Genomic DNA, 71,788 nt, shown 5'->3' with positions numbered 1-71,788 from the left:
ACTGTTTCTTTGTTTCATTTCCTTATGAAGTCTCTCATGTCATGTAAAACTTAAATAAATCTGTATGCTTTTCTCTTGTTAAGCTGTCTTTTGTTATAGGGGCCTCAGCTGTGATCCAGTAATAGGTGAGGAAAAGATATTTTTCCACCCCTGTAGGCTCAACCTTGCTCCTGTGAATTTGGATGCCAGGCCTGGGCTGGGCATAAAGTTCCAAGGCACTTGGTCTGCTCTTGCAGGTCTGGAGGATGGCAGCCAGAAAGGTTCATCAGTTCCCAAGTGAAGCCACAGGGTATTCTCTGGCAGAAAAAGTAGGCAGCTACTGATACCACATGTTGATAACTGTCTCTATGTTCCCAGCAAGTGGCCCCAGGAGAGGGTCCTTGCTTTATCAGTCAACTGGAATAACTATTGCAACAGGCCTGGAGCCCACCCAGTAGGTGACCATTCCCTGCTAGGATACGTGGGAGCACAGATATTCTGCAGAGAACTGCAAGCTGAAAACTACAAAACATTGTTGAGAGTAATTAATAACCAAAATAAATGGAGAGATATTCTGGGTTCATGGTGCGGAAGACTCAGTATTGTTAAGTTTCCAATTCTCCCCAAACTTTTCCATAGAGTCAGTGTAATCCCTGTCAAAATCCCAGGAGGCTTTTTTTTTTTTTTGTAGAAGTTGACAAGCTGATTTTAGAATTCATGTGGAATAACCACAGCAATGTTGAGAAAGGACATAGTTGGAGGAACACTGCCTGACCTCAAGTTTACTACAAAGTTAACCAAAACAGGGTGGTATTGACATACACATAGACAAACTGATCAATGGAACAGAATAGGGAGTCCAGAAATAGCCCCACACATATGTGGACAGGTGATTTTCCACAAAGGCAGTGGAAAAGCAAGAGTCTTGTTAATGAATGATTCTGGAACAACTGGAGAGCCGAATGCAGAAGAATGAACTTCAATCCACACCGCTCCCCATATATAAAAACTAACTTAAAATGAACCATAGCCTTAAATGTAAAACCTACAATTATAAAGCAGGAGCCAAAATCTTTGTGGCCTTGGAGGAGGCAAAGTTTTCTTGGATATGACCTCGAAAACATGTCCTAAAAAGAAAAAAATTGATGAATTGGACTTCATCAAAATTAAGAATTTCTGCTGTTTGAGAGACATTGTTAAGAGAATGAAAAGATAAGCCACAGGTTGGGAGAAAGTATCTGTAAATTATGTATCTGATAAAGGATTATATATCCAGAATATGTAATTGTGACACAATAAGAAATATACATTTGGTCTCTGCCCCCAGTTCCTGGCTCAGAACTTCTCAAACCCTTGTAATTTCCTCAGTCATAGGGGCAAGCAGAGCATCTTTTATTCATAATAAGCCCCTTTCTACAAGACCTGAGTTAATGCTCATTAGGTGACACTTGGAGGGTGGAGTCTAGTTAGACCATTTAACCCCATAGCAACCTCTGGGGATGAGAAAGGGGCTGGAGATTGAGTTCAATCACCAATGGCCGAATATGTGTTCAATGATTGCCTAGCAGGACTACTGATTAATAGTGGTTGTTTGATAAGTGTTGTGGGTTTTGTTCTTGCTTTTGTTGTGGTGGCTAGCTGGTACAGGGATTGAATACTGGACCTTGGTGTTCTCAGCACCATGCTCAAACCAGCTGACTAACCAGCCCGCCCTATTTGATAATTAAGAACAAAATGGAGCTCCTCAAGTGATTAAACAGAGTTATCATGTGACCCAGCAACTCTACTCCTATGTACATTCCCAAGGGAAATGAACACATATGTGCACACAAAAACTTGTTCATAATACCAAAAGTTAGAAGTAACCCAAATGCCCATCAACCGAGAAATTGACAACCAAACTGTATGGATATACAATGGAATATTATGTGGCCATAAAAAGGAATGGAGTGCTGATGATACATACCGAAACATGAATGAACCTTGAAAACATACACACTAAGTGAAAGAAGCCAGTCACAAAGACGACCTGTGATAGGATTCGATTTGCAGTCATGCACTGAATAATGACGTTTCAGTTATCTACCACTGTGGTCTCATAAGATTATAATGGAGCTGAAAAATCCCTACCGCCTAGTGACGTCATAGCTGTGACAATGTCAGAGCACAATGCGTTACTCGCATAGGATCCATAGGCTATACCATGTAGTCTAGGCGAGTAGTAAGCTGTACCATCTAGTTTTGTGTAAGTATACTCTGTGGTGTTCGCACAGAGATGAAATCGCCCAACGACGCATTTCTCACTATGGACCCCTGTCATTAAGTGATGCATGACTGTACATGAAACATCCAGAATAAGTCCCTATAGGAACAGAAAGTAGATTAGCTGTTGCTTAGGGCTGGGGGTGGCAATGGGGAGATAGGGAGGTGATAGCTAAAGAATATAGGGTTGCTTTTCAGGGTGAGGAAAATGTTCCAAAATTGTGCTGATGGTTGCATATATCTGTGAATATGCTAAAAACCGTTGAATCATACACTTTAATGGGTGAATTGTCTGGTGTGTACATTATATCTCAGTAAAGCTGTATAAAAACAAAGGACAAGGCAGTGTACCAGGGAAGGCACAGCTCTCCTCAAAGTCTGAGTGGAGGACAGTGACCCCTCTCTACCGCTGGCTCACCAGCTGGTTAGCACCCTAGCCAGTGGCCCCTGAGGATGGAGGTGGCTCGATTTCTGCAGCAGAGGAGGAGCTATGGGCTCAGAGAGGGCATTGGGCCTGCTCAGGTCACCAGGGTGAGCAGTGAACCGGGGAAGCTCTTTCTCCTGGGTCAAGCAAGTGAAAGCAGGGGGGACTGGCAGCCTGCAGCCCACGACTGGGGCTCCGGCTGCTGCCTTGGGCTGTACCGAGTGCCATGATGTCCCCACATTGCCTCGCAATGGTGATACCTTCTATTTATACCAAACACGTCTCCTCCCAGGAGAGCACTGTTTTCCCAACATTGATTGAGTCAGCCAGCCAGACTGAACCAAATTAAAATTCACAGCAGCCACTCACGACAAGCCCACCCCGCCTGCCCGCTCCCTCCCACGCTGCTGCTCTGCTCGCAGCAAGGCAGAGAAGTCACAAATGCTGGACTTCTACATACCTGCCCCACAGTGGGACCTCAGCCCCACCTGCTCTGGGCCTCAGGTGTGGGTTGTGCCACCGTGGGACCCTTCTATCACGGGAGAACTACGATGCAGAAGAGAGGGGTCTTCAAGTGTCTCCCCCTTTCCATAAACACATCCACTTAAAGCCATTGAAGCCCAATGGTGAGAACTGCTAATGAGGGGATATCAGGCACAATAGAACTGTGTTGAGGGGGCATTGGAGTCTTTTCTAATCTTAATGCATACCACACAGGCAGCTGTATTTTTTGACTAAAAGGGAAACATAGGCTCCTGGTCGGCACAAGCGAAGGGTTTTCCATTGGCAGAGACCCCTGATGCATGGGAGAAGTGGGAAGGATGAGGCTGGTGGGGTCGCTTGCCCTTTCCCTGATACAGATTTGACTGGCCCTGGCCTTAGAGACAGAGAGCAGCGAGCGGCCCAAGGGGGAGCCTGCCCTGGTCCAACTGGATGGATGGATAGACGTCTCCAAATGCACACAACCACACACACACACACACACACACACACACACACACACACACACACACACACACACACACACACACTGCCTCACCCTCTCTGTGTCTCTAGTGCCTGGAGGCCAGAAGGGTCCAGGTGGTGCTGGGGGCAGAGGTCTCCCCCACACATCCCTACTCCTCACATGCCACACTGGGTCAATGAATCAATCAAGAGTTAGTCCTTTCTGTGGACACTGTGTGCCTTCCTGTGCCACCTTCTGTGGAGAAGGCCACATCTCCTGCCCCAGCTGGGGAGACACAAGTGGTACAGGGAAGAAAGCCCAAAGGTGCCTGTCAGGGCAGAGTAAACCCACATGGCACAAAATCCTCAGGGGCTGCAGACCTAGAGAGCTTTACTCACAGACCCCAGGGTCTCAGGGTGGGGAACTGCTTAGGGATCACTTAATCTTCCCCCATCCCACCTCCTCCTCATCCATTGCCTGCTTCCTCTTGCCAAGATTGGCAGCACTTAGAGAGCAGGAGCACCCCCGCCCAAGGGTCCTCCATCTAAGGCCTTGATCCTCCTCACTGCCCTTCATTACCAAGGCTCCATTGGTGCTGCTTGTGGTCAGGGCCCTGACCCCATTGGTAGCCATAGTAATCTTGGCTCCTTGAAATGGAGCCAAGGGATGGAACCAAAGGGATAGAACATGGCGCCCCAGGGATCACATAAAACCCATCCCTTAATAAGGCACTTTACTGGTCCTTCAGTGAACAGGAGTCCATGACATGAATACAACATTCCTCAAACCACAGGCACCAGGTGCCCCCCACTCCCACGGAGACAGTGCCCAAGCATTGGCCTCCATCATGTCATGTGTAAAATACCAGGTCAAAAGCATTAGATTTCTATATGGAAACTCAAAGTGTTTAGGTAATGAAACTGCAGTTGAGAAGTTGTAGTTTGTATCTCTTGGATAATAATAGCAATAGTAACAAAACACCCTATTCCATTATAGCAATTTTTGGTGTACCAAGTGTATTAGTCTGTTTCTGTTGCTTATAACAAAATACTTGGAACTGGGTAATTTATAAAGAAAAATGAAATTTATTTCTCACAGTTCTGGAGGCTGGGAAGTTCACTGGCTAATTCAGTGTCTGGTGATGGCACCTTCTCACTGTGTCCTCACATGGTCAAAGAGGCAAGGCAGCTCTCTGGGGTCTCTTTTATAAGAGCACCGTAATATTATGATATATGTATTGGTTTTTGTCCACGCTTCCTGGCTTGTTCTAATCTTCCCCCGCCTTTCTGTCTTGGAGCTAGCCATAAAGAAATTCTCTGACCTACCTTGTCGGATTGTAGGTCATAAGACTCCCATTTCAGGAGGGGCCCTGCACCATGCCTGGGAGGAAGGAATGCTGCACAGAGAGACCAAAAAGAGCTCGAACAAACAGGCTTTGCTGGGTTTCCCCACCCAGTCTGTTAGTGTCAGAGCAGACCCTTTTTATCCAATCTCATTTCTACATGGTTGTCTATGTTTCGGTCATGCCTACATAATGAAGCTCCCATCAGAACTTAAGAGCACAGGGTTCAGAGAGCTTCCCGATAGCTGAACATGCGGAGGTCTCTGGAAGGTGGAGTGCCTCAGAAGGGCATGGAAGCTCCATGTCCTTCCCACACTCCCTGTGCATCTCTTCACCTGTATCCTTTGCGATATCCTTTACAGTAAACCATTAAACGTAAGTATGTGTTTCCCTGAGTTCTGTGAGCTGCTCAAGCAAACTAATTGAACCAAAGGAGGGGATTGTGGGAACACTGATTTATAGTTGGTTGGTCAGAAGTTCCAGAGGCCTGGACTTGTGACTGGCTTCTGAAGTGGGGATAGTCTTGGCGACTGAGCCCTCAACCTGTAGGATCTGATGTTATTTATTTATTTATTTATTTATTTTTATTTTTATTTTTTTTTTAAAGATGACCGGTAAGGGGATCTTAACCCTTGACTTGGTGTTGTCAGCACCACGCTCAGCCAGTGAGCAACCGGCCATCCCTATATGGGATCCGAACCCGTGGCCTTGGTGTTATCAGCACCACACTCTCCCGAGTGAGCCACGGGCCGGCCCAGGATCTGATGTTATTGAATTAAGAGGACACATAGCTGGCATCTGCTGGAGAATTGCTGGCTTGCTTGCTAGTGGGGAGAAATCCCCACACTTTGGGACACAGAAGTCTGTCTTCTGTGTTGCTTGTTGTGCTGTGAGAGCAGAGAGAAAATAGTGTGTTTTTTTCCATATGGGCACTAAACCCATTCAGGAGGGCTCTACCCTCATGATCTAATCCTAAAGGTCCCACCTCCTAAGATCACCACTTTGGGGTATTGAAACATGAATTTTGGGGGGACACAAACAGCCCAAAGCACCTGTGTCGGCATTCCTGCATCTGCTGATGGGTGGGTGGCTGTTACCTTGCCCACCTTTGCCCCAGAGTCTAAGATCAACGGAGAAACACATCATCCCATAGCCTTGACCCAACCTGAAATTCAGCCCAAACCAGCCTGCGAACTGTCAGCCTTGCTCTGGGAGAGGCTACCCAGGCAGGAAGCATAGATAGAATGATGACAGACACGGGCTAGCTGTGCTTCTCCCAGCAGAAGACAGGGGCTGTTCTGGGACATGGCTTCTTGGTGTGATCATTCCTGGGTTATGGGTTGGACCATCACAGTCATGCCCAGGAATGATTCCAAACTAGTGAGGAACACTCTGCTGGAGTCCCTGGGGACAGTAAAAGGTTCAGACAAATGAGACAATAAAAAAGGAATTTGTGTTCAGCTGCTGTGGAGAAGAGTCTGGCAGTTCTTTGAAAAGAAAAACATAGAATTACCATGTGATACAGAAATTCCACTCTTAAGTATATACCAAAAAGATTAAAAAAGATTTATTTGTTCAAACAAATACTTGTATATAAATGTTCATAGCAGCACTATTCACAATAGCCAAAAGGTGGAAACAACCCAAATGCCCATCCACAGATGAATGGATAAGCAAATGTGGTATATTCATGCAGTGGAATATTTTTCAGCTACACAAGGGAATGAAGTACTGCCCGTGCTGCAATGTGGATGGACCTCTAAAATATCATGCTAAGTGAAAGAAGCCAGTCACGAAAGGCCACAGAGTGTAGGCTTCCATTTACATGAGGTACAGTATCCAGAAAAGGTAAATTCACAGAAATAGAAAGTAGACTGGCAGTTGCCAGGGCTGAGGGGAGGGAGAACGGAGAGTGAGTGCTGAATGAGTACAGGGTTTTATTCTGGGTTGGTGAAAGTGCTTCAGAACTAATTATAGGTGGTGTTTGCACAACATTGTGAGTGTACTAAATGCCACTGACCATTCGTTCACTGTAAAATGATTAATTAAATAAAAAGCAATTTGTGGGCTTGAATAATCAAAACATCCAGGCACTCAAAGCATCTCATCAGGACTCAGTCTCTCTCTCCCTCCATCCCTCAGTTCTGCTTCTGCTCAGCAGGCTTGGCCACATGCTGGTGTCTAGACCCTTCACTCAGACATTATCCCCAAAACAAGTGACCCCCATTGAATGAGAGCTTCACTCTTTCCAATGGATCCATCAAAAGTCCCAGGTTCGCGTCTCACTTGCCCAGGCCAACCCCCGAGACCAGGAGGATGGAATGCACGGACAAGCCAGGCTGGGTCTTGGCCCGTGTCTGTGGCAAGGGGTGGGGGTGGGGTGAGGGTGAGCATCACAGGACCTGTCCCATCCAAACCAGAGGGACTGAGAATGGGAAGGAGGTGCTCCCCACGGGCAATGGGGTCTGGGTGGGCAGAAACGGCCAATGCCCACTCCAGGACTCTAGAAAGTATAGCTTCTCTTGCTCCTCCCTCTCCTCATGAAAAGACATTTCTGAAAGATACAGCATGAGCGGTATGATTCCTGCGTACATGGACCTGACTATAGGTCTCGGGTCCCAATGCCACATGTGGGTCAGACCATGTGTCCTGATTTCAGATTAGGAAACGTGGTCAGATCCCTAACAGCCTCAGTGACCTTATGGAACTGCCCCTAATCACCTCCCCTCCAGCCATCTCATAGCCCTTGCCGTGCCAGAAGAAGCTGACCCTGTGGAATTACATTTTGATGATGAATAATGGGTTTGGGGCCAAAATAGAGCTGGTGAGAGAGAGAAGACCTGCTCTGCCTTCCTGGGGTGCTTCCATTGCTCTCACACACAGACCCAAGTCCTCCTTCCGAGACCTCCTTCCGAGACCTCCTTCCACAACCACTGTGCCCACCCCGGGATCTTCCTTCCCAGCACACATGGTTAGGACCACTATAGCGCTGGTTATAGACTTGGTGATAGATGGACCAAGGAGTATGCCTGGCAGAATGCATTCATTCCAGGAGGCTTCTGTCCTCTGGAATAGGAAATGAACCATCTCAGGGACCCTGCCTCCTACTCCACTCGGGTCCTGGGCCTGAATGAAGGACTACTGCAGTTGCTAAGCGTCTAGGGATGTGAGGAGGTCAGGGTGAGTTAGGGAGAATGTGGGTACCAGTCCCTTTGTCTGGGCCCAAGTCAGGCAAACATCAAACTTATATTCAGAATCTGCTAACTCTCTATAATGCTCTTTATAAGACTGTCAGGCCCTACAGACTGAGCTAGCCAGGCATCTTGCAATTCTTTTTTAAAAATTAGAGTGCAGCCTTAGAACACCAGGGTCATGGGTTCAGATCTTCCTACAGGCCAGCTGCCAAAAAAAAAATTAGTGTTGACCTCCACATCAGGGAACTAAGGAAGCCCTTACTTGAAAATTTAATTAACCATCTCTGCCCAGCTCTTTGTCTAAGGAATGGGGCACTTCTTTCTAGAGGACAGGGAGGTGATCTGAGGTCTTTCGGAATGTGGAAGGAATCCAGTGTGCTGGGAGAAAGGACAGGAGGCAAAGGAAGAATACAGCCTTGGAGAATGCTGTGTAGGATGGAGGGGGCTGGAGGACCAGGCTGACCCCTAATCTGACCCAGCTGGCCAGTTCAGAAACATATGAAAATAGTTCATGTAGATAGTTTCCTCTCTGGGGAAAAAAACAAACTGCACAACAGAAGGCTGTTTATGATCACAAATTACCCTTGTGTGAAACCCTATTAAATGCAGATTTACTACTATGTGCTGCGTCCTCAACTGTGAGCATTTCAGCCCAAATCTCATGTTCACATCTAGGGCTTGTCTCACTGACTACCCAGCCTGTTGGCTCCATTTTTGAACGGACTCTGCAGCCAGGCTGCCTCAGTTCGAATTTTAGCTCTGCCATTTGCTATTTGTGTAACCGTGGGTAAATGACCTAACCTCAATTTCCTCATCTGTAAAATGGAGTCAATAGTAATATATACTTAAAGGACTAAATGAGTTAATCTATCTAAAGCATTTAATATAGTGCTTGCAATATTAGTATGTGCCATGAAAATGTTAGTTTACAACAAATTACTGACTTAATTCATCAACAATGTGGTTGAAATTCTCATAATATGAGTGAGGATTTTCTTATTAGTCCATAAGAAAATATTTACAGAAGTTTTCATAGATTAACTGGTTCCCCAACTCCATTTTTTTTTTTTTTTTTAATTGGGTCTTTCTCAGCTGAGAATTCTCCAGTCACAAGGGCATTTGGGTCATCTTGGGGTGAAGGAAGGTAACGGTAATTTACACTTAATGGTATGTCTCACCCTAATTTACACTTAATGGTATGTCTCGTAGATCTCAGGGGCTGAAAATGGGAACTTGAGTCAATTGTATGAAATGGAGTCGCTGTAAGCAACTTCATTAATTGGGGCTGTCTTTGTCATTCTTGCCTGAAGTGACCACAGTGGTGTCTTTAATGCCTGTACCTTCTAGTGTTTTCTGATTGCAAGGAGGCTCGGCTCTACTCAGGAAATATGAGAGTTGTTAGTACAATCCACACACAGGAAAAATCCAGCACTTTCTCCCTCACCAGCAGAAGTGGCCAACAGGTCACAAGAGCACAGCTCACCCCCGCAGGCCACTCACTAGTGAGCCGGTCACAAGCTTTCTTTTTCCATCAAAAAAGCTCCCTCACCCCACCACTGCCCCCAAGGGTTTTCATGATGAACAAATGAGCCCGTGTGTTTGAAGGGCTTTGAAAAGTTATTTTTGTCACAGTCTAGCTACAATCCTAATTTTTCTCCTAGCTGGTTTCCGTTTTGCAGGTATTAGTCCAAATTTGGTCTCTAGCAAGGTGGACAGATGGACATTATTAGAAATAATATACACCAGGTCCAGATAGCTTCTCCCTCTTCAAGTTTCTACTTGAACAGGGAAAAGATAAACAGCCAAAGAAACAATTTCCATTGATCCAAGACTTCTAATAGGTGTTTTATTATAATTCAGATGAGGTCTGTGATTGGGTAAATTTTTCCACTTAAATTATAATGGTTGCCAATGGGGGAGTAGCTGAAGAATGGTGAAAGAATTTGGGATAAAAGCAAATTACAAAATAAGAAAAATTATTTTATTATTCATTTATTTTTTCATCATTTCTCTCAAAAGACAAAATTACAACAAATTTAGTTAAATGTTCTAATTGGCTTTTATTTGTCATTCATAAATAGGAGCAGCATCTCCTCTAAAAATTTAGAAAAGTTGTTCTGATGAGCTGACCAGAAGACTTTGGCTTTATGCACAAAAAGGGGCCGAAGAAAGCAGAAACAGGGAACAAAAGGTGGATTGAGTATTTTAGTTACTTTCCCCACAAGATTAAGACGGAGGGGACTTATCATGCTGGCTAAAACTGGCCTGTTTAGGGATTTGGTTATTATCTCTCTCTTTGTCTCTCCTGATTTCTCATAAGGTCAGATAAACAATTTCAGTTTGGTGATGTGGAACTTTAGCATGAATGACTCCGTTTTGGTTTGGTCTGTTGGGGCCTAGTGCAGGAGCTCAGTCCAAATCAATGGCCTCCTATAAATTTTATTGACATTTCTTTTTTTTAGATATTGAGACAAAATTCATATAACATGAAATTCACCATTTTAACCATTTTAACATACACAATTCAGTAATTTTTTAGCATATTCACGATATTGTGCAACTGTCACCAATACCTAGTTCCAGAACATTTCCATTACCCCAGAAAGAAATCTTGTCTCTTCCAGTTACCTCCAGCCCCTGGCAACCACTAATCTATCTTCCATCTCTATGGATTTGTGCATTCTGGAAATTTCATATAAATGGGAGCATGTGATATGTTGCCACTCCTTTCATCATTTCTTGAGTACCCACTGTGGGCAGGTAATACAGTATATGAATGTCTGCCCTCAAGACATTAAGTCTAACCAGGGAGAAGGACCTGTAGCAGCAGAACTATCCTTCCTGGGAGAGTTGATGGTATCTTGGAATATTTGTTGCCCCCTTGACAAAGGAAAATGAATTCTCCAGTAAAGAATAGGGAAGGGCATTCCAGGAAGAGGGAACAGCAAAGAGATGGTGTGTGTGTTTGGGGAAGGCAGAGAAGTTCCTTGGGGCTATGGCATCAGATGTACAGGGAGGGTGGGGGTATGCTGGGGAGGAAGGAGATACAGCAACAGGTAGGTGAGCTCAGAAAGATCAGAGCCTTGGGGCCTCCTCTAGGCTATGGGGAGCCAACAGAGGCACACAAGCCAGGCAGAGGTCGAGTGTGTGTGTTAGGAAAAAAGGCAGCTGTGGAGGTGGATTGCAGACGGAAGATCTCAAGCAGAGGAAGAGGAGTAATGCAACAGTCCAGGTGAGAGAAGGCTGGGACTCTCACTCTGGCAGTGAGTGAGCTCAGGGAGCAAGAAAGTGTGGACCTGAACCCCTTCCCCCACCTTTGAATATTAACTGACTAGCTTTTCTGCTTCTGTAATTAGCTTGCACAAGGTTTTACAAGCCCCTGTGGGTGGGACTTTCCCAAACCGCCCAAAGTTCACCCAGTTCCAGGAAGGGCCTAACCACACAAGGGGTGGGCTATTGGGCAATTCCCCAGTTCCTCGTCTGTATACCACCCCACTGAAAGCCACCAATGAATTTAAAAGTCACCTCAGGTGACCAATAAGCTATATACAACTCATCCTGTTGTCAAAGTCTGCCTACCAAACTGTATAAAAGGTGCTCGTGTTAAGAGCTCAGGGCCGTTTCTGTCCTGAAGACGGAGCAACCCCAGTATGCTGGAAATAAAAAACCTCTTGCTTGAATTCAGCGATCTCTGTCTCCTGGTCTCTGCGAGATGAGCCTTCCCAACAAGTAAGATTCGCGCTTTTGGGCCAGTCTTACAAAAGGTCTATTTGAGAGGACTGTCAAAGGCTGAATGGACAGGAGCTGGGTGTCTGCCTAGATGGGACAGGTGCAAAGAGAGGAGTCAGAGCTCTGGACGAGGCTCCTCCTGATGCACAGTGAGATCTTGGGAGAGGCTGAAGCAGCCTGTGAATTCAGTGCCCTCTGCTTAGTATGCAATAGCTTCCCCTTTTTCTTAGGAATTCCCATGGGGCTTCCAAAGTCCTGCAGGGTCAGGCCTCTGCCAGGCTCTGCACCCTCCACAGTAGTCTTCTTCAGTCCTTTCCTCCTGCCAAGACTTTTGCATGTGCTGTTCCCTCTGCCTTTGCACATGCTGTTTCCTCTGCATATGCACATGTTGCTACCTCTGGATGGCTGCTCTCTGGTACTCACACACCTCCTCCTGGTCAATGCCTGCACATATCAGCCCAGCGTAGGTCAAATCTCTCATATTATATGCCTCTTCACAGAGCTAGTCTCCCTTCATAGCTATCATCACAATGGTCATTTTTCATTTACTTGTGTAATTTTTGATCCTGAAGCTCCATAAAGGCAGAAACCAAGTCAATTTCTGTTCTTATATCCAGCAGCTAGCCACATACCTGGCATATAGTTGGTGCCCCATTGGACTTGCTGGAAAAGGAAATCAGCAAATGAAACTGGGATCTTTCCAATCAACCTGGGGCCCTTTGAGATGTAGTTCCCATTAAGGAGAGTGGGAAGAGAGAAGAAAGTCACTGGAATCCTGAAATTTTCACTGGGGGCCTCCTCCACCCCAGCCTGGGCTTTTTTCCTCGTAATATCTGCTTACGAGGAATGTTAAGGGCAGCTACAGCTCCCAGGGTGAATCCAGCTTTGCTGGCTTATTACCCTCAGGCAACAGCATAGTATACTTTTTACATATGAGATAATGAGAGCTCACATAATGGGAAACACCTCCCAGATTGCCATCAGTGTCCAAGAATGCATTTACTCAGCACTTTCCTTCCTGCTCAACATGCTTGCAAGTCTTGAACTTTCCCAGTAAACCTTTCAGGAGCTGGTCCCTTCTCTGTCCCTTTTCATTCTCTCTTATCTCTCCACCTGACAAGTTCCCCTCCAATTGTTCTACTCTAAGGGTGTGAGTTGCTAAAAATGCTGAATAGAAGGGTCTCCTGCATATTCAGTAACAGCCCCAGGGAACTCTGACACAGGAGGGCCCAGGACCACGTGGAGGTAGAATACAGTCCGCTTCAAGCCCAGCCAGTCCAGTGGATGTTTGGGTTGATGAAGACTGCAAATGCACTACAGGATGAGCACCTCTGACTGTCCCTCTTAGCTTCCTTATCTACCATTCCAACTGCCCCAATGGCACTACCTCCCTCCCTCCTACCCAGTCATTAAAATGAAGGCAATTGTAATGAGTTAGAATCCTTAATAGCTCAGTGCTTGGTACAGAGCAGTGATTTGGAAATAGTTGTTCTGTTGATGGAAGGAAGGAAGGAAGGCTGGCCACATCCAGCTTTAGAGAAGATCTTCTGTCCGCAAGGAACATTTCTTTCTTTTTTTTTTTTTTTTGTCTTTTTGTGACCGGCCGCACCGCGCTCAGCCAGTGAGCGCACCGGCCATTCCTTATATAGGATCCGAACCCGCGGCGGGAGCACTGCCGCGCTCCCAGCGCCGCACTCTCCCGAGTGCACCACAGGGTCGGCCCCCGCAAGGAACATTTCTTCCCCCAGAAGCCCTATTGACCTATGTAATACCTGGAAAGGCATCTCCAAGACTCTTCTCCCTACCCTATCCCCTCACCTACCTCCATCAATCCTACCCTTTCAGACACCAGCCCCATTCCACACCCTTCTAACTTCCCCATCCACCAAAGCTCATTTCTGGGCTATTATTAAAGAAAATGGTTAGCCTGGTTTCTTGCTCAGTTCTCTGAGTTGAGCATGATGTCTCTGTGCTATGTATGATCCATCCTCAGCATGGGAGTTTTAATTAGTGTCTAATGAACAGATCTCTCATCTTTGCACATGTTTCACAGACCACAGCCAAGTTAATAATATGAAGAATGGTTTGGTTACAGGAAAAATTGCTTCTACAGACTCTGTCCACTCTCCAATGCTGTTTTCCATTCCCTTCTCCTCTGGGATTCCTTTCACCCCCTTTTTAAAAGTCGTTCAGCTAAAACAAATGCTCTAACTTTCTAAAAAGATTAATTCAATATTTTTAGACCTCTGACTCATTTAAACAACAAGATATTAGCTATGGCAACCCTAAAGCATCTTTCTCCCTGTTTCCTACTCCCCTGCTTTTTTTGTTTGTTTGTTTTTTGTTTTTTTTTTGCTCTTGGTTCCGACTGTCTAGTGTTTTTGGATTAGAGAAGGTACTCACATTTTAAATATCCCCATTGTAAGAATATGGAGGAACCGAGTGGAGGAAAAACCACAGGAAGACCGACTATGATGAGACCACAGGGTAGAAGACACCTGAGAGAAGAGGGGCGATTGGGGGATGAAAGGGGAAAATGGAAGTAAAGGAAGGAATCAGGCCTGTTGACTGTTTCACCATATTTGAAGGTCCAGATTCCCCTCTCAGACTCATATTTAGAATATTCAGAATATTTAATTAGTAAACTAGACTGGGCATCAGTGGGTCAAATACATAATGGTTAATTCTCTCCTATAAAAGAAGATTAGAGACAAGCATTTATCTGCTATGCAAGCTCATTTCATCATCTTGCTCCTCCACACTGTGGTTTCTATCCTCAAAGTCACCTCATGATTCAGGATGGCAGCTGGAGCCCCAGACATTGCACCCACATTCTAGGAAGCATGATTTAGGAAGGAGAAATTGTTGAAGGGCCAAAGGGCCCTACATCCCCTCTGGAATTAGCTTCCTTTATGCAGCCTGCCTGGAAATTCCACATAATATTTTGCTAGAATTTAAAAATACAGTCTAACCTGATGACAAGGGAGGCTGGAAAATAGGTCTTTTAACTGGGCATATTTATACTCAAAATAAAATGGGTGTTCTGTGGCTGAAAAAGAAGTGAAGCACAGATTTGGGTAGGAATTAGCAGTCTCTTTGAGAAGTCAAACCTAAACATTGACTGATATTTTAGTGGGAAAAGAAAGAGTGGTGAAAAAAGACTGGACAGAGGAAAGAGGAAGGAACCTAAAAAATCCAGCAATACCTACCAATGTGAAATTCAGTTAAAACTTCATTTTGGAGGACACTATGTCAACAAATGATGCTTTACATTTCTTGACATGAAAGTAATGTAAGCTCCATATTCATTGATCAATTCCAGGAGCTTAAACAGTACTTGGCACATAGTAGGTTCTCAACAGATATGTATGAAGTGCAATAATTGAATGACATACAATGTTAAATTAAAAAAGTAAGTCTAAAGTGATACATGAAATATCCCATAATTTTAATAAAATAAAACATATGTGTGTATGTAGATGGATGGATGGATGTATAGAAAGAGAGAGAGAGAGAAAGACAGATAGAGCAAGCCAGCTAACTAGACAGGAGAGTCATGAAAATGATTGATGCATTAGTCCATCTCTGTTGCTTACAACAGAATACCTGGAACTGGGTAATTTATTTATTTATTTATTTTTATTTTTATTTTTTTTAAAAAGATGACCGGTAAGGGGATCTCAACCCTTGGCTTGGTGTTGTCAGCACCACGCTCAACCAGTGAGCAAACCGGCCATCCCTATATAGGATCCGAACCCGTGGCCTTGGTGTTATCAGCACTGCACTCTACCGAGTGAGCCATGGGCCAGCCCCTGGAACTGGGTAATTTATAAAGAAACACTATTTAGTGCTTACAGATTGGGAGGGTGGGAGGTCCAAAGTCCAGGGAACACATCTGGTGAGGACTTTTCCTAGCGTTAACTATGTTCACATGGCAACATGGCAGAAGCATAGAGAGCTAACTCTTTGCTCCTCCTCTTAAAGCCCTCAGAACCATGCTCATGACCACCATCAAACCATTAACTTATTAATTCTTTTATAGGTGCTATGGACTGATTGAATTGTATCCCCCAAAGTTCATACATTAGAACTTAATTCCCACTGTGACTGCTGAGGGTGGGAAATCCTATTATGAATAGAAAGGTGGGGCCATGAGGAGGTGATTAGATTGTAGGACCATGCCATAGTGAATGGATTAATAATGGTGGTCAGGGGCATGGTGCTGAGGGATCTAAAAGGAGAGCACATGGAGTCTCTTTCTCTCTGCTCTGCCATTTTCTGCCATGTGAGACCCCTGGGTCACTGTCACCATCAGCAAGGCCTTCACCAAGTGTGTTCCCTGGACTTTGGACTTCTCAGCCTCCAAAACTGTAAGCAATAAATTTTGTTTTCTTATAAATCACCCAGTTGCAGGTATTTATGTTATAAACAACAGAAATGGACTAAGGCATGGTCTTCACAATCTAGTCACCTCTTCAAGGCCCCACCTTTCAACAACCACAATAGGATTTCCCACCCTATTAACACTATCAAAGTAGGGACCAAGCCTCAATGAGCTTGGGAGGATATCCAATCCACAGCACCTGATAACAGTAATTCTCTCTGGATAATGGGATAGAATTTGAGGTAATTTTAATTTTCTTATTTTTTGCTTTTCTGAATTTTCTGATTATTGTAAGTTAATTATGTATTACTTTATATAGTCTTAAAAAGTTATATCAAAATCCAATTGAGACAAAATCAATACATGTATGGCCTTACCTACAGAACAACAACAACAACAAAAAAACCTGGATCAGATTTTAAAATAAGAAAGATTTGAAATAGACATTTAAAATTCACTTCTTAATAAAGAGTGATTCAGCATTGGAAGAGAGGACTCCATGGAAACATTTAGGGAAAAACCCAACAGCTTTCTGAACAACGGGTATAGCAGATTAGGAGTGGTTTCTTTAATGGCCTTAAGGCTCCTCTTCACCCTGGGATTCTGGTCTTCATTTTCAAACTCCTTATAAACAGGTAATGATGGGCAGCTTCATTAATCCTCAAAAACCGTGGTGACATGAAGATGACATAGTTAATTTTTGCCAAAGACAGATGTGGAAATTGGAGCTCAGGTAGGTTTTGACACCAGAGCCTCTAACTTTGCACCCAATATATTCCTCATTCATCCTCCTTTTCCTCTGCACACACAGATGATGCCTCTCGGTGTGGGAATGTTTGTGAGAAAACTGAAACTTTGCCATAAAATTGGTTTCATCAAGCCCAAGTCCACCTATATTAGATATCTGACTCTCACTCTGGAAGGAAAAAGCTCACCTTTGGGTTTCATGAGGCCAGTTATTGCATGGACTAAAGTCATAATGAAAGGGTGAGAGGCTATGAGGTTATAGATTATAAGAGACTCTTTCCTCTCTTCCCACGCACACCCACCATCTGCTCACCAGTTTCCTGAATGTAATATGCTTTTTCTTGCTTCCACACTTGTACCCATGTCAATTCTCCTGGCTGGGATGTTTTCTTTTTTCCAGTCCATCCAAACCTTATCCATCCTTCAGGCCCAGCCCACATCTTGCCTGCTATCCAAAGCTTCCTCTGACTCTTGCAGCCCTCACTACTGGCCCCCTTCTCTGACCTCCCATGATTAGCACCACACAGTCAGCTCCTAACTATATCTGCTATGTTATAGTCCTTACTGCTGTATACATATTCATCTTGTTTCCCCAGCCAGGCTCTAAGCTCTTGCCGGGAGAGCAAGGCTTATCTCTCTCACACACACACATGCACACACAGTGTTCATAGTATACCATTTTGTACCAGGTAGTTTCTCAATAAATATCTGTTCATTGATTATTTGGAAACACACCAGGAGGCAGCTGAACAATAATAGGACTTCCCAACAAGTTAACTTATAAGACACAGAGTCACATGATCTAAATATATGCTGTCTACAAGAGACTTACTTATGGTCCAAAGACACAAATAGGTTGAAAGTGAAAGAATGGAAAAAGATATTCCATGTGAACAGTAGCCAAAAGAGAGCTGGGGTGGCTATACTAATATCAGAAAAAAATAGACATTAAGTTAAAAATTGTTACAAGAGATAAAAAAAAGAATTATATATTAATAAACGGGTAAATCCATAAAGAAGCTATAACAATTATAAACATATATGCACCAAACAACAGAGCCCCAGAATACAAGTATATGATACAAACATTGACAAATTTGTCTTTTTTTTTTTTTTTTTAAAGATGACTGGTGAGGGGATCTTAACCCTTGACTTGGTGTTGTCAGCACCATGCTCACCCAGTGAGCTAACTGGCCATTCCTATACGGGACCCGAACCCATGGCCTTAGTGTTATCAGCACCACACTCTCCCGAGTGAGCCATGGGCCGGCCCCAAACATTGACAGATTTGAAGGGAGAACTAGACAGTTTTACAATAATATTTGGATACTTCAATATCCCACCTTTAATAGTGTATAGAACATCTAGACACAAGATCAATAAGGAAATAGAGGCTGATTTCCCCATAAGGTTTATTGAGTCCAGAAGGAACACCCTCCAAATGCTAATTGGAAAGAAAAGGAGTGAGGTGTTATAAGTGCTATTGTAAGTGCTGCTGCACCATTTCTGACATTGCTTGTCAACCACCACTAACATGCACTTTACTATGAGGCACCACTTTGGGCACCAAGGCTGCCTTCTTCTCAGGTCACAAGCCCAGGCTCAATCCTTGTCTTTGAATCCCACACAGTACCAAGGAGATTAACCTACATGGCTTCCAGTGTCAGTTACATCCTGTGTCACCAAAGCACTTAGACCTTTGTCTGAGCCTGATCCTCCTGTCAGACTCCCTCTTCTCAGACTAATGTCATTTCCAACAGTCTTTCTCCCAGCTCCTTGGCTATGACAGACACACATCCCCCTTTCCTTAATAAGACTCCTTGACCTCAAATTCACGAAAGACAGATCAGATATCTTTCCCTTCCATCCCAGAAGGTCCAGGGCAAAACTGGTTTACTTCTCCTTAGCCACCAGCTCTGTGAAACATGGTGTGAGAAAACGTTTGCCAAATCACTTAAAGCATAAAAGGTTTTATGAGACTTTAATCCCAGGAGAATGGGGGGAGAAGGGTTGTTGCATTTGTACAGCTAAGAAGATAACTCAAGTGACCCTTCATAGGATAGAAATGATCAGCTTCTCCAGATTTAAAAAAAAAAAATTATTCTATTACACAACCAATTGCCAATGAGTAACGCAGACAGTGAGTATTAGAGAAGCACTGGGAACAGGAACATCAAAAAGGTTTGGAGGCACCAGGACATTTTGAATCTGCTGCATTGAATGCAGAATTTTTCATCAAAATTTTACCAACAGATTAATTTTTAAGCAAAAGTATTTCTGCAGCAAACTCCTTTACTTAAATTTAATTTCATAATTTTCTCTACAACACAGCTGCATTATTTTAAAGAAATTATTTCCTTTGGGATAAATTCTTTTCTATTTCCATTTTTTCAATATTTGCTCAATTAGTTGCATTGTATTTGTTTTTTAAACAGCTTTATTGAGATATAATTCACATATCATACAATTCACCCAATGAAAGTGTACAATTTGTTGCTTTTTAGTATTTTTACAGAGCTGTGCTATTATCATCACAATCAACTTCGCTTATTTATTTTTTCTTGGTTGCTGTCCAGTATGGGGATCCAAACCCATGACCTTGGTGTTATATAAGGCTGCACTCTAACCAATTGAGCTAACTGGCCAGCCCATAACACAATCAACTTTAGAACATTTTAATCACCCCCAAAAGAAACTTCGTACACATAGCAATCATCCCCACTCCTGCTCAACCCCTAGTCCTAAGCAACAACTAAGTTGCTCTGTCTTTATAAATTTGTCTGTTCTGGACATTTTATACAAATGGAATCATACAATAAGTAGTCTTTTGTGATTGGCTTCTTTCACTTAGTATAATGTTTTTAAGATTCATGAATGTTGTATTTGAACTGTATATTTGAAGACCTAGAGAGGAAAAGGAAGAAGATGGTACTTCAGTAGGGGCCATATCACAAGCAAAGGCCTGGTGATTGGGTTGAGTATGGAGTACTTGGGGAATAAGTAAGACGTAGTACAAAGCGAGGTTGGAATGATTTGTTGGGAATCACATTACCAAGGGCTCTGAATGGAAGCCTCAAGGGTTTAAAGACTAAATTTTTATAGCTTTGGAGGAGCCATTGGAGGCTGATTTAGAGACACCAGTCAAATGATCAGATCAGATGGGCATGATCACATCAGTGACTGGCAGGTGTAGGCAGAATGGACCTAAGTTAGGAGACATCTGAGACAGCAAGCCCTCATCCTTAGAATGATTGCTGTTTTTTTTTTGTTTTGTTTTGTTTTTGTTTTTTTTTTAAAAGATGACCGGTAAGGGGATCTTAACCCTTGACTTGGTGTTGTCAGCACCACACTCAGCCAGTGAGCGAACCGGCCATCCGTATATGGGATCCGAACCCGGGGCCTTGGTGTTATCAGCACCGCACTCTACCGAGTGAGCCACGGGCCGGCCCAGAATGATTGCTGTTGTAACAATTCATGGCTGAGACAATAGCTTTGAGCATAGCCAGCTGGAAGTCAGTGGCTTAAATATTGATTGAGTGGGCAAAAGCCACAGTCATCATGGGGCTCATTCCCTAAAGGACCCATGTCTATGTGCAGGGAACTCATCATTTCCCTATTACATAAATTGATTAGGTCATTCAGAGTTGAAATTGATGCCAGGGGTTTGCTGCTAATCAAGCTAGAATGACAAGTTGGAAGGCAAGGTAGGCCCTCTGCCAACTGGGCAAGGAGCTGATCCCAGAGGCACAGAACACTGCAGTGTAGCACCCTGTCCCTATTCTGGAAATCTAGGCAAAGACAGACACTGAGAGGCCTGACAACACCCTCCATCTGCATCTGGAGGCTCCAGGGCCAACTGCTGGAATGACACCTCTCAGGACTTCTATCAGAACTGACCACCCAAGTGGAATCCAGGTCCATAGGTCTATGTCTGGGCTGTCCTCACTGCCATCTTGTAATGATGGTGGTAATAGAGCCTGTGGTGACACCTGTGCAGAGCCCAGGAGAGGAAAAGGCTTAGTGTCAGAAAAGTTGACTTCATTTTGACAACAATAGCCTGCAATGACAATAATTTTTGTTTGTATAAAGCTCCCACTGTGCTCAGGAGAAGGAGGGGGCTCACTTTCTGGGTGGATATTATCGTCCTAACACAAAGGCTCCTCTAACCCATCCTCAAAATATAACTGCAAAACTAGCCACACGCCATCCAGTGCCAGGAATCCTAGTTGCAACCACGTTGATGGTGGAGTCTCTCCTGATGTGTCCCCTACCTACCACAGAGGGGAATGCAGTCAGCTCCAACTATAAACTGGAGCAGTGTTTCTGCGGAGATCCAAGTCTCCAAAGAGCCCTGGTTTGGGAAAATCAACATCCCAAGTCAGATGCCCCTCAGCTTTCCAGCAGCTCTCCTGCCCCCAGCCTGCCTCTCAGTCTGTGTCAGGCGCAGGATCAGAGGACCCTGATTTCAAAGCCTGAAATGCTCAGTGAGTGGTGGAGGCTCGTTCAGGGAACACTTTGAACTCCCTGACCGGTAGTTGACCGACGCTGCTGCCAGCACTTTGGGCTGACCTTAGCTTGGAGTGTTTCCTATTGTGGAGGCCAGACAGCCCCAGATTGGGGATGGGACCTGGTGGGGGACAGCTCTGCATTTTGCCACCGTTCACTGGCCTGAAGTGTCTAAGCACAATCACCACCATTATCTTTTTTTTCTGTCATCTGTATCATATCATTATCATCGGTGTCCTCCTCCCCGTAGCCCATAGAAGTGGGGAGGACAGAGGAGTTGGCTGCTGGAAGAGGACGGTTTTCCGTCTGTACCGAGGACGTTCCTCGCCACAGAACTTTGTGGCCCCGGCCAAGCCGCTTATGCCCAGCGGAGAAGGGCCCGCGACACGGCTGAACACCGCCGTCCTTTCCCGCCGGGGTGGAGCAGAGAGGGCGACCATTTCTCCCGGGCGCTCCAGAGCACACCCTTCCTGGCGCCGGCCCCGGGGGAGCCGCTAGAGAGCGTCCCCCACACCTCTCTATTCCTCTACCCGCCACCGCAGCCAGGGTCTTAGCTAGGACAGTAGGGGTCGGTGAGCCGGGGTGGGGAGACGAGACCCGGCAGCCCGCCGGCCCTGGGCGCTTCCTCCTCCGGTGGCACCTGGGTCCCCACCCGCGCTTGACTCCTCCCCCGTCTCTATTCCGCAGCGTCCCCGCCCTGTCAGCACGCTGCTTCAGCGACCGCACCTGTCTCGGTGGGGGGAGGGGGAACACGCGAGGTAGAAAGGAAACGGGGGTTGGGGGCGCGGCGCAGCGGCTGAGCCGCCCCGCCCCGCCCCGCGCCGCGCCGCGCGCCCCTGCGGCCCCAGCGTCCCCGCCCGCGGCTGCGGCACCGACGCGCTGTCCGCGGTGCTGACGCCGGCCGCCCGCTCGGTCGGGAGGGGGAGCAAACGCCCTCGTTCCCGGGTCGCCCGGAGCCGAGTGACCGCCTCTCCCCACTTCCCAAGGGGTATCGTTCTCCCAAAGGCACCCTCTGAGTTCTGGCGTTGCGGTTGGATCCAGGACAAAGGAGTGAGCGAAGGAAACTTAAACTTTGGACCGGAGTCCGACAACCTGGTGTCAGGGATTCGCGTCGCGCGGCCCCCGGACCCTGAGACTGCAGAGCACCATCGAGTTGAGCGAAGTTTCGCCGCGGCGTGAGACACGGGAGAGCGCAGCGCAGCGAGGGGTGGTAGCCGGCACCGCAGTTGGATACCTGCTTCGGTGCCCCTCGTCAGTGCCGCCAGAACGACCGGGAGTTGTCGCAGGAGCCCAACTCTCCACCCCCTCCCTCCTTTCCTTACTCACCCCTCCCCAACACCCCGCCCCGGGCGCCGGTGACTCCGCCTCTCGGTGCCGGGCGGCTCTTCGGCTGGAGCTGGGAAGGGAGCGTTTCCCCGGACTCGGCTCGACTCTGAGGCTCCGAAGCCGTCGCTGCCAGCACAGCCTCGGGGACGGGAGCAGGACTGCCCGCGCAGCCTGCGCCTAGGATCCGCCAAGTCGGGAACGCCTCATGGGACGCCCCCGGAGGCTCTCTCCGCGCCCGGCTGCCGCGTCCCGGTCCTAGGCGCCCGGGCTCCACGGCCTGCCCCGCCCGCAGCCCGCGGCCTGTCTGGAGAGGAGTATGAGGCCCGGGGCCCCGCGGACGCCGGCCACAGGGCGGCAGGGGCCTAGCTGCGGAGCCCCGCGCCCGAGGGCGGCGGGTAAGGAGCCGCGGGAGCCGGCGAGGCGTCGGGGCGCGGAGAGGTGTGCCCCAGCCCGGGCGCCCGCTGGGCCTCGGGAGCCGTGTGTGGCCTGAGCTCCGGGGAGTGGCGGAGGCGCCGCGCCGTCCGCGCTCTGGGGGAGGCGGCGAGGGGCTCCACCGCGGCCCCGGACCCCTGGCCACCATCCTCACGCTCCTGCTCCCGCGGGGGGGATGTCGCGGCCCGGGCCCCGAGCGCCGCCCCGGCCCCTGGGCTGAGCTCCGGACCATGTCCTCCCGCAGCCCCCGGCCCCCGCCCCGCCGCTGCCGCCGCCGCCCGCCGCGCCCCTCCTGCTGCTGCTGCTGCTGCCGCCGCTCACACCTCAACGAAGACACCGGCCGCTTCGTGCTGCTGGCGGCGCTCATCGGCCTCTACCTGGTGGCGGGCGCCACGGTCTTCTCTGCGCTCGAGAGCCCCGGCGAGGCGGAGGCGCGGGCGCGCTGGGGCGCCACGCTGCGCAACTTCAGCGCGGCGCACGGCGTGGCCGAGCCGGAGCTGCGCGCCTTCCTCCGGCACTACGAGGCCGCGCTGGCCGCCGGCGTCCGTGCCGACGCGCTGCGCCCGCGCTGGGACTTCCCCGGCGCCTTCTACTTCGTGGGCACCGTGGTGTCGACCATAGGTGAGCGGCTCGCCCCGCGCGCGTCTTCCCTCTGCGCGTCTTTCACCAGCCGCGCTCTCCGCTGCTCGGCGCTCGGTCCCTTCCCTTCTAGTGCCCCATTGCCTACTTCTGTCTCGCCCCCTTCTCTTCTCCCGTCCCCCTCCTCCTGCTCCTTCTCCCTCTTTCCTGGCTTCAGGCGCGGGAGGTGGCCTGAGAGGTCCGTCTCTGGTGCTTATCCACGGTTACTCGCCTGGCAGTGTTGCCAGTGGGAGAACATGACCCAGGCGCCGGGCGCACCCTGCCCGCGGGTCCCGCACTTGACGGCTCCATAGTCTAACCTCTGTGCGCTTGTTTTCTCCTCTGCAAGAGGACTGTGAGAATATGTGTCGAGGGCCTCTGGTTCCTTCTCGTCTCCTACCACACCCCCCGTGCCTCAGTTACCTCACTCAGCTAATTTCGAAAGCCCTTTCTTCCTCCACTCGCAGCGTTTTTTCTTTCCTTCTCTTTCTCCCTCTCTTGCTCTTTTTTCTTTTACCCCACGTTTCTCCCTCAGCGGCCTCTAGCCCTGTCACCCTGGGAAGAGCAACCCCTTGCCCCAGAATCGCGTTCCCGAGATCTCCTTCCGACCCACTACTGTCTACACCGCCCCTGCCCTTAAGTATAGCCGGAGGCCGGGACTTCAGCCGCTGTTGTTCTGCTCCCCCCACCGCAGGCTCTCCTCTAATTTCTTGACCTGTGTTCTTTGTTCCCTCGCCTGTAGTGGAGCTGAGGGGTAGCCAGGGAGCAAGGATGGTTCCCCTATACTTTCCATCATCCCTTCTCCCTATTGGTATAAACAGTTCATGTTTTCTCACCCTCAGGGAAAATGCTGTGCAAATACTCCAAGTCCCCTACTCCTCCCTCTTTGGCCAGATTACTGCCTCTGAGCTCCTGGAGAGTCTGAAGCCACGCTGCTCGATCCACCCATTCCCTCCTCTTTCTCTCCTCTCACCCCCCCCCCCTTCCCTGGGCCCCGGGTGTCATATGAAACAGATCTCCCTCCGTTCCCCTAGCTACTCACCTGTACAGAGTGCAAAAGAAATATGAGCTTTGTTCTTTGGCGAGTCTTTGTGTGTGTCCCACCTACTCCTGCTTGAAGTCCTAGGGTGGGAGAAGGCACTCGGCTAGTCTCACCTCCAGTCATCCCAAGGCACTGTCTCTTGGTCATGCAGTTTTGGAAGAGGCAGCTGGATTTGCTGGGCTGAGAATTGAAGGATTTCCTAGAAACACCTTCCATGGGTGGGTTCTAGGTGGCTAGGTATGCCAGCTCAGAGACAGGGGTATGGACTATCTATCCAACCAGTGTAAGTCACTGCAGATGGCTGCTTGGAAGCAGGGAGAAAGGCTGCATCTGTGTGCAGAATATGAGCAGCTAGAGATTGTTTCTGAGTGCATATGTATAGTCTATGAAAAGACTTTCTTGCCTTCAATGATTTTTCATGTGTCATGCTCGATCTGATTATTTTAAATAGAAAAGGCAAATATGGCCCAAGTCCAAAGCACACACAAATTGGATAAAAATATCTTTTAAAAGCTATATCATGTTGTTATGGTGATTGAAGATATGAAATGACCCCCTCGAAAAAATCCCCTTTTAAGAACTGCATCAAGTTGCTATAGCAACTAGAGTTTTTTTAAGTGCTTTAAAAGTACTAAGGATGCCTAGTCCTGGAGGATGACATCATGTGTTTATAGCTCATTATTGACTTGTGCTCTTCCTCTTGTAAACACACCCTTTTGCTTTCTTCCATCTAGAGGCACACCTGTGCACACATTGGCAAGTCACAGCATTTTTTCCCAGTGATGTGCTCAGGCTTCCTAATGGAACCCATAGGTTAAAGGTGAAGCTGTTGGCAGTGTCCTTTTCCCCTGTGGGTCATGAATGCATCGAAATAGTACCCCATTCCAGTGACCTGTGGTCTCTGTGCCTCTCTGATGAACTCCCTTCAATCTTTCATTCACTGCCCCTTCAGAGGCAGTGATTCTGAGCTCAGCCATGGCTTCTAAAGCTTCTCTCCTTGCTCTGTGCACAACATCAATTCAGCATGTTGGAAAATTGTACCATGCCCCAGCTTTTAATCTACCAGCAGCATTTAATCTACTGGCAGTTCTTTAGTCAAGTGAAAAGGATCTGTGTTCTCTTTCTTGATTTGTGTTTTCAGATGTAGGCAAGCAGTGTGGGAAGGCTATACTGGAGCATGTGGCCATGTTATGAATGACCCTGCACAGTGCTTCCAAAATCTACAGGGAAGTATTCAAACCAGCCTGTGGACAGCTCAGGGTTGAACTAGCCCTCTGCAGGGATGCCAAGACAGCCACATAAGTAGCAGGTCTCTGCCAGTTATCTACCTGCTCTGACATTCTGGGGCAGTGTTTCAAATTGGTCACTTCTGTCAGTGAAATAAGTTCTGCTGAATCCCCAGGTAGCATGATTGTAATCTCAGCCTTCTGTTTGCCAAATCACTTGGATGATATTTAAGTAAAGACCTAGAAAGGTTGGTTTCTCTTTTGCTTACATAGTTCCTTTCCCTTAAATGCCCCGAGTCTTCAAAGGCAATTATTATTATTACTGATGCTTTTATAGATTTAACAGCTCAGGGAGCCAAAGCTCATTCCAAAATGGTCAGTCAGAGGGATGGCTGGTTAGCTCAATTGGTTAGAGCACAGCTTTATAACACTAAGGTCACAGGTTCAAATCCCCATATTGGCCAGCTGCCAAAAAAAAAAAAAAAAAAAATCTGCCACCTCATCTAGTGAAGAGGAAAATCAGTATGGACAGTTTTATTTGATCAGTGAATATCACAGTGTGTATGGTTCATGCAGCAGTGTGGAATTCATGGGACCAAAATGATTTGGTTCAGCTATTTATACTGCTTAATCAAACAGGACATTTTTGTGTGTGGCATGAGACCCAGCTAAATGATTCATCTAAACTTTAGAATAGAAAACCCTTCCTTCATTCATCCCATAAATATGATCTATTGTGTATATCAGGCACAGTGCTATATTTTGAAAGGTTAAAGCTTGTCCTACATGGCAAAGGTTAAAGCATATTCCAACATGGGCCACTGGACTGCAGCATTTATGGGCAGCATGCCTTGGCCATTCTCACTCAAGATGATTAAAACAAGAAGAGGACCTTTGGTCCAATCCCATGTGGCACAGTGTTAAGGAAATTGTTCAAGGTCACACAGTTAATAAGAGGTTCAACTAGGTCCAGAATCTAAGTTATGCAGTGTATGTTCTACCAATTTCATGCATATAATTGGTAGAAATATTCTTATCTGAGACTGAAGTATTTAATAATGGATGCATGTGTGTCTGACACCAGGGCAGGTACCAATCCAACAACTGATTAAGTCCAGATAAAACTTGAAAGATCAGGCAGATCTTGCAGGTCTGACAGGTTAGAAGCAGCTCGCAGGTCTTAAACAGTTGGGCAGTCAAAAGCCAGTATGAAGAAGGCCAGAGAAGGAGCACTAGCAAGTAGGAGACATTCTGGTAAACTCTGGTCTAAGGACAGAAGCCACTTGCTTTCTGCCTTCTTTTTGCACCAGAGTGTGTGTGTGTGTGTGTGTGTGTGTGTGTGTGTGTGTGTGTGCACATGCATGCATGCACTCGTACTCTCAAGACTATGTGTATGTAGGGGAGAGGAAGAAGGGCCAGGGATGAGTCTTCTAGTAGGAGAACAAGGAAAGGGTAAGGTATGTTGTATGCACTCAAGGTTAGATGGAACACCATGGTGAGATGGAATATTTGTCCTGACATTTGGCTCGAACAGGGTCCTATATCCAGAGCTGGGCAGTATGCAATTGTTAGGTACATGTGTGTCCACACAGCACAGCCCCTATGGGAAAATCTGCCCATAATTATGCAGCAGTAATTGAGGCTATATAGAAAATGAATCTGAATAGCTCAAGCAAAATAAAAACCCACTTTGTAGTCTAAATTATTCATACTGATTGCTCACACTGAACTGAAATCTTGAGTAATTATTATTTCTCCCCTTTATGGTATGCGACATAATCCCTACAGGTTGAAATCAAAGTTTTTTTTAATGTGAATGCATCCATTTATTTAATCCTTCATTTAATAAACATCCAAGACAAACATAATTTATTGCACATGCATGTGTGACCTTTGGCATGTGGTTATCTGCATCTCCTGTGATGACAAGAGCTCCTAGAGATAAAGATGGTGGCTTGTGTCCTTTAGTACTAAACAATATCTTGGAGACACTACTCCAGCTCAAGGATATTCAAAACAAGCCAAAGAGTATTAATCCAGCATTTCACATCCTGAAGGATGTTTAATTGGTTTATTTTGAAAAGATTAAAGGAAAACTCAACTGGAGTTTTAATTATGCATCTGCTGTCAGATTTACATATCAGGAAGAACATATTTAAAAGTGTTTCTCAAATGGCAGCTTGATATAAACAGAAATATTTTTGCTTCCTTTTATTAGGTTTTCTGGCAATGTGTTTTAGCTATAAAGCTAAAATCATGCTGCTGTAGATGGGATGGTGTAGGTATAATTTCTGTAACAAGTCCTAACTTTTCCCCCCCTTTTTAATGTAGATTTTTAAAAACTGTTTTTGTTACAAAGGAAACGAAGACATTATAAGGCCAAAATGTCACTACTACATTTACATTCGGCTTTCTTTGTATCTAATCCAGCTGGAGTTGGTTCTGATACCTGGAATGAAATACACTACCCAGAAAGAGAGGAGCACCTTTCCTCCCTTATTTCTCTCATCGGCTAATTTTTATTGAAATATGATGCTATGATAGCTTTGAAAAAATAATAGGAACAGTTAGGGGAAAAAATCTTTAAAGTTGAAGCTCTAGATGGAGAGCAGGAAATGCTTTTCCATTCCCTGCTCCATCCTCAGCACCCAGCAGGGGACCTAGCACATAGCAAACACTCAGTAATTATTTATTAAATGAGTAAGAGAACGAATCACTCATAATGCCACTGCCCTAACACAACTCTTCATTTGTGCAGGTTCCCCTGCAGTTCCTGGTTCCCCTGCAGTTTTGTGGGGAAAGGAAAGGGCACTAACTGATATGTGCTGAGCTGCTGTCCTTTTGTTGGCATTTTGTCATCAACGTTGTTTCCATGTTTCCAACAGCCTTCACATGCTGGTTTTAGTGGGTGTGTAATATTCCATCTAGTCGGTATTCTGTAATTCACTCCACTTACTGCTGGGTAGCTGAGTGGCTCTCAGATTGGAGCTATTTTGAGTAATGCCACAGTGATCATCCTTTTGCATGTGGCCTTTTCTTTCTGTAATATCTCCTTGGGATGAATTCCCAGCAGAGAAATTGCTGAGTCAGTGGGTACTGCTGTCTTCATGGTGTTCGTAGCCAGCCCCATTGGAGTGAAGGACTGTCTGGTCTCTCCCAAGTTGGGCCTATGCCTTACAAAGCCCAGCAGAAATTGGACAGTTATCCAGCTAATTGCTCCATGGAAACGGGCCACCAATCCACTTGGCCAGGATTGCACTCAGTTCTAGGAGCTGAGCTGCCTCCTGAACAAGGCTGTGGCCTTAGTGTCTTCAGCCTTGCTTGCTTTAATGAGAGCTGCTTTCTCTTGGGAAGTTTTGGGTGAGTGGAGAAGGGCAATAGGAGAAGCAGATGGGGGCAGCTGCCAGACCATCAAAGACTGAGACAGGAGGGGCACCAGGACCCTCTTCCCATGTATCCCCTGAGCCCCCGGGAATGGTCTGCTGCTGTTCATGGGCCAGACCAGCTGAAGGGGAGCATTCTTCCATCCAGTGCTGGCTATGCTCAAGGGCCCCAGCCTTGAACAGCCAAGAATTGTGCCAAATAAAGCAAAGATACACCCCTAGAGTATTCTAGCTGGAAGCACCGCAAAAATCCTCCAGAACTTTTCCCAAGCATTTAGATCATTTTGTCAACAAAAGCCAACAAGCAGGCCATCATAGAAAACAGTAGCAGAGCCGCTCTAATTGGGAGTGAGGGCTGGAGACCTGGCTAGTGGGCCTCCCCTCGGATGCCATCCACTCCCCACAGTTTCCTCTGAGGGTCCCCAGAGCTCCTCTGACCAGCCTGAAGAGGGTCAATATAGCCTTGTTCTTCATTTTATGCAAGGCTCAGAGCGGGGAGAGGTTGCCCCAGGTCACACAGCAAGTCAGGGGCATTAGCAGCGAGCTTGAGCTCTCCCCCTGCCTTGGAAGAGTTTTGTCAATATCGTTGAAGACAGGTGTATCTCTCTCTTAGTCTCGTGCTCTCACACGAGCACACAGAACCCACTCTCACACATCGCTCGCTTTCTCACACACTGCTTGACTGGAGGGACAAGTGCAGAATCCTAGGCTTCTCAGAAGGGGTGAGCGTTAGCTGTACATAAAGGAGAAGAGGAAGAGCTTGTGGAGAGGTGGGTGTGGGCATCTGAGGAGCAGCAGAGGAAGCCGAGTGTCCTTCAGGTAAAAACTCCTGCTTGATCTGAAGGAGGTGGCCATAGCCTTGGGTCGGTGTTTGAAGGGACAGCTCAGTAAGTGCCCCCATTCCTGCCAACTAAAGTGGGACTCCCCTTACCTTACTTGTCTGCTTCAGACTGGATGGGATGGGAGACAGCAAAAGGCCATCGTTTTATGGTCACCCCAGCCCAGCCCTCAGGTCTTCTCCAAGCTTTCTGTCTCTCCCCTTGCTGCTGTCCAGCTCCACTGATGGGGTAGGGGTCACCAGCCAGCAAATTAGAATGTGTGTGGAGCCAGAGGGGCGTGTGCTGGGCAGAGTCCCAGCCTCTGATCCTCGCCCAGGGCAGTGGCAGAATTTCTATGTAGGGAGGGCTGTGGGGGTGGAGGGTTCTGAGATGTCACATTCCTCATGAGCTCCTAGCCATACCCATGCCGTTGGGCCCCACCACCCTCAGAGTAGCCAGGGTGCAGAGCAGCAGTGGCGAGTCAGACACAGGAGACTAGAACCAGCTTTGCCACTCACTGGCTGCGTGGCTGTGGGCAAGACACATTGCCACCCAGTGCCTCAGTGTCTCCATTCCTGAAAAGAAAGGAGTGCCCAGGGTCACTTGGGTCCCTTCCAGCTCTGATGTCTCATGTTTGGGAGGACGATTCACTCACATCCTAGCATAGTTTGGCATAGACTCTCAACACACCAGCTCTGCAGCCTGTCTGCCTGGGTTCCAGTGCCGATTCTGCCACTTACAAGCTGTGTGCTTCTGGTGAGTGGATAGACTTCTCCTTTTCTCGGTTTTCACATCTGTAAAATGAAGATGACAATGATCCTTGCCCCATGGGGTTATTTTAAAGATTGGAGGAGCTAATCCCTGTAGTCAGTGCCTGGTAAATCCTGAGTAGCACCAGCTCCCCAGAGCTGGGCAGACCCGGTGGTGAGCCTTGCGCTGCCTCACTCTGCAGGAGGGAGACTGAGGCACTTATCCCCTACAGCTCACCCCTGCCACACCGCCCTGTGCGTGGCCCTCTGGGTCTCAATCACCCCTGCAGCATGGCAGCTGCTGTGCTCTGGTTGGCCACTATCTCTCAGGTATGTTGCTGTCCTGTGCTGTTACGTAACTGGGCTGGAAGGGTGCTTAACATGCGTTTTCTTTGGGTCCTCACCTACAATGTCTTAATCATTTATCACATGTGTGGTGCACTTTTAATTTTAAAGAATGTATTTGGTGAATAACTGAGTGATTGAGTGGTGGGTTAGACCAGTGTCACCCAGTGCTTCTCTGCCCCCCACCTTCAGGACAAAGCCCTCAACAGCCACACCCTCCTTTTCCCCAGGTGTGCTGGGGCCTCTAGGCAGTGCTCGGGCTCAGAGGAGGTTATGGAGCTGAGGGCAGCAGAGAGGCTGATGCCAGCTGAGGCCAGGCCCACCCCCATATCTTTTCAGATAACCAAAGCATCACTGGTCTCACTGATGGACTCCCCTCCCCGCCAGGTGTCGTGCTTGCCAATTTACTGTGTTTTTATCTGTGTTTACTCAGGAACCTCCCCCAAACCCTAGGACTGCAGAGAAGATATCCCATTTCACAGATGAAGAGATGGGCTCAGAGAGGTTAAGTGACTTTCTTGGACTCACACAACTTGTCAGTCAGTGTCAGACTAGAGGATCCAGGGCTCCTGACTGCCCGGCATCTCCTCTGCTGCCCCTGAATTGTGCACTGCCACAGATGGAGAAGAACCACAGTGCAATGTGGGGTCTGCTGGGCTGTGCGGGTGGAGGAGGGGGTGTCAGCAAGGACTAACGCACAGTGTAGGGACTCTGAGACTAGGCTGTGCTGTGCTATATGCAGCCTCAATGGCTACACTGAAGTGAGGGCTGCCTGATTTCCATCCTTCACAACGCAGCGCCTCTCTGCGAAGGACACTGCCAAGCAGACAAGAGGGTAGACAAGCTTCCCATGGGGCTCACCAGAACTCTGGGAGCTTGAATGGAAGGGATCTTTGGAGGCCCATTGCACTGAGCTCCTGCTCAGAGAGAGGATCCCTGCCCTGAGGTTTCACAGCCTTGCTCTTGGGGCAGCAGCAGTGGGCCTGGGGAGGTGGGACAAAAAGCCAGATAACCAGAAGATCTTTGCTTGAGTACACCAGCAAGGAAGGTCTGAAGACATGGCCAGCTCAGGAGTCGGCCTCCCATGGGCTGGTTGGCTTGACAGAGACTCTGCCCAAGGTCCTGTCCTGGAAACAAACCCTGCCCAGACATTGGGGGAACACATAAAACCAAGTACCCTTCTATCCATCCTTAACTTCTGGCCACCCTCTCCATCAACCCAGCCCCTCCCCCGTCATAGCCCCTGCCCACACTGCAGATACTCTGGGCTGTTGCTCCTGCTGTTCTCTTCACCGGCAACACCCTTCCCTTTCTCCGCGTTTTCTACCCAGTGAACTTAGTCTTCATGGCCCAGCTCAAATGGTGCCACTAGAAAGGGACCTTCCATGAAGTCCCTTTTACTAACTCCACATGTGGAAATTGTTTCTATGCCAGTCTCCCCACCTATAATATAAGCCTCTGTGCAGTGGGATAAGGGGTGTCCAAAGCTGGCACAGGACCTAGCACATAGTAGGTGTGCAGAAAATGAGTTTCCTCTCTTCTTCTTCCAGGTCAGAAGCTATGTTGGAGTAGTGCTTGTCACTGCTACAGTTAATTAACAATGATAACCGTAGTGGTGGCAGCCGTGCTTTGAATGACTACTATGAAGTGGGCACTCTGATCCAGAGAGATGGAGATAATTAGAGCAAAGAGGTAGTTTCTGTCAATCATGGAGCGTAATGCTTGGCACAAAGTAGGTGATTAATCAACATATGTAAAATGCTTGGAATGAATGAGTAAGTGAGTAACTGAAGACCTTGGATTGTTGGAAATTAAAAAAAAGAAATGAGCAAGCCAGGCCCAAGCCGGACTCCAGGAACCTCCCAGCACTACCTCTCCTACCCCCCGGCACCTGCAGCTGGTGGGGCTGGCTGGGCACTGGTCCCTCTGTTGGGCCAGGGGTTTAGCAATCTCTCGGCAGCTGGCAGGTGTGCTGCAGAGCAGCCAGCTCATTCCGTCTGATCTCCGTGACAGCGCTATCTCTGTGGCTCTCTGAGTTGCAGCTGGTCCTTGTCCTGACCCTGCCTGGGGCCCAGCAGAATGAGGAATCTGAACCAGAATCCCTGGAATGAAACCAAACTAGACAATCCCAAGCTTCAGCTCTTGTCACCCTCGGGGGGTGGTGGGTAAAGTTCAGTACTGAGCAAGGAGGCCTGGCTTCTGGTCCCAGTCTTCCCACCAGCACAGATTCCCCATCTGGCCCTGGCCTTGGCTGTGTCCCTCAGTCATCTGGAGGCCCCATTGAATTCTTCCTCTCAGCCCAGTTCCACCTTCTCCCTTCACCTGCCCAGGACAAACCCCTTAGAAGCTGGACATTGGTTCACAAACTTGATGGAAGTTTTATCAGTCATGAAATGCAATTCTGCAAACCAGGAAAAGCCACCCCTACCCACACAGCCCAGTGCCATCATAGTGCCTCCAAAAATGCTTGGAGAAGCTTTTATTGAAATTGGGTGTCCCAGCTTTCTGGAGAGATACAGTTGAGATAAACACAAACCCTGAATCGCACTCCTCATGACTTCTCCCTAATCCTTTCCAAATCTTTCCAAATGGCCACAGTCACTTTCCCTGCTGCCAAGTGTTCTGAGTTCTGAGCGCCTCATGTGAGCCTGTTTAGCTGCTAACACCAGGACCTGCCAGCAATGCTGCAGGGATAGCCCAGGCCCAAGAGGGAAAGGAAGACACAAATCTTCTAAAATGGAAGGCCAGGAAAGAAAGCTGAGATGGCACGTGAGCTAGTTCTGAAGGAGATCTGGCAGCCTCAGTGGCAGGCAAGGAAGAGGACCCTGCCTGCGTTAGCACAGAAGTGGGACAGCAGTGTCTGACCCTGCCAGTGCCTTCTCATCACCCCTCGCCCTTCCCATTGGTATGTCATGTAATTATTTGTGTGACCATTTGTTTAGCATCTGCCGCCCTTGCCAGCCTGTGGGTTCCTGGAAGATGAGAGCCCTGTCTCCTTTGTTCCCTGCTATATCTCCCATTCCCTGGCACAGGGTATAGCACATGGGAGGGATCCAGAAATATTTTTGGAATAAATGTAAATTTGAATGAATGGCCATTTCTAAGATTCTCAACTCTACCTAGGCACCTGTTTCAGAAAAATTAAAATATGAAAACCTCTACTTACAAATCAGATGATGATTCACTTTGTAAAAGAAAGCTTGTTTTCCAAGGGATTCACTCCAGGGCTTCTGTTAAGTAGCCAGTGCATTTAAGTTGAGATATGACTTGCAACTGGTGTGGCAGGAACCCAACAGCAGCATAAAGTCCACTTTACTCACACAAGCTCCAAATCTCTAAGGCAGTGCAGCCTCTATGTGGTATTAGTGAGCAATACACATGACCCGATGGGCGGCAATTCAGGAGAGTGTGGGACAAGAGCAGAGGAGGTAGTACCCCCTGTACTGACTGGAGTCGTTAAGCTCCTGCATCAGTCAAGCAGAGATTGGACTGTATGCCTAACAGATGGAAATGGCCTTACAAAGCTCCTTGATGTGCATTGTTCAGCCAGCAGGTATGTGTTATTCATGTCTCCATTTTAAAAGTAGGAAATCTGCAATGCTGAGAGACGATTTGCAGCGCAATGTAGTGGTGAGAGGGCAATGCTGAGGGCCCTGGGCCTGGTTACAGCTCTGCCATTGGGGTTGCCAGAACACTCCCACAATTCACTGAAGTCCACCTCACTGAGTTCCTCCCCACCCCTCTCCAGTGTTCCACGGGTGCCGCATCGAAGACCCCAGCTCCTTAACCATCTCATGTCCATGTGTTTTTCTCCATCCTGCTCCAGCGGGTGGCTGTGTTCTACCTCTGTCTTTGCTATCACCAGTCACTGCACTACCTTCAGAGTTTCTGACTCCACACGTCTCACCTCTGGCCATCACTTCCCATCCTTCCAGCTCTTATCCCCTATTGCCCCACCCCAGTAATCCTTTGACTGCAAGACATGCTGTACATCAGCACTTCTGCTATTATTTCCTATCTTCTTCTTTGGGCCCTCATTTCTTTTCTAACCCAGCTTAGATTCACTCCCTCTGCAGGGACCCTAACTGTTGCCCCTCTCCCCGAGTGTCATGCCCCTGTGCCTACTCTGCCACCATTAAAATGCCGGCTTTCCAGGGGCCAGCCCGTGGCTCACTTGGGAGAGTGTGGTGCTGATAACACCAGGGCCACAAGTTCGGATCCCTATATAGGAATGGTTAGTTAGCTTGCTTGGGAGAGCGTGGTGCTGACAACACCAAGCCAAGGGTTAAGATCCCCTTACCGGTCAACTTTTAAAAAAATAATTAAAAAATTAAAAATGCCAGCTTTCCACCTATTCTTTACCTGCCTCCAAGCAGCTGAGAATAGCTAGAGAAAACCATGCAAAGATGCAGACTGCTCCAACTGAATTAGTGACCCCAAGGACCAGCCAGACACTCCACACTTGACAGCCCCCACTACCCTTCCTAGGTCAATTCACCACTTATCCCCCTCTCCCCGTTTTCAGCCTCTGATGCCTCTCACTCTCTGCTAATGGTCTTTTCTCACACTTCACTGAGGAAACAAAAGTAATCATACAGGGACTCTCTCACCTTCACACCCTGAAATTCACCCACCACGTAGAGCTGCTTTCTCTCCTGTGACACGGATGAGTTGTCCACTGTCAAATGCCTGCTTCACTGGGTCCCATCCTCCCTAACTTTCTCAAGGACTTGGTTGCTGTCAAATCCCCTGCCCCCCCCTACACCACTGTCAATTCATACTCCAGCAGTACGCATACGCGTATAAGTAGACCCCTCCCTTGACCCCGTATCACTCTCCAGCTACTTCACCATTTTTCTGCTCCCCTTTACAGAAAGCTCAAAAACAGTCAACATCTCCCTTCCTCACCCCCCTTCTCTCCTGGATCCACATTAGTCAGGGGTCCACCCCCATCTTTGCACTGTTTTTGTAAGGTCCCCAGTGGCTTCCTTCCTGAAAATCCAGTGACTTCTCTGTCCCATCTTCCTTCCAATCTCAGCAACACGTGACAGGGCACACCGTTCCTCCTGGAAATCCTCCTCTTGATTTCTGGGATGCCACACTCTCAATCCCTATGGGCTGCCTTCCTCAGTGTCCTTTGCTGGGTCCCGTCCTCTGTGTGACCGCTCATTGCTGGAGACCCCATGCTCAGTCCTCAGACCCTTCTCTCTGGGCTTTGTCTCCAGACAATCTCATCTCACCTGTAACCTTTTTTCCTCTACTTCCCTAGTTTCAGTGACTGGGGCTCTGCAAATTAAACTGACAAATGACACGTTAGCAGGAGAAAGGTTTATTGCATGTACATATGAAGGCCTTCATGGAAAACAAATGAAGACCCAAAGAAGTGGTCGGGCCCCAGAGACTTATATGCCATTTTAACAAAGAGTGACAAATTACAGAGGAATGGCAGGATAAAGGAAAAGGAGTTTGGGTTTCTAGGAGTGGTAAATTGTGGGAAGGGAAATATAGGGAGGAAACTAATGGAGAATAAAGGTTATTTTAATAAGGTTTGTTATGCAGAGTCTATGTTAAGCAGTCTGTGTTGTCCCTGGGGTGATAACAGTGTCTCCAGTGATTGGGGCATGCTCTTCCTGATACTGGAGAGGGCAGGGGGGACACCTTCACAAAGGGAAACTTATACCCTGCCTTTAGGCAGATAGGGGAGGGTAAAGAGCTTTTCCTGCATCTGCTTTTTCTTAATTGCCTACAGCTCAAGATTATCCTTATTGCCAAAGTGGCATATTTGGGAGGGGCATCCTCTGATCCCATTCACACCCCATGGCTTTAAACCCCATCAATCTGTGGATGGGTAACCCTGGTTGTCACTTCTCACTGTGTGACAGAGATGCAAAGATTACTCAGAGCCCAAATATTAAGAGCAATGAGAAGCCCGAAGGGACTGCACTCAAGAAGGGAGAAACAAGGCACAGCCTTGAGTCGGTATTTGCTTCAGCTTTTATTGTAAAGACAAGGAAATACAAGAGAAAAAGCAACTTAATCAATCATTTATCAAAGGAACAAAAAGAAATTGGCTATGGGGCATTCTCTGGAAAGCATCTTGAGAAACAAAGGAAAGGAGCGAAGCTGGATAAGAAATGACCTTAATGCCCTTGTCTAATCTAGCAGAACATCCTTGAAGATCTTTGTTGTACTAAGAGCTTTTGCCCTTTGAACAATCCCTGTTCTGCCTCAAATCTCTTATCTACACTAAGGGCTTTGCCCTGTGTAAGTTCCCTGGTCTTTCTCAATCTTAACATTCCTGCATTCCTCCACACCTGGTCTTCCACACTAAGCTTCAGAACCATAGGTCCAACTGCCTCCTTGACATCCCCACATGGATATCTAACATGTATTAAAACTTTAAAAGACCAGAATAAAGCTCTAGATTCCTGCCCTGTCTTGCTCTGGACTGTTGCCCTCCCAGTCTTCTTCATCTCAATAAATGTCACCAACACAAGCGGTAGTCCTGATTCCTCTTTCTTCCTAACCGTCTGTCATCTAATCTTGTCAGCTCAATCTGCAAAACACATGCTGACTCCATCCCCTTGTCTCCCTGCCCATCACTGCCCATCTATCCCAGCCATCACCATCATCTCATTGGGACAACAAAATCAGTGCCCTGCCCAACCCCCAGTTTTCCCTCTGCTCCTTGACAACCTTTTCTCCACGCAGCAGCCAAAGAGATCTTTATTTTTTTTATTTTTATTTTTTTTAAAGATGACCGGTAAGGGGATCTTAACCCTTGACTTGGTGTTGTGAGCACCACGCTCAGCCAGTGAGCGAACCGGCCATCCGTATATGGGATCCGAACCCGGGGCCTTGGTGTTCTCAGCACCACACTCTCCCGAGTGAGCCACGGGCCGGCCCCCCAAAGAGATCTTTAAAAGCATAAGTGAAGTCAAGTCCTTCCCTCGTTTGAAACCCTCCAGTGACTTCCCATTGCATGTAATCTGACTCTTTGCCATGACCTGCAAGGCCCTGCACAATCCAGCCCTGCCCCTCCCAGCCTTACAGGCATTGCTTTCCCCTTGGCTCCACTCACTGCAGCCACACTGGACTTCTTATTAGACCTCAGAGCATCTGCACTTGCTGCTCCTGTCCCTTGGAGCACTGCTCCATGAGTCGTAGCATGGCTGACTTCTCAACCACATCCAAGCCTCAAGGTCTGAAGCTAAAATGTCACCCCTTGAAGAGCATTCCCTGGTCTCCCAAACTATAGTAGTATCCCCACTCACTCCCAGTCACTATCCATTGCACTACCTTGTCTTACTGCCCGTCAAGCATGTATGGCTTTCAGAAATTATCCTGATCATATTGTATTTGGTTGTTGACTGACCTCTGCTCACTGCCTGCTCCATGAGAACAGGGTTCTTGTGTTTCTTATCCACTGCTATATTCTTGCTGCCTAGCATAGCACCTGGTGTTTGTTGAATTAGTGAATGAACTTCCAAAGCTTCAGTTTTAACATCTGTAAAATGGGAATAATAGCACCTATATCACATGGTTGTTGGGAGAGTTATATGAGACAATGAATGTAGGTGCTCAGTCTGGCCCTGGTATTTAATAAACACTCTAATGTGGGCTCATGATTTTATTAATAGACCATTTGGCTGAGGTCACACAGTGAGTGGCAAAGCTAGACCCTGAGCTGAGTCCCCTAACCCCAGACCCAGATCATCTGCTCTTTCCAATGTGTCTGAAACCACCTCTCAGGTTGCAGGGTAGGTAGGCCAGAGGAACAGTGCAAATGAGGTCAGGACCAGCCCACCTTAAGCATGTTAAGGAACAATGACAAATGGAACTGCTTTAATAGGTTGAAGTCATACTCAGAGGGCCTTGAATGCTAGGCAGAAAGGTTTAGACGATGTGGGGGCAACAGGGGCATTATAAGTTCTTGAATGGGTGAATGTGCTCAGTGTTTTAGAAGAGCATTCTGGCTGTTTAGTTACTACACAGTTATGTCCTGAAGTCAGGCGATCTGGTGAGTCTAAATTGTCTCCGGACTGCCTGGAAATAACCAGATAATTGTGAAGTCCCTTGTTTTGGCTGTTCATCTCGAACATTTAAATTGGCCCATTGTCAGCTGTCCCCTCAAGTACAGCTTATATGTACTTAGTTTGTATAGTTGGCCCTGAATGGCTGTGTGATTCCAAACCCATTTAAGAGACTGCCAATGCATATTGTTTCTCCATGAGCTCTAAGTGGCTCATGATCCACAGTAATTATTTTATATTGTAGCTGCCAATGTACACGCTATGAGCAAAGAGCAGAATTTGGCACATTACACTTAGGATCTATCTGCAAGTCTTTCTCACAATGACATCTACCTCACAGGGTCGTGGATAGGACCCTCATGTAATAAATAGGCTGAAGGCCAATAAATCCTTGTTCATTTGTTTATGTGGCAGTCCAGGATGATGAATATTCATGTACATAGTGAACTGGGTGGAGGAAAGGAGGGATAGGACCTGGGGGACCATGTGGCCTTTGGAAAGGAGCAGAAGAGAAAGAGTGAGAGGTGTTTTCAGCAGCCAAGTGACAGGATTTGGTGATTGGCACTCAACACGACTCAACATGGGTCTTCTTGCTCTCTATTCCTCCCCCATTTCTTGACATCAAGTCCATGCATGAAGATCCAGGGAAGGGGGCTGACTGTGGGCCAGGTATCTCTACAATGCATCTGGAGATTAGCGTGTGTGTCTTGTAACGAGAGGAAGGCAGTTGAAGATGCTGCAGCTGCACAGGAAGTGGGGAGTGAAGCAGGCTGCAGCTGGAAGAGAAAGCCCCTCCTCCAAAGCTGGACTCAGGACAGCCCTCCCGTCTCTGCTGAGAGATGGCTGAGGGCAGCCTCCTGTGCCCTGGATTGGGGCGAGGGTTGGGGGATGCAGGAGAGGTTCATGTATAGCAATGACCTTAATTCATGGCATCTTTGTCCCTAGAATCTCCTTCACATCCATCTAAATTCCTGCTTCATTTCTTTTTTTAATGTTTTTCCATAAACAGATTGTATATACCTCTGTTTATGGCTGAAGAGCATCCTAGCCTGAAGACTTGGAGCCAGAACTCTGATTAATTCTATGCCAGTTCCTGACCCTGCCCCCTCCTCAGGGCCCAGCAAGGAAGAAGGAGATGGTGCAGGCCCTGCAGGGAGAGGCCCAAGTTCTCTTTGTCACAGGACTGAATGAGCCAGCATCTGCAAGGCCCTCTGTCTTCCCCCTTGTAATGCTTCTGGGCTTTCCCTGTAATGCCACTGTAGGGAAACACATGTCATTCAGAGCTCCTTGCAGCCCCTTGCCGATATGCACAGGGCAGCCTGTGGCTAGAGCTAAATCTTAAACCAATAGCCTGACTTCCCCAGAACTACCACCAAAGTGTTTTTATGCATTGAGGAGTCCGGAACTGGAGAGCTCCAGAAAAACACAGCATGGATGTGGTGGGAGTCGGGGGGTGGGAGGTAACACTGAGTTCATATTCCAGAGTTTCCCGAACACTTATCAGGCCCAGTATTCCAATTTGGCATCCAGAAAACACGATCCCCATTCATCCATTTATTCAATGAATATTTATTAAACACCCACTATGTGCCAGAACTGCTAACATCCTCAGGGATACAAAGTGAACAAGTAGACAAAGTCCCCATGGTGTGGAGCTAACATTCTAGCTGGGGGAGGCAGTCAGTAAACAAAGAAATATCAGATGGTGATAAATGCTACAAAAATAAAACAGCAGGATAAGAGAATAGAGTAGTGGGAGTGGGGTGCTATTTTTGATAGGGTGGTCTGAAAGTGTCTCTCTGATGACGTGACCCTTGAGTGGACACTTGGAATGAAGCAAGGGAGAGAGCCACGTAGCTACCTGGAGGAAGAGTGTTCCAGCCAGTGCCAAGGCCCTTCAGCAGGAGCTTGCATGGTTTGTTGGAAGAGTGTGGCTGGGATAGTGTTTGGATGTGGGGCAAATTGGGGAGTGTTAGAGTGTAAAGTCAGAGCAATAGCTGGAGACTAGGAGACTAGATCATGTAGGGTCTCCAGGCCATGGCAAGGCCTTTGGATTTTACCCTGAGTGAAATGGGGAGCCGCAGGAGGATTTTGAGAAAAGGAGTGAGATGATCTGACTTATGTGTTAAGATCATTCCGGCTACTCTTCAAGAAAAAGATGTAGCGGGGCAGGTACAGAGGCGTGGATCCGGTTTGCGGGCTTTTGAAATTCTCCAGATGAGGTAACGGTGACTTGGACCAGGACGTGATTGGTGGAGACAGAGAAGTGATTAGATCTCTCAGAATCCTTCAGGAAAGATATACAGTATTCACTGGGTATAGAATTCTAGGTTAAAGGTGCTTTTGTTTAGTGTTGTTTTGTTTTGTTTTTCTTATAGCACCTTAAAGCTTGTTTTCTGACTTACATAGTTTTTGGCAAGAAGTCTGAATATTTTTATCTGTTTATAAGTAATTTGCCTCTTTTCTGACTGCTTTTAAGATTTTCTTTTTATCCCTGACTTTTGGCGGGTTGATTTTGATGTGCCTTTGTGTAGTTTTCCTCTGAGTTTATCCTGCCTAGAGTTTATTGAACTTCTTGGATCTGTGTGTTTATAAATGTTATCAAATTTGGAAAATTTTTGACCATTATGTCTTCAAATATTTTTTTTTGCTACTCCCATCCTCTCATTGTGGACTCCAGCTACACATATGTTAGTCTGCTTTATTTCGTCCCATAGATAGCTGCAGCTCTTTTATTTATTTATTTTTTCTTTTCTCAGTCTTTTTTTTCCTCATCATGCTTTATTCATGACAGTTGTACTTATTTGTTTATTTATTTGGTGGCTGTCTGCTATGGATCCAAACCTCTGACCTTGGTGTTATAAAGCTGTTGCTCTAACCAACTGAGCTAACCAGCCAGCCACCAATAGTTTTATTGCTATGCTTTCCAGTTCAATCTTTTTTTCAGCAGTCTCTAATCTGCTGTTAATCCTAGCCAGTGAAATTTTCATTTCAGATACTATATTTCTCATCTCTAGAAATTCTTTTTTTTTTTTTTTTTAAAAAAGATGACCGGTAAGGGGATCTCAACCCTTGGCTTGGTGTTGTCAGCACCACGCTCAGCCAGTGAGCAAACCGGCCATCCCTATATAGGATCCGAACCCGTGGCCTTGGTGTTATCAGCACCTCACTCTACCGAGTGAGCCACGGGCCGGCCCTCATCTCTAGAAATTCTATTTCATTCTTTTTAAATTTTTTTTTTTTCATTTCTCTCCTTATTATCTTTATCTTTTCCTTTAAATCTTGAGCATATTTAACAGATTTATAACAGCTATTTAAATATGTTTGTCTGCTAATTTCCTAACATCTGGTATTTCCAGGTTTGTTTCTATTGACTGATTTTTCTCTTATTTTTGGATCACCTCTTCCTGCTTCTTTTCATGTCTGACAGTTTTTTATTAGAGATCAGGACATTATGAATTTTGCATTGTTGATGCTTGATTGTGTTGTACTCTTTTAACAAGGGCTGGAATTTTTGATATTTTCCAGGCTTGTTTTTTTTAAAGGCAGATCTGAAGGAGCCCATTCTCTGGGACTAGGTTAGCCACGCTGTTAAGGCATAACCTTTTTGGGTCTCTACTGAATGCCTTGTGTATTTAGTGAAACCTTTCCAGCTTCAGTAGTGGGAACTCGGGTGATTCCTGGCTCTGGGAGAGCTCTGGGAATAGTTTGGCTTACAGTTCCCTGGCAATTTTTCTTTCATAGAATTTTTTCTTTTTCTTGGTCTTATTTTTTTCTAGGTTTTACTCTATACCCGGGGAACCCCAGTGCAGATTTATGAAGCTCTTTTTCTTGGTAGTTTCTTCCTCGCCAGTATTCTACCCCATAAATTATAGCTGCCTTATTCTCCCTGAACTCAAATCTCTCTTCTCAATTGGGTGCTGGGCTGAATTTGGATACCCCTTCCTCTATCACTGTCTGAAAACTGCCTCCACACAGAAAACCAGGGCAATTGAAGGTCTCACCTTGTTTGTATCCCTTCTCTCAGGGACTATAGTCCTGTACTACCTGTTTTTCAATGCCTGAAAATAATTTTCTCATAGGTTTTGTCCAGTTTCCTGATTGATTATGGTGGGTGGGGAGTCTGGAATCAGCTCCTCCATTATGGCCTGAAGCAAAAGTCAGTGGCTAGATCCTGGATATGTTTTGGAAGTAGAATGGCAAGATTTGCTAGTGGATCAGATATAAGGTATGAGAGAAAGAAAAAAATAAAGAAGAACTAAGACTTGTGACCTTGGCAACTGAGAGAATGGATTTGCCATTTACTGAGATAGGGAAGGCTGAAGTAGAATCAGGAAGGGAGATGGCTGGGAAGGGGGTGAGAATCCAGAGCTCAGTTTCGGAAACGTTAATTTTGAAGTGACTCTCAGACTTCTATGCTGGATGTCAGTTAGACATAGTTAGATATGCAAGTCTAGAACTTAAGGGAGAGGTCAGGACTGAGATACAAATCTGGAATCTGACAGTCTATAGACCATTGGTTCTTAACCCTGCCTACGGTAACATTAAAATCATTCAAGACATGTAAAAAACAAAACAAAACAAAAAAAAAAACCAGCATTTAGACTTCATCCTAGACCAACTCAATCAGAATCTCTGGGGGTCAGGCCTGGGAATTGATATTTTTTAAAACTCTCTAGATGATTCTAATATGCAGCCAGGAGTGAGAACCACTTATAGAAGTGTTATTTAAAGCCCTGCCAAAGATCAACTAGGACAGTGGTTCTCAGCCCTGGCCACATATCAAAATTACCTGGGGAGTTTTTACAAGTCTTTATGCCCAGGTTGTGCCCTAACCCCTCCAACCAATTGCCTGATTCTCTCTGGGAGTTGGGGGCTTAGGAATTAATATTTTGTAAAGCTCCTCAGATAATACCGATTGCAGCCCAGGCTGGAACCAAGGTGTCCTAGGGCATGATCCTGGGAGCCGGAAGAGAGGAGATTTGAAAACTGAGCTTTAGTGCACTCGAAGATAAGGAGTCTAAGCTATGAGGAGAACCGAGAGAGGGTTGCAGGCGTTCCTCAAGTGTCTGAACTGTGGCAGTCCACTTGCATTTAAGAATTAAATATAGGAAATCTGACTGTAAACTCAGTGTGCCTGGGCAGGGCTTGTGGACTCTTAGCTTTCTCTCTGGGTCAGCTGGTGGGCAGCCAGCCATTGTCTATGTGGCGATTCCTAGACTCAAGTCTCCCCAGGGTCCTTCGGGGCAGTTCTTCTCCCTCCCGCCTCAGCTGTAGCCTTCTCCGAGTTGCAGCTTCCTCTGCCCACCTCCATCAGTCACCACTCCTTCTCCAGCTGACCGCCTTCCAGAAGCATGTTGAAATTTCTCATCCACTAGAAACCCTCGCCTCATCCTCTGTGTTGTTGCTGGTTTACACACTTCTATCATTTGCCCGTCATTTTAATAGGGTCTTAAGAGAGAACGTAGTGATCATCTTGAACCAGAAGTCTCCCAACCTTTCCAAATGTGAGCATCACTTTAAATACTGGAATTATTATCACAGCACACATATAGAAGTTATATGAGAGTACTTCACAAAGTTCACGGAAAAATAGAATTAAAGGATAATATGAATCTTTCCATGAACTGTTTTGAAGTCCCCTTGCATATACTTCCAGTATCCATTAATCAATAAGGAAAATACGTATTGACACAGAGTCCTCTGAATTAATTCAGTAGCACTTTTAAGTGCATCTTTTCCTCACCATCAAACCATATACAAATATTTGGAAACTAATAGCACAAGCACGTAAGAGAAGGTTAAGGCTGTGAATAACGCTCAGTGAACGAGTAGAATCATAAGCCTGTGATGATTACAGAGTTGCCGTAGGATTCCAGGCCAGATCATTGGGACCTGCAGCTCTAGGCCCTGGGAAGCCACCGGAGGCTTTTGAATGAAAGAGGGGCTGTTACCCAGGTGCTCATGATGCTTGCTTCACTTACAGCTTTTGCCTGCCCGTACTTGTCTCTTTCTATGGGAGATCGGTACCAGGTGGGTTCCTCCCCAGGGGAGCGTGTAGATGGCCTCTGCCCTGAGCGGATTATTTGCCCAAAGAAAAAAAGGAAGTTAAGTGAAATTCAGTCTGGAATTCTTATTCTACCACCTCCTCTTCTCCATTCTTCTTAACCTCTATCTGTAGACATTCTGTTCCCTGTCCTCTGCCAGTTAGCACAAGTGGTCAGTATTGCTGGGTGTTTGTGCTGTTATCTCGCTTAATCCTCACTGTCCTGTGGAGGTAGGTATGGTTCATATCCGCACTTACAGATGAGACCAGGTGAAAAGAGGTTAAATGGCTTTCTCAGATCACAGAGCTAGCAGGTGACAGAGCTGAGATTCTAACCCAGGTGTCCCCAGCTCCACAGCTAGTTCTCCCAACCCCACATAGTCGGTGCTGCATGAATGATGAGGAATATAGAAACACAAAAGCTACTTAAAAATGACTGAATTGGGAAAAGACATCTATCTGTACCCAGGCCTCCCACAGGGTCCGTTCTCTGGCAGCCTCCTGGTTTCCTCCAGGGGAACCTGCTTCGCATTTCAGGGTTCTACAAACTGGCCCCAGCCTTTACAAGCCTGAGTGTGCCTAACACTGCCTTCGCAGCAGCCTCAGCTCTAACCAATCTTGTATTGTCCCTTCTGGGTCTTCATTCATGGCGTCACCTCTGCCTGGAATGACCTCACCTGCCCTCTCCCCTTCATGTATCCAAAATCCATGTAGCATTCAAGGTCCACGTCCTCTGTGGAGCCACCCCAATCACTCAGGCTTTGCTGTCCCTCCTTCATTCGGCCTCTTCCAGTGGTGATCTGACCTGCCACCACCTTGCTATCTCCTCACGTGTGTTTGGCCTCCCTCCCCACCCAGGCTGTTAGACCCTGCCTTTAAAAAATAATGACAAAATAAGTTGCTTTGTTTGCTGAAATAATGTGTGCCTATTATAGAATATTTGGAAAAGAGAGAAGCACAAAGAAGTGTGGGGAAAAAATGCCTTATTTCCACTACTAAATAGCATTACAGAGATTTGCCTTTGAGTCTTTTTTCTGGATAAAAATTTGGGGTCTTGCTTCTTGTGTATTGATATATAATGTAGAAATAAATGTGTTTTAGGCATCCCTGTTGTTGGGTGCATAGTATTCCTTGGAGAGGATGTGCCATAGTTTGTCATAAGTGTGATTGCATCTCCCACAAGACCTAGCTCAGGGGACCTGCCCACAAGGGCCCTGGAGAAGACTGTGTGAGTAACTAGGTTGTCTGGGGAGTGGAAAGAGGGTAGGTTATGTTTGGTGTGTGGCATGTGTTAGGTACAGGGGGTCCATTTAGGAGGCTGGAAAATTACAAAGTGCTCATACTGAGCCCACGTCTGCCAACAAAGGGCACTTAAAACAAGTCCCATGAAATTACAGCTTTTGCAATATAGGAGTTACTCAGATAAGAAAGTACACAGGACAGATATGCTTTAGTAAGAACACTGGGAACAGTGGTGCTAGTCATCACAAATGTCTGGGAAGGTAGGGTTTGAAAGAGAAAGGTTTTCCTAGAGGCTGTTCTCAGTAAACAATGTCCATAATTGAGAGCTAGCAGTGGTTGAGGCCCTGTGCAGAGATGCCAGGGGTTCCCTGGGGTATTAGGCCTTGCTGAAGGGATAGTTCTTCAAAAGGGAAGCTTCATAAGCAGAAACAACACTAAGAATTGACATGATAAGAATTCCTTTGGTGTAGCTTTATCCCAACATGTATGTTGACAGGGAGGTAGGGGGCGGGGCAGGATGAGAGATGAGCACTTCATGTCTGTGTGTCTGACATCAGGGTGGAGGTCTGTCTTTCTTTTTAGTGCTCCCACAGGAAGAGGTAAATTGGTGGTGGCATTTCTATGATATTGTTGGCCTTTTGCTGCCACCAAGAGCTGAGAGAGGGCAGGCCCTGAGGACTCAGCACCACATCTGGGAGGGACAGTGACAGGACATCCTCCTGGCTCCCTGATAGGAAGAAAGTCTATCCATCTCCCATCAGTGGCCAAAGTAGCTATGGGAATTGAAGGTGGTGGGCGATGCCTCACTCCTTGGCAGAGGGATAGGAAACAAGAGTCTTTTGAAATGTTAAACATCCTTTTGCAGACTTGTAGCGTCATAGTGACATCGGGGAGAAGGAGGGAACAACCCATCCCCATCCCCAGCTTGCTAGCCCAGCTCCCAGAAGACCAGTCCATGAGCAGCATCCAGGGCTCATCCTGACCCTGCCCTCTGTCCTTTCTCCCAAAGAGCCAGCAGAGCACATGCCGTGTGGAATGCACCTCGCTGCCTTCTGGGGTGTCCAGCCACAGAGCAGGAGCACGCAGTGGTACAGCTGGGCTTCCAATTGGCTGCTGCTCTGAGAGTCCCAGAAAGTGTTGCCAGAGACCTGCAAGGGTCAGCCACTGTGGAGTCACTGGCCTGAATTCGGACACACCTCTACCAGCCACTCATGGAGTGACCTCAGACCACACCTTTCTGAGCCTCCAACTGCACATCTGAAAACTGGGGATGAGAGTACCCATCTCACTAGATGGTGAAGGTGATCTCTAAAACCATAAAACTCCCCATAAGCCTTAGTGAGGAAAGTGACAGTGTAGTGATGGACTGAAAAAATAATCTAGTTGTCGTCTGTCCTTGTGTTGGCAGTTGTGGCTATTTGTGGTGGTGGTGGTGGTTGTGACAGGGTCTGCAGTATAATGTCCTGGCAGCTCTTTTTTTTTTTTTTTTTGCAGTTACATTGACACATCTGCTCAAGTAAATTAAAGTTCCCACCTCAATAACTCCTTTACAAAGAACACATTCGCATGTCAGTGTGTGAACTGATCTGCATACTTATTCACCTGGAAGCATGAAGTGTTGTCCACTAGCCGATGCTGAAGTATGGAAGCCTGTCCTTGTCTCTTCTTGCTTGTCACCGTGGCGTGCTTTGGCTTCCCACACGCCAGAAGGCAGAAGAAGCCTGGGCACCCAGGCTTGGGTACTCTCACTTCATGCCATCCCTGCTGAGGACCTTAAGGGTCACAATGTAGCCATGACTTCTCTGATAAAACAAAAATCTATGTATTGTGGCCAGGGGCCAGCTGAAATCTCTCTTAGGCTCCTGAAAGCCCGGCCTGATTGCAGGACTCCAGAATAAGCCCAGGGCTGCTGGAACCCACCCCCAGGAGACCCTCCTCTCGGAGTTCCCAGGAAAGGGAGCAGGAAGGAAGAGTGTGTGGCAGAGGTATTTTACACTTTATCCAAGTATGAGAGTATCCTAATTTTTAAAAAACAAAAAACTCCTTGTTATTCTGTTTACTGAGCACCTACTAAGTGCCTGGTATTGTGCTGAATCTGAGAGAGACCAGAACTGTGACTCGTTAGCAAAGGCCCCAGTCCTTGGGCTGTGCAGGTGCTGGAGTGCTTGAGAGAATCAACCCGGTGTGCTGCAGGAGGGCTGGACTGTGCCCCTGGGCCCCGAGCCCAGCGTGGGGGTGTGGAGGGCCAGCATCAGAGAGAGCCTGGCGGTAGGTGGCATGATGAGAAACTGGGGAACCCAGCAGGCCTGGCAGAAGCAGCTGCTCCTTGGCTGCCCCTTCTCGGCCTGGAGGTTATTTCTCTGGGTATAAACAGTCCCCTGCAGTGAGCAGGATAAATATAAACACAGGGCTCAGAAACTAAGCTTTGCATCCCAGGCTCCCTGCTGCCGCCGCTGCCACAGAAAACAGAAAGAGCAAGGATGCGAGGACGCGGGGCTTCTGCAGCCGAGCAAACAGGGGCAGCACTCGTCTGCCCGGCCACCATAACAGCGCACCACAGGCTGGGGCTTCAACAGCAGAAATCTGTTTTTTCATGATTCCGGAGGCTGTATGTCTGAGATCAAGGTGTCGGCAGGGCTGGTTCCTTCTGAGGCCTCTCTCCTGGGCTTGTAGATGCTGTCTTCTCCCGTGTCCTCTCGTGGCCTTCCCTCTGTGTGTGTCTGTCCTCATCTCCTCTTCTTACAAGGACACCAGTCATATTGGATTAGGGCCCACCCTAACAGCCTTATTTTACCTTAATTACCTCTTTAAAGGACCTGTCTACCAATACAGTCACTTTCTGAGGTACTCCGGGGTGTTAGGACCTCAAAATACGAATTTGGGAGGATACAGTTCAGCCCATAACAGGGGTCCAGGTGGTCACTGAGACTGTCCCTTTCCCTGCAGACTGAAATACATCAGAACCTTTGTATGTGAAAGAGAGTCTGTATGAATTTTAAAGACCACCTTAGAGAAAGCTATTCCACGTACTTGGGGAGACTGCTGTGACTTGGCGATTTTCAGAAATTACTGTTGCTTATTAGATGTGACTAAAAGCCAGCTTGTTTCCGCAAAGGATTTGAACAAATTTAAGTGATAAAACTAGAACAAGCTGAACCGTAAGCTCCAAGAGGGCCGGGCTGTTTCCTAGCACAGTGCTTACATGCAGCAGGTGCTCAACAAATCTTGTGGCCAGGAGGAAGGGGGAAGGAGGGAGGGAGGGAGGAAGCTAAAAATCACCGGAAGGAGGTGAGAGATAGAGCAAGTGCTGGGATGCAGCAGGACAGCCGTGGGTGCTGCACAGGCTCTGAGCTTCCTGTTGGAACAAACTGGCAAAGGGGCGCTCAGCGTGCAGTAAAAGGAGCGCGCGAACAAGTGCCCTCGGGACCAACACTTCAGATGCTGAGTTCTAGGAAGAAGAAACCTCATGAATCTTTAAATAAGGAATGTGAGCAGAGATTTTTTTCCTTGGCTTTGCAGAAGACACAGAAATGGTTTTTAAATTGGTGTTTCTACTATCCCCTCGTAAAGGCAGAAGACATAACATTAAATCACAGTGAAGGCGTTTCTGTGGGGAGCGTGGACGCTGGTCCCTGGTTGCTATTTTCTGATGACCCATCTTAACATAGAGATGGCACTTGGAGCTCCCACCAGAAGGGACTTACTGATTATGGCCACCAGGCTCCCGTTCAAGCACTGAGGGCTGAGCCTGTGCCCTCTCATGTCCCAGCCCCTTGGCACAGCGACCGCACCTCATGGCCAGCACATAGTAGGCTCTTCACAATGTTAGGAAAGTGAGTGAGCAGGTGAGGGCATGTGTAAGGGAGGGAGTTGACATGCTGTTGTGAAACCAGAACCATCGTGTGTATCTTCTCCACGATAGAGGTCTGCTCAGCTCCCGCTCTGCCCTTTGCAGGGTGTCTAACCTTCATAAGGAGCTTATAAAGTGTATTTATTAAGTGTTCACTCTGTGCCAAGCACTCTAAAACTAGAACAAGCTAGAACCCTCCCATCCAATCCTCACAACCACCCTCTGAGGTCATATTGTCTCCAGTTGATAGATGAGGAAACTGAGGCATGGCCAGTAGCTTGCCCCATAGCTTGAGTGGTGGGGGGTGGATAGACCCAAACCCCTGACTCCAGGGCCTTTGACTTTAACCACTGTACTCTGATACAGGGGCAAGTTCCTTGAGGTAAAGTAAGCGAGGTGTCCTGGTCCTGAGCACTTCCCAGGTGTGGGTGTCAGGGGCCTCCCCAGCACGTGGCTTCATGGCAGCCCCCCAACCTGTGACCATTTCTTCCCCTTCCATCACCTCCTACAGCCCCTGTAGCTGGCATCCTCCAGGCTGTGCCTATAGGCCTAGAAGAAGCCCATAGCCAGCTTCCTCCCAGTTGCCAAGCCCCAGGGGAAATTGTTAGGTTTCCATCTTACTAGATTCTTCTAGAGTCTTCTAACCCCTCCCCCATCATTCCTTCCTTCTTGAACCATTTGCCTCTTCTGGCTTCCACAACTTCATCATCTCCTGCATTCATGGCCTCCTTTTGGCCTCCCTTCTTTAGTCCCCTTCTGGCTACTGCCCTGGTCTGGGACATCCCTCCTGTTTGATCCGCAGCCTCCAAACTGGACTCACCGATCCCCCGCTACAGTCTGTCCTTAACACAGCAGCGAGAGAGATACTTTCTTTTAATTACTGCCACATAAAAATGTTAATGGACAAACATTGATTGAGAGCATATAAGCATTATATGCAAAATACAAACTGATGTACCCTCAGATATTTCCCTTGTCATCATTGAACGATTATAGGCTTGAGAGATGAGTTATAGGTCATGTAAGCCACATTATTTCCCATGGGTTCAATTTCCTTGTCTCCAAAATGGGGACAATGATGACATTGTCTTTACTGGTTTATAGTGATGACCAAATTAGATAAAACATAAAAATTCGTTCCACACTGTCTAGAGCTATTAAAAATGTTGATGGTTGGTCTTATAATCTAATGTCCTTCTAAAATTGCAGGAGATTCCGCTGACAGAGAAAAAACAGACAGTTATCACATATATTCAACATCTCTGCTCTTGCCTGAAGTCTCCTTGAATATTTATTTTATTTCTTTCTCTTTTTGTAAAATCACTGGTTTATCTGTTTATCCCTCATGCTAAAATCAAATGATAGTGATAGGTTTTCTCATAATCTGGGACATTAGTGTCACCTAAACGTTGCTCTAAGAGTATGTGTGTGGGATTTGTTGACCAATCTCCTTGTCCAGTGTTTTCTTTCTTTTTCCCTCTTCTCTTCTGTCTGCAGCCTCCTTGCCTCAGGGTCTTTGCTCTGGTAACAGAACACTGTTACCGCAGATGTCACCTCCTTCCAGTCCTCCATCGAATGTCGCTTCCATAGTGAGGACTGCTGTGGCCCCCACACTTAACACCACAGCCTGCCTCCTCCACCACGGAGCACTCCCACCCTCTTAGCCAGCTCTAGTCTTTTTCATTTCTCCATAGCACTTACCACTTTCTAACACACCACGTAATTTACTTGCATATTGTTTGTAGTTTATTATTTGTTTCCTATAATGAAATGTAAGCTCCATGAAGGCAGAGAACTTTGTCTACTTGGATCACTGATGAATCCTAAGGGCCTAGCACAGTGCCTGGCACACCACGGGCCCTCAGTAAATATTTGTTGATTGAATCAAACCTCCTTCATAGTCTCCTCTTCTGCCCTTAGATGCTGAGTTCCCCAGTAGCCCTCTTTCTCATGCTGTATGTGCTCCCTGGGAAGTCTTATCCACATGACCCCTGAATCCTTGTCCTAACCCAGACCTCCCAGACACTGTCCCCTACCACCTCCACCTGCTTGGCTAAGGCACCTTCACTACTCAGCTCCACAGCACCTCCTCTGGGAAGCCCTCCCAGGCCTCTTTTCTTACTTCCTGGCATCCCCTGACATCTCCTTTGCTGTCATTTTCATAGGGCATTATGGTCATCACTTGCTTTGAAGACAGGGATCATATCCTATTCATTTTTATTTATATACTTTAAAAGTAACAATGCTTATTGGGGGTGAAGTTATGGTTTCAAAATTACCAACAACCCCATTCGCACTACAGAAAATGCAAAATATTTATAAAAGTATACAGAAGAAACGTAAAATAAAAATCATCCGCATTTCCACAATCTGGAGGCATGCTCCACATATGGAATCAAGTACATCTGTGTGCACATGTACACATGCGCACACGTAGCCAAATTACTTGGAAGGCTTGGAAAGAATTTCTTTTACAAAAAGCAATGAATGGTGTCCCATAAAATACTGCTATGGTATGCCGAGTGCGAAATCATTTTGAAAAAGACGAAAGCAGCCCCTGAGAGCCAGGAGTTGGCGTGGCCCTCACAGCTGGGCTGGGGTGTTCTGCTGCAGAACTTCAGCATTTCACAGAATGGCTACATCAGACAAGGCCACATCATGGCCACGATGGAGTGAGAGAAAAACAAGACCACTCACCCAGCATCATGTCCACACAGAGAACAAAGCCACAGCATCGTCCAAACCACGTGGCCAAGCACCCAATCCGGTTAGCATGAGCGACTGCTGCTTCTTTACCAACCACAACTTTGGCCTCGCTATGCTGTTCCCACCTTCTAGCTAAGAATGATTAAGATGCCCAATCACAGAATTACCCCTGCCGTGGGGCAGCATCCTATCCAGAGCAAAGCCCTGCTTCCCCGAGCCCTCCCCCAAATCACCTAACTTATGCCCAAGTCCTAGGATTCATCCTTTCTGACACCTTCTTACTAAGTGTGTGTGTGTGCCCCACATCTCCTCATGGTGTGCAGTCTCCCTTGTCGCCATGAGCCTACAAACCCAATTTTGTTGGACTGCAAATGTAATCCTGGTGGTCTGTGGCTGCAGGCATGGACAATTATCCATTATAGTGTTCCTTCCCCTGCTCCCATGTGTGGCACACAGCAGGTCGCAAGAACACATTAACGAATGAACTGGAATTAAGACAGAACCCATGTTCCTGGTGCAGTGTCTGCTGGTGATCCCTATGCAAACCGCCAGGAATTTAGCAGCTGTTCCCTGAGCACCTGCACTGGAGAGAGTGGGTGGAAACCTAAGGCATGGGCCATGTCCTCACTGGCAAGGCAACATAGAAAAACAGAAAGTGTTAAATAATACTCCCAGACAATAGTCATCAGGACAGGGGCTGTCAGTCACAAGGCAGTGCACAACTAAATGCCTGATGAGTTGAAAATGTTGCTGCTGATGAATAGGATTCAGACGGGCAAAGAGAAAAAGAAATAAGTCATTCCTGACCTTGAAAAGCAGACTAGGGGAGCTCAGAGTGGCTCAGCAGGAGAGTGATACTGGCAGAGCTGTGGTTCAACACGGCCGATCTGGGCCAGTGTACAAAATGGACCAAAAGAGAATGTTTCCAGAAAACCCGGTAGTTTGGGTCCCAGGTCATCAAGGCCTCTCTGTGCATGGGGGGAGGGGGGAAATGCAAGGCATGAGGTGGAAAGAATGTGGATTTGTAGTTGGGCAGGCTTGAGTTGCAACTCTGATTATGCCACTTTCTGTGACCTTGGACAAGGTCGTTGACATCTCTGACCCTCAGCCTCCATCTCCTTCTGTCACACAGTCTGGTACAAACTCATGCCACAGACCCAGGGCAAGTGTTCTGGCCACAGCAAGTCCCCGGCACAATATGATTGGATGCATGTTTCAAAGCAAAATCGCTGTTGGGTTCTCTGACCCTCAGGCTGTCAGGCCTCCAGGTGGACTGGAAAGGGCTGTGGGCATGGGGGCTGGGACCTGCGTTCTGGTCTGGTGCTTTCACTGGTGTTGCCCTACTTCTCAGAGCCTTGATTTCCTCACCTGTATAATGACACCTCCCTCCAGGAGTTGTTCTTGGGGCCACCCCTGTGAGAGCACCAGCAGCTGTGCCTGGCCTGGGGTGGGGATTCCATAAATCCAGTTCCCTCCATCCCTCACTTCCTGTGTGTCAGTGAGCAACCTCGCCATCCATCCATGGCGGATGGGAGCAGAACGTGCAGTTTGGAGGAAGGGCACGCCTCACCCTGCAGCCCTCCAGTGGCCACAGGCCAGCCCCTGCTGGCCCCCCGCCCCCACCCCTCTAGCCTGTGTAGGGTGAGGGCGTGTTTGCGCCTAGCCAGGCACACACAGCATTCCTATAGACCCTCCAGAGTACTCCCCTGGCTGCAGGGGGTTTGTTTTCATCCTCGCCTTCTGTGGGAAGAGGCAGTGGGGGAGACGGCCAAGTGTGTGGATAGCTCAGTCAGAGCCAGTCCCTTAAGGAATGGCCTCTGAGCATGGGTAATTGTCCCAAGGGCTCGGTATCTAGTTTCTCAGGGGCTCTGCTCCCTCAGCCTGGGCACAGAGGCCCTCCAATGTGGCTTGCAGCTCCATGGACCGGGACAAGGAGTGCTTCTCCAGGTACATAAACACTGAATTGACTGAGAGGAGTGGAACTGTGCCCTTGAGAGCAGGATTCTTTGCTTTACGCAACCACCACTGGTTTCCTTTGAAAATCTGCTCCTCTGTGATTCAGGATTTAAGGTAAAAGGTGATAGAATTGACACCCCAAGCAGGGGCTGATGGACCTGCCTTCTTGCCACAGCCCGGTCCCTTCTGGGGGGTGGCATGACCTCAGGGCTTCTCCCCAGACGAGCCACTGGCTGCCTCGCCATGGCCCAGTGTGGGCATTCCGAGCTGGAGAGGCGAGAGCAGGGCCGGGCAGGCCTCGGGGCTTCCTGGTCTCACCGCCCCTCCCTGCGGGCTCTTTGTCCCATCAGAGGCCTTCCCGGCCTTCCCTGGTCTTGGATTCAGTCTTCTCTCAAAATTCTGGCCGAGACTAGGGCTCTGCTCTTTTTGTGGGGGGCAGGAGGGCCGGTGATCTCATCCCTGAAAAGGATTAGTCACCAGGGAGCCAGGGACAGATGTGAGGGGCGGGGGGGCAGGATGGAGAGGGCTCTATGTAAATGAGTCATCTTCCCGCCAGCTCTGCGGCCCAGCTTGACAGCCGTGCACCCCGCACCCCGGGAGAGGTTGTTAAGCGGGAGCTACCCCGAGGCAGCAGTAACTGGCTTTTAATAACTCATTTTGCTGAATGATTTCTGGTGAGGAGAGATGAACCTTAATCCCAGAGATGAAGTGCAGAGTGGGGGATTAAAGTCAGCCCCCACTGACAAGGAAAGTGAGCCAAGGACCAAAGCTGATTTAGGGAGTCACTTGTCCTTTGCTTGCAGTTTACCAAAACCTTGCTAGTGTAAAAAAGTCACAGGCTTGTGCCTGTGGGGTTCACTCCTCTTTTCCTAGCACCCCTGCCCCTGTCCCTGTCCCTTCAGCTATCTGACCTCCCCTCCTGTTGTCATCAAACCAAGAAAATCATCCCAAAAGCCCCCAAGGAACAAGCCAAAAGCAAACAGAATAGGGGAGGGGCCGCTTTCTCCAAATGTCTTGCTGACTCAGGGCCTCTGTCCTGAGTCATTGAACATCACAGTAAGACAGACACTCCAACCCCACAGAAGGCTGTGGAGGGAAGCAAACCAAGGGCTCCTGCACTCAGGGAGCTGACCGTCTAGTTTTTGCAAGTTAGACAAATCCACAAATACCCATAAATGCTCGTATAGCAGCCCACAATCTCAGCTTTCCCACACAGTCCCATTTTTAAATACCCCGCCACCGCCACCACCACCACCACACTTGATTTTGGATTTCAAAAAGATGGTGCCTCCCTCTGGCTGGGCCTCCTACCTATCGCAAGGAGCAGAGCTGGAAATGAGCCCAGAGGTGAAGACACTGAGGCCCAGTGACAGGACAGCAAGTCAAGGGTAGAGCAGGCTTGAGTGTGCATTCCTGCGTGACCTCATGATCTACCATCCTTGCAGGCTCCTGAGGCACCACAGCTGTGATGTTAGGACCGTGCCTCACACGTGGTGTTTCCCAGTTAAGCTTGGTACCATGTCCAGGCACTGTGGGAAGCATGTGGAACCATGTCCTCACTGAATCCTCACGACAATATTCCGAGTAGGTGTTGGCATTGCCGTTTCTAGAAGGAAAAGCCGAGCATCAGAGAAGGTAAGTGATGTGCCGTGTTGCCCCCTGGGCAAATGGAGCTTCAGACCCTGCTGCTGCAGTCCCTGCTCCTAACTCTGCTCTCAACTCTCCAAGGAAGGTGGCGTTGGCCCTTCCCAAGCCTGCAGGAACGGAGACTCGCTGAGCTTGTCTCAGCGAGAGTGACATTTCCAGAGCTTAGAAGTTTCTACAAAGCAGGGCACATTGCCAGATGCCAAGCTTGGATGCTGGAGAAGCTCCTAAAGGTGCCAGGCAACAAGGTAGATGGGAGGTACCCAGCATTGTCCTTTCCTTCTTCCACAGCCAGAGTTAATGAAAATTTTCTATAGGCCAGGCACTGAGCCAGACGTGGGGCCAGCAAGCTGCACCCTCACACGTACCCCAAGTCCTGTGCACAGCACTCTCCCTGTAGGGGTGCCTTTCTCAAACCCAGGACTGAACACAAATGCTTCTTCCTCTGTAAATCTTCCCTCATCATTCCACCAGGAGGACCTCAGCCCTGATTCTGACCTATTCTGGTCTGGATGCACATAGGGATGGGGGATTATGTTAAGTCTCCCTGGAGATTCTATTGAGCAGACAGAGCTGAAAACTGCTACTCTAGCCCAAAGCAACCTACCTCTTGTTCTTCCAGGCGTTTGTGTCCTTGTTTCCTTCCCTTACCACACCACAAGCTCTTTCCTTGAGTTTCAAACCCCAACTCTGCCACCTGCTTGCTCTGTGATCTTGGGCAAGTTAATAACCTCAACATCTTTATCTATTGAATGTGACTCACAAATGAGGATGATAACAATTCCCACTACAGTTTATCAGATCTTGCACCAGCATTGTATGTACCATCAAAAATTTTAAATGCTGCCAAATAAACTGCCAGGCCATTGATTGTAAGATGCAGCTTGATTTCGGAGATGTTGAAATGTGAGGGAAAAAGCTGTGACTTGGAATCAATGAAACACAGTGTCTCATGGAGTTGTGAAGATGGAAGGAATTGATATGCATGAAGTGCTTGGCACGGTGCCTGGAAATGGTGTGGGCTCAGTACTTGTCGCCTGTTATCCCCCTCCACATTTTCATTCCTCAGTAAATGATTTAATGGCTTTTCCCAGCCATTCTTTCAGTATCAGCTCTTCCAAAAGGTTCGAGGCTTCTCCAGGCTGGTCGATTGTCTTCCCCAGGGGAGAGACTTGCATAAGGCTGACATGTGCAGCCCTGAGGTGCTAGGGCTGGGGCTCGTGTGCAGAGGAGTCTCTGGCCCAATGCCCTTCCAAGTGTGCAGTCCTCCTCCACGGAGCATGGCCAGGAGCCTCCCTTCCTCTCCCCAGGAGTCAGTGTCTCAGCTCCAGCCACAGCGCAGTCTACTGGCAGCCCCACTCTCTACCCTAAAGCCCACCCCACATCTCCCACTGTCCCCTGTTTGAAGAGAGAAGGACACTGGGAGGCCAGTCTGCTGGCTTTGGGCAAGGCCTGCCTTGTGTGAGCCTCAGGTTCTTGATTATTGAAGTAAGGCTCTAATCCCTCCTCCAGCCAGTTATGACAGATCAGTCGAGATAGGGATGCTGGGAAATGCTTCCCAGAGGAGTGTGCCAAGCAGACAAGTAGGGTCATGGGTAGGATTGCCAGGTTTGGCAAATAAAAGTACAGGACACCCAGTTAAATTTGAATTTCAGAAGATCACTTTTTTTTTTTTTTAAAGATGACCGGTAAGAGGATCCGAACCCATGGCCTCGGTGTTATCAGCACCACACTCTCCCAAGTGAGCCACAGGCCGGTCCTAGAAGATCACTTTTTACTACAAGTATGTTGTATGCAATATCTGGGACATACTTATACTAAACAATGATTTCTTGTTTACCTAAAATTTATATTTAACTGGGTGTCCTGTATTTTATCTGGCAACCTTACTGAGCCATGGGCCATGGCCAGTATTTCTGAGTCTTTTTCCTTCCCCTGTCTATTGAGCCCATACATCAGCAATCCCACTCTCTCTGGTATTTAATACTCACATTTAAGGTTCCTGAAATTTTTATTTTCAGTCATTCAGTCAACAAATACTATTACTGCCTACTTTGTACAAGATTCCCTTGTTCATTGTAGGGAGTAAAATGATTAATAATAAGCTTTTATTAAGGGCTTATTAATGTGCTAGGCATCATTCTCAGTATTTTGTATATATTAACTCAATACTCACAAAAAATCATTGTTAGGTACTATTATTAACTCCATTTTACAGACGTACAGAAAAGTTAATTAATTTGCTTGAAGACACACAGCTAGGGAGTGGTGGAGCTAGGATTTAGACTTGGGCAGCTTAGTTCCAAATGACCAATGTGATGTGGCCCTATTTACAAGGGATTCTCAATCACATAGTGGAGGGAGGCCCCAAAAGGTAATTAACACCATAAGTCATCTGTGCTTGCTACTCAAAATAAGCTTCATTGACCAGCTGCAGTGGGATCCCTGGGATCAGGTTAGAAATACGGAATCAGAAGCCCTGCCCTAGAATTAATAAGATCCCCAGGTGGGTCCTAGGCACTTTGATTTGAGAATCACTGCTTCAGACAAGTAGAGTGTGATGTCTATTCAATCATTCAACAAACGACTTGAGCACATTCTACATGCCAGACTCTGTTCTAGGCATTACACTATTATAGTAACTTTTTTAAAAGATGGGAAATCCAGCCTGGCTGGTTAGCTCAGTTGGTTAGAGAACTGCTGTGTAACACCAAGATCTAAAGGGTTCAGATCCCAGCACGGGCCAGCCACCAAAAAAATAAAACTAAATTAAAAAAATTTTTTTTTAAGGATGGGAAATCCTCGCCTGTGCTTTAAAATGTCTCATCCTTAATTCTTCATGAGGGTAGAATGCAGCATTTCCCAAAGATTATTCTTTGAAACACTCATGTCAATTGAGATGATCAAACACATTCTGTGGTCAAAAACATCCTGGGTAGTGGACTCACAAATCACATAAGTCACATTAACACAGTAAGCACTCTGAAAAGTCCTGCACTAAATAAACTTGTTTTACTTTATATAACCCATCGTTTTTCTTCTTAAAAAAAAAAAAAAATCATGGGAATTTTCGCTACCCCTCTTATCCAGAGGAACACACTCTGGCATAGTGTGTGACAGTTTACACAGAGGGTTACATTAGGAGGTTTACATTTTACAGATGAAGAAATCAAGGCTCAGAGAAATTAGTGATAACGACTTGCTTCAATAACTTGACTGATTGAGGCCACAACGGAACTCAAGCCTTTGATGTCAAGTCTGGCACTATTTCTTTGACACTGAATTGCTCAACCAGGTCCCTTAATCATGGGCACCAGTTGGAGGGCATTTGGTTGCATGTCACAGAAGGCTTAAGCAGGAAAGTGGATTTATGGGCTCATGCAGGTGGAAGTCCAGAGGTGAAGCCTGCAGCATGTTTGGTTTGATTTGACAGCTCATTAGGGTCACCAAGATCTCCTTTTTTCTACTCAGCCTTCACCCTGAGGCTGGCTCTCCTGGTGGCTGTAGTTGGCCAACTGCTTCTGGGACCACCTCCTGCTCTCAAGGTGTCCGGGGCAGCTCTTATAAGAGTAAGAAGGTTTTTTTTGGTTTTTTTTTTTTTTTTTTTAGCCCAGTCTTTAGCTTTCTTTTTAAGAGTAATTCATTTATTTATTCATTTATTTATTTATTTATTTTTAATAAAAGATGACCAGTAAGGGGATCTTAACCCTTGACTTGGTGTTGTCAGCACCACGCTCTCCCAAGTGAGCTACGGGCCGGCCCTTATTCATTTACTTTTTAAGAAAATGTAATTTTATTAATATTATTTTTTACATTCTAGGATGTTGTTGTGGAGCAGTTGGGAGGCAGGGGCAGAGGGGAAGGGGAAGGAAATGGGATGGAAGAAGGAGGAAGGAGGAGGGGCGGGATTGAGCCTTGGCATCCCCCTCATTCCCACAGGGGAGACTGGGGGGCTTCCAGCAGTGGCTTGGTTATTGCTAGGCTGGGTGCAGATGTCAGGGGTGTGTGGCAAAAGCCCTCACCCCCCACCATCCCAGCTCGGGAACCCGAGGCCCTTCTTGCTGTGGCTTGGTGGTCATCACTGAGCTGGTTGCCTGTGTCAAGAGGGCATGGCCAAGGCCCAAGGGCCCCACCACCCCAGCTCAGGAGAGCCCAGGGCACTTCCTGCAGCGGCTTGGTGGTCATTACTGGGCTGGCTGCACGTGTCGGGAAGGGGGGTGGTGATGGAGTTTGGATGTATTTTCCTCCCAGAATTCATGGAAATCTGATCCACAGTGTGGCAGTTTGAGTCATGGGGGCAGATCCCTCATGAATGGATTAATGCTGTTTCTGTGGGAGGGGGCCTGAGTGAGATCTTGCTCTATTAGTTCTCACGAGAGATGACTGTTTAAGAGACCCTGGTACCTCCTCTCTCTCTTGCTTCCTCTTGCCATGTGATCTGCTTGTACCTGCCACTTTCCACCATGAGTAGAAGCAGCCTGAGGCCTGTGCTAGATGCAGCTGTCCCCAAATCATAAGCCAAATAAACCTCTGTTCTTTATAAATTACCCAGTCTCAGGTAATAGCAACACAAAACGGACTAATACAGGGGGCATGGCCAAGGCCTGAGGCTCTCCACTGCGCATGCTGGGAGAGTCGGGGGTGCTTCCTGCGGTGGCTCAGTGGTTGCCACTGGGCTGGCTGCAAGTGTCAGGGGGACCTGGCTCAGACGCTTGTCCACCACCCTCAGGATTGGTTGCGGGTGTTGGGGGGCATGGCTGAGGCCCCCGGCCCTCTCCCCTTCCTGGCTTGGTAGCCCAGGGGACTTCCAGTCCTTCCAGATGTTATAGACGTTTTTGGTGAAATGACACCTTTACTAGTTAATATGAAACTTTGTCTCTGGTTGCAGGTACTTTGTTTTTTTGCTCAGTTCTGTGTTGGATTATTTGCTGTTCCCACCATTTAAACTCTGAACTGAAACTAATTTGTTGTCCTTTGCTTACTTCTAAAATGGGGGAACTTCCTGTGGGGACCAGTACTTGAGCTGTGTGGTTGAGCTAAATTGCTGCTTTGCTGCTGATTCCCTAGGGAAGGCTTTTTGTGCAGCTCAGGTTTTAATGGTTGACTTTATAGGTACTTCTGACTCGAGAGATCCAGTGCACCTGGGTTGTGTAGACACTCTGGTCTGGGCCTGAGTCTTTTCATCAAACTGCACCCCATGCAGTTCTATATTCCTGACCAGTCTCCTCTGAGTGGTCTTTTGCTGATTGGGGTGCAAATCAGCTGTCCTTGCTGTGCCCCAGTGTTCTCCTGGTGGGCCCATTCCCCCACCACTGGTGCTGCAAACACTTCCTGTGGGACGGGCCATGTTCCAGTCCCTTATGAAGACTCACTGGCCTCTGAGTAGCTCCTTTTTTTCATTTGTTGTGGCTCCTTGCACCTGTGTGAGTCCACAGAAACCATATTAGTGGTCTTGCTGGCCCTGGGAGCTACCATGGCCCTCTTCTCCTCTGCTGCCTTCAAGCAACTTCATCTGAAGGGCACAGCTGTAGGTTTTGCCAGCTCCTGCTCCATGCACTCAGCAGCTCCAGCCTGGATGTGGCCAGGGCTCGAAATGGGCAGAGCAGTTTTCTCTTTCTCTCATCGTGGCTTCTCCTGCCTTCACGCACTCTGTACGTCTCTCCTCCTCTTCCCCTGAGCTCTAGCAGCCCCAGCTTGGCTGTCATTGCTTTTTAATAGTTGTAAATCAGTTGATTTGTGGGAGAGAGTAATGTTGGGGACCATCTATTCCACCATCTTGACTGGAAGTCCCCAAAGTGCTCAGAACTCTTCTCTCATCTCATTGGCCTAAAAGAGTCACATACCCATTCCTGAGCCAATCTCTGTAGCCATAGAAATTCCTGGCACTGATTGGCTTAGTCCTACCCATCCTTGAACCAATCATGGTAAGGATTGGCCTAGACTAATAGAGCCCATTCCTGGAGTTGTCTCAGTTGTCCAAGTGGCCTGGCTGCTATTCAATACAGGGTGGATGAAATGGTCATTAAGGGCATAGCTACAGTGTCCACTACAAGGGTTTTAGGTCAGTGGAAATTTAAATCAATATTTGCAGTTAGACACATTCCAACCAGTAGGGCCATTTGGAATACCCATTGGCATTGTTTCTTAAAGGAATGGCTTCAGTCCATTTACATCAGACTCATCTGGGGACATTTTCTAAAATGCAGATTCCCAGTCCCCTTTCAGGACCCATTAAATAACCTCTAGAGTGGGGCCTGCCTTAGAATCTGCATTTTAATCATACATCCCAGTTGCTTGGAGTAGCCCTGGTTTATACATGCTGTCCTGGGGTAATTATTAGAAGTGCCGTGTTTACTCTCAAAAGTATCCCAGATTGGACTATAAATTATATCTCCCCCACTCAGAGCTGACAGTGCAAAGCACAGCAGGTAAAGGTCCCAGAGGGTAATGAGCCAAGACTTCCCATCTGTCTGGCCTGGTGGAAAGGGCACAGCCTTCAGGAGCAGCTCAGTCACTTACAAACTAGCTCGGGCAAGTCCCTTCAGTCCCCTTGGGCCACTTCCTTGCCTCTCTGTTGGGGGTGGTAGTGCCTCCCTCACAAGATGGCTGGAAGGATGGATGAGAGGGGCATGTCACGTGTCTGGTAGAGGCTGCCGCCCAGGGGTGCACAATACAGATCAGTGCAGGCCTCCCTGGCTTCCATGCACTGTGAGCTGAACTCCAAAGGCCCTGTCACCAGAGCCCCATTTGCGAGGGCGGCACCAGACAGGCTGTGGGAATGAGCTTCACAGCTTTTGTCAAAGTGGTATAATAAAGCCCCCAAGTGTCTGCTCTTTGCAAACTGGGATGGCAGATCAATTGTGGCATAAACAAAATAGCAGGCTTGGTGCGAACCGTGGGACAGATTACGCCTCTGCAGGGTGTGATTAGGGGGGAGGAGGAGATTTTCAGGGCGGCTGGGTTTGCCTTTTCTCCGGCTGAAGCTTCGATGCCCCTCTCCAGAGCCAGTCTGGCTCCCCACAAATTGCCAGAGCTTGGGGGACTACTCCTCCACTCTGGGAAGCAACTGGCGAGGCAGTGGCACCAGGCATGACCCCACTGCCCTCATCAAGAAGCCTGACCCCAGGGTCTCAGTGTCCCCCTGAGCTCTGAGCCTATTGACACTGATGGAGAGGCAGGGTGGACCGTGCCCCCGACCACACACACACAGACACCTTGTCCCCCAAGCTGGGCTGAGTGGCCTGTAGGAGAGGACAGGGAGGTGAAGCGGGCATGGGGCAGCAGAGCCCAGGAACCAGAGCAGCAGGAGGAACACTTTCACGGGCTGCCGTCTGTGCTGTCAGAATGCGTCCTCATCTGCTGTCTCCTTCATTCGGGGTGACAGTGCCACACAGCCAATCAAGCATCTAGCGTTACTTTGGGCTTGCAGCCACCACCTGACCAGGTAGTTATGCTGAATGCAAGCTGAGCCAGGGCCACGAGACCCCAAGACAAGTTCCAGCCCAGACTCTGTGGGGATAGCAGAGAAGAGCTGTGCCCTATCCCAAAACCAAGCCCACTGGCAGCAGAGGGGGTAGGGCTTGTAAAAAACCCCTAAGAAACACTGCGAGGGGCCACTAAGACGGCAGCCCAAGGGCTGGCCCGTGGCTCACTCGGGAGAGTGTGGTGCTGATAACACCAAGGCCACGGGTTCGGATCCCTATAGAGGGATGGCCGGTTAGCTCACTTGGGAGAACACGGTGCTAACAACACCAAGTCAAGGGTTAAGATCCCCTTACCAGTCATCTTTTTTCTAAAAAAAAAAAAAAAAAGAAAAAAGGCAGCCCAGATCCACTGTGAGGCCCAGAACTGCATCTGTCTGGTTTTCCACCATATCCCTGATCCTGGCATAAGGCTGCCATCCTTGGTCCTTAGTAAATGTTTGCTGAAGGGATGAACGGGTGGATGTTGGTCTTAAGGGCTGCATATCTGGTGTTGATTGCCTTGTTGAGGGCCTAGGATAAGGCCACACCCCATGGGGGCAGCATGGGGAGCAGGGAGGCAGGTCTCATTCTAGGTTCAGTCATCCAGGGAAAAGGCAGATCCGAAACCCAAATTCCAAAGGAGGGCCTTGGGCGGAAGCCAGGAGTCCAGACACAGAGTTTGGAGGAGTCTAAGGATGCTCGCGGAGGGTGGAGGACATGGCCTTGCCACCTGGAGAAAGGTCACGCAGGGCAGTCCTGTGGGGAACCCAAGGAGTCAATGAATGCACTGCCTATGACCAAAGCACCAGACTGTTCACCAGAAGCAGGGGTCCCCTCTGCATCTCATTCCTCATGCTGTCCCCAAGCCCTGGGTCAAGTCTTATCTTAATAGCCCAGCTTGTCTTAGGTGCTATGGGAAGGTGATGAGTCCCCTGTGGCAGGAACCTTAAGGGAGAAGCAGCAGCTCCTCTCCCCTCCCCAGGTCAAGGAGGAAGCAATGACCAGGGGGAAGAGCCGCAGAAGACAGAGGGCTCTTGGGGACAAGAGCCACGACTCTGAGGGGCAGCCACTCTCCCATGAAAGTGCTCTCCTGGCTGCAGTCCTGAAGGACAGCAATGTGGCTTTCTGAGAGCAGTGGAGGGTCCTGGGCTGCTCAGCAGGCAGTCTGGTGCGGTGGAACGACCAGACTTTACACACCCACAGACAGCTCCACCATTCCCAGCTGTGGGGCGCTGGCAGCTGCTTTGCTCCTCAACCTGCGCTTTGCTCATCTGAATGGGGCCGGCCTCCCCCTCGGGTGGAGATGAGGTGACATGATACAAGCAGGGCTGGCACCGTGTATGGCCCGGGGCTGGCACGGTGTATGGCGTGAGGCTGTCATTATTAGGTGGTGGCCTTCACCACAGCAGAGAGCAGTCCAGGCGCAACCAGCTTATTTCATGGGCCGACATGGGAAATGGCTTCATCTTCATCTGTTGTCTTTACGTACCCCACTTCGATCCTTTAACATCTTAGGTAGATGCTAGAGTTTTCCAAATAGTTTTTGTTAAAAAAGTGCCAGTTTTCAGATTGAGGCTTATTCTGATTGAGGCTCTCAGATGTTACATCAAATCTTCAAAGTCACTTCTAATCAAAGCTTAGCCTCTCCCTCCAGCTCTGGCCTGCGATGTGGCTCAGGGACCTGCAGTGCGTGGTGGGGGTGGGAATCTGTTTGCGCTTGGTCTTACATCACTGGAGCCATGATCATTCTTGCTTAGCTTTTGCAGGTGGGCTGCAATGCTCATTGTTAAGAAAGGTATGCCCTTCCATGGGGCCTATTTATGGGACCTTTGGAGCATCCCCTTTCCGGAGACCACTGCCCTGCCCCATCCCCTGTGTAGGTGCTGCCACCTCCATTCTCCGTCCTGTGACTACCTCTCATGCCATGCTCAGCCCTCTGCCCCTCAGCCTCTTATTGGTAGGGCCACTTTGTTCCAGCAGGCAGCTCCCACGGGCAGCCTCTTCAGATCTCTTCTTTCCAGTGTCCATTTGACCCCTGTCACTGCCACGCATCCTGACTCAGCAAGCCTGGAAGTGCAGACTGCTCCCATGACTGCCCTCTTTCTCTCCTGCCTGTGCAGGCTGCCCCGGTATCAGCCTCCCACCCACAGAAATTGCCAGCACAGCTTCAGACTGCAGGGGACGCTGTTTCTCCCAGAACTCTTACCATGCTGCACTCCAGCACCCCTGGGGGTGCCTCCAAGTTTCTGCAGCTCAGCCCGCATCCAGCTGGGCAGTGAGCTGCCGGGCTCTCCTGCTGCAGCCCCAGAGGTTCTTTTGACCCCACTTGGCCTGGGAGTGGGTAGAGGATGTCACAGCACTCCCCACCACCACCACAACTCTCCTACGTCAGGCCCATCTTCCATCAATCCTTGGATAACTTCTAGCCTTTCAGTACATCCTGGAGGTGATGGTGCTAGAAACCAGGCCCATTTTGCTGTTTCAGTCAGTCCAGCATGGATGTGTCTAGAAGTTCTCCTTAGAATGGGAAGTAACATACCACATACTGTTCTCAGCTTTGAGACTAGCTAAAAATCCTGAAAAATAGGAAAGTCTGATGCAACATTCTCTTAGCTAAACAAAGTATTAATTTTCCAGGCTTGGAATTTTCAATTTCTGTAAGGAATCCAGCAAAGCGGTCCTTCTATTAAAGGTTTTCTTTTCTTCCCATGAGTAGAAGCAGTACTGTGTATACTGGTCTAAGCACCAGGCTAGACGCCAGGACACGTGGATGGACACAGTCTGTCCCCAACAACTGCAGGTCACATCCCCTCTGCCCCTGGTCCCTCACCTGTACAGTGGGGGGAGAGATCAGAATTAAAGTCCCTTACAGTTTCTAACAGTCTAGAAATTGTTTTAAGTTTTTTAAAAAATAAGAGTACAAGAAACTCATAAAACATAGTTTAACTGATTATTCTACAGCTAATATCCATATAACCACCACGCAGTTCAACAGAGCATTTCTAGAACCCCAGAGGCCCCCATGTCCCCTCCCAGTCACTACTCCCTGCCACCCCCCAGAGAAAACCCCAACTCTGACTTTTATCAAACAATTTTTTTTTGCTTACTCACTTTTCCTTATAATTTTACCAACCAAGTGTGCATCCCTAAAAAAGTACTGTACAGTTGACAATTGAACAACATGGGTTTGAACTGCATGGGCTCACCTATATGTGGATATTTTTCAATAAATATATTGGGAAAAATTTTTGGGGATTTGAGACAATTTGAAAAAACTCACAGACAAACCAAATAGCCTAGAAATATTGACTTGATGTAGGTACTGACAGACAGATGATTCCTCTTGTAAACAGACGATGTAAACTTACGGTATCAACGCAGTACAGTCCTATAAATGTATTTTCTCTTCCTTATGATTTTCTTGACATTTTCTCTTCTCTAACTTACTTTTTTGTAAGAATATAGTATATATAGTACATTAACATGCAAAATATGTGTTAATCAACTGTTTATGTTACCAATAATACTTCCGGTCAACAGGAGGCTATTAGTAGTTACGTTTTGGGGGAGTCAAAAGTTATATGAGGATTTTTGATTGTGCAGGGGGTCGGAACCCCAACCCCTGCATTGTTCAAGGGTCAACTATAGTTTGGTTTTGCCTGGTTTTGAATTTTACATTAATGGAATAATACATAATGTGTTATTTTGTGTCCAGCTTCTTTTATTCAACATTCCTTTTGTGAGAATCGTCCATGTGGTTAAAAGTAGCTGTGGTTTGTGCTTTTTCATGGCTGTACAGGACTCCCTTGCATGACTAGATCGTGATTTAGTTATGTTGCTGGACATTTGGGTTATTGATCTAGGACTTTTTATAAATACACACACTCCACATTATAGAGATATAAATTCAGAGCTGATTTCTTTATGAAGTCAAGAATGTTAGTTTTGCTTTAAACTACAGCAAAATTTATCAAGTTCCTGCACTGCTAGTTTGTTTGTTTGTTTGTTTGTTTGTGTTTGTTTGTTTGTTTGTCCCACATACTTGTAGACAAATTTGGAATCTAGGGATATAACCCATCTTCCTCAACATGGGTACTGTCATAAGATTTTCCCCTAACTTGAGTTATTAAGCATAAGATGAACACCATCATCAGGCAATTGGGCATTTCCTCCAGGGAATCTAGGAAAGGATTAGCATGCAGGTTCAAGGAATTTACTCTGAAAGTATTACAAGAAATATTTTCCGTAGTGTACTCAGGGAAAATAATAATCCAGATGGGATAAAACTCTTCTCCACCTCTTTCCCAGGGCTGGCCCCACCCCACTGGCAGTGCACAGGTAGCCCTTCTGCCATCTGTCATGAATTAAATAGGGATGCCCTTGAACTTTTGCTACCAGAGGTGTTGAAATGTGCCATGGTGCTGCTCAGACACATGATCCATTTTCAGCTCAGACTCCAAGCAGCAAGTGAATCTTCCCACCAAGAGACTGACCTCCCTCCCATAACCAGAGTTAGGCAACCATGTGTCCCACAGAGAAACCAGAGCTGGCAGCAGGCTCAGGTTGATGGGGCAGAGTTGCTACTGTTCACTGCCCTGGATGGCATGGTGCAGTACACTGGGAGGCGGCCAAGCTTTTGTAGAAATGAATTGATAGAGACTTCCTTAAAAACTGTGCTTTGAACAAATGGGTAAGTTAAGACTCAATCATAAGGCTCCAAAGCAACACTCAGGACAAAAGCAATCCCAGGCACACCCCAGCTGCACAGGACGCAGCTGGGCCGAAACCTTTCCCTTTGGCCACAAGCGAAGCAAGAGTGATTGACAGTGATCCTTGGGTGAGAAGGAGCTGACACCCAATAGCAGAGCCATGCTGACTCTCTGAAGGATGAGGGTGGACTCCGTCTAAAATGATCCTTTTATCAGCTTCTTAAAGCCCTTTTCAGAGACCATTAACTATAGCTACCTGATCACACTCTACCTGGTCCCAGAGTGAGCGATCCAGATTAAGGCGAAGCCCTGATGGAATTCTGTCCTGACAAGGCTGTCTGCCCAGATGTGCCATGGGTGGGCGAGCAGGTGTCACTTGGCTTTGTGAGCATCCCAGTGGTTTGCACCTCTGCAGCAGTTTCTGTTTTGTGTCCTGATGGGTCCGTTCTAGTGACTACCCTGCCCCACCCCTTTGGCTTAGAGATGAAGGGCCACGTCTCCCACATCTGTTCAGGGGTTGCCAAGTTTAGGAACCATATCTAGTACCGCCAAGGAAGAGAAATGTCCAAGGACTGTTTCCCCTCCACCCGAGTGATGCCACCCAGGACAGCAGCCACGCCAGCCCCTCCCCCCGGCCGTCCGGGACCTGGCTGACCCTCGCCCTGTCTCCACAGGTTTCGGCATGACCACCCCCGCGACGGTGGGCGGAAAGGCCTTCCTCATCGCCTACGGGCTGTTCGGCTGCGCCGGGACCATCCTGTTCTTCAACCTCTTCCTGGAGCGCATCATCTCGCTGCTGGCCTTCATCATGCGCGCCTGCCGGGAGCACCAGCTCCGTCGCAGCGGCCTGCTGCCCGCCCCCTTCCGCCGCGACAGCCTGGCGGGCTGGAAGCCCTCGGTGTACCACGTGCTGCTCATCCTGGGCCTGTTCGCCGTGCTGCTGTCGTGCTGCGCCTCGGCCATGTACACCAGCGTGGAGGGCTGGGACTACGTGGACTCGCTCTACTTCTGCTTCGTCACCTTCAGCACCATCGGCTTCGGGGACCTGGTGAGCAGCCAGCGCGCCGCCTACCGGAACCAGGGACTCTACCGCCTGGGCAACTTCCTCTTCATCCTGCTGGGCGTGTGCTGCATCTACTCGCTCTTCAACGTCATCTCCATCCTCATCAAGCAGGTGCTCAACTGGATGCTGCGCAAGCTGAGCTGCCGCTGCTGCGCGCGCTGCTGCCCGGCGCCCGGCGCGCCCCTGGCCCGGCGCAACGCCATCACCCCGGGCTCCCGGCTGCGCCGCCGCCTGGCCGCGCTCGGCGCCGACCCCGCGGCGCGCGACGGCGACGCGGAAGGTCGCCGCCTGTCCGGGGAGCTCATCTCCATGCGCGACCTCACCGCCTCCAACAAGGTGTCGCTGGCGCTGCTGCAGAAGCAGCTGTCCGAGACGGCCAACGGCTACCCGCGCGGCGTGTGCGCCAGCGCGCGCCAGAACGGCTTCTCGGGCGGCGTGGGCGCGCTGGGCATCATGAACAACCGGCTGGCGGAGACCAGCGCCTCCAGGTAGACGCGCCCCGCACGCCAGCGCCGGGGACCCTCATCGGGCGGCCGGCCTCCGGGCGTGGTTTGCTTCACTTCTCTCAGACGCTGGCGCTTTCTTACTCTTTATCCAATAAATGAAACCAAAAAATTTTTTTAAAGAAATACTATTTGGCCAGGCCTGATGTTATCAAGGGCAGGTTTTGGGGGAGCCTGTTTGCCTTGTGAGCCCCGTCTTGGCGAACCGTGACCCCCGACAGTTCTCCTCCAGGGAGGAAAAAGTGGCATCCCAGACCCCCACCCGGTGCATACCCCAGCAAGGAAAATGCCGTCCCTGGGTTTTTCAGACTGGCACTCAACCCTGTCCCCATGCACGTAAGCAGCCAGCAACCCCAAACAAAGCATATGGTGCAACTTTTCATGGCTCTGAATTACCTCCTCAGCATTTAGAATCCTGGCCCAGCCTAGCAGCTTCCTTCTGGTCGTCAGAAGTGATATAGTCACAGTTTTGACAGGTGGGGGTGGGGAGAGCCATATGTTGCCTCCTGATGTGTATATATAGAACAGCCGCTACACACAGAGACTGGTGTAGTATTATGCAATGAGGTGAAACAGCACCGACTTGCGGACTGTGGCATTTCCCCCAGATTTGGAAATTGGCAATAGTGAGGGGCTTAGCTTTCTCAGCCTGGAGTTAGTCCACTTAGCACAGCACACAGGACAGCCACTTCTAGTGGCGGGAAGCTCAGGATGATCTGCAGAGAGGGGCAGCCCAGGCTGCAGGAGCCCTGCTGGACTTCCGCTGGATGCTCTCTGAGGCACCTGGCACATCTTGATTCCCCCAGCACATCTTGAATTCCCCAACCCTCCTTCCTTTCACAAGCATCATCCGCAGTAATGCTTTTTTCATTATTAACCAGGAATATCTGAGTCTTCTCAGCCAAGATCTTTCTTTTTGATGTGTATTTTTTTTTTCTTAAGTACCATTCATCAGTTCAACTTTTTCCCCATTTAGACAGCCTGGGGCTGCAGAGCACAGCTCCCCAGTCACCCCTTCTCCTCCTCTGAATCACGGCCCTGCTGGCTACATCCTTGAAGAACCGGGGCCTGCAGCACCAGGAACCCAAAGCCGCCATCCTGCAAGTATCAGGCATTTGGCT

At 48.0% G+C, this 71,788-nt stretch overlaps 1 protein-coding gene across 1 annotated transcript; it reads left to right on the top strand.

Annotated features, from left to right (window-relative positions):
* Positions 1 to 23,501: 23,501 nt before the first annotated feature.
* Positions 23,502 to 70,656, top strand: KCNK12 (potassium two pore domain channel subfamily K member 12). The gene is made up of 2 exons (XM_063077576.1): positions 23,502 to 23,892; positions 69,776 to 70,656. The coding sequence occupies exons 1-2, from the start codon at positions 23,502 to 23,504 to the stop codon at positions 70,654 to 70,656; spliced, it is 1,272 nt and encodes a 423-aa protein (XP_062933646.1).
* Positions 70,657 to 71,788: the final 1,132 nt, after the last annotated feature.

The sequence above is a fragment of the Cynocephalus volans genome, chromosome 14 (genome assembly GCF_027409185.1).
Source record: "Cynocephalus volans isolate mCynVol1 chromosome 14, mCynVol1.pri, whole genome shotgun sequence".
Taxonomy (NCBI): Eukaryota; Metazoa; Chordata; class Mammalia; order Dermoptera; family Cynocephalidae; genus Cynocephalus; species Cynocephalus volans.
This window is presented reverse-complemented; position numbering and strand designations above follow the sequence as displayed.

What these genes read in the sequence shown, in the direction of transcription:
- KCNK12 (XM_063077576.1), top strand. Translation starts at nt 23,502, where the DNA reads ATGTCCTCCCGCAGCCCCCGGCCCCCGCCCCGCCGCTGCCGCCGCCGC. An exon ending in CACCGTGGTGTCGACCATAG is followed by an intron (nt 23,893 to 69,775) that starts GTGAGCGGCTCG and finishes CTGTCTCCACAG; the next exon opens with GTTTCGGCATGACCACCCCC.